This window comes from Vicia villosa, linkage group LG1 (assembly GCF_029867415.1).
Source record: "Vicia villosa cultivar HV-30 ecotype Madison, WI linkage group LG1, Vvil1.0, whole genome shotgun sequence".
Taxonomy (NCBI): domain Eukaryota; kingdom Viridiplantae; phylum Streptophyta; class Magnoliopsida; order Fabales; family Fabaceae; genus Vicia; species Vicia villosa.
In genome coordinates, this window is record NC_081180.1 from 216,362,387 (window position 1) to 216,434,475 (window position 72,089).

Sequence of the window (72,089 nt, forward strand, 5' to 3'; positions counted from 1 at the left end):
TTGATTCTGTAACTGTTCATTCTCATAATTTTATTGCATTCTTTTTCAAATCCGTCTCTATAAATACATTTCAAATCATAACGTTTATCTTTTTCGCTCCCATTCTCTCTTTCTTCTTGCATGCATTTTTGCAACCTCTTTGGTCTCTTCTCAAACCCTAAGCGCAAACCCAGAAATATCTATTGCAATCTCAATACTGTTTCAATGGCTGCTTCGTCGTCTCTCAACGCTGGCTCATCTGTTCCTCTTCATCTTCAAGAAGAAGATCAGAAAATTGTTCCGGTTATCTCCTGCTCTATTCCCAAAAAGGAGTTGGAAGTTATATGTGAACTCATGGTAGACTTTGATAGACTCGAAGAACATGAATTTCACCTTAAAGAAGATATCATCTTTCAAGGATGGACCTCTTTATTTGCTGAGTTCTGTGGACCGGTTTACCCAGATCTAGTAAAGGAATTTTGGGTGCATGCTGTTGTTGCTCCTAAATCTATTCTGTCCTTTGTCCATGGGAAGTTTGTGGTTTTTACTGAAAACATCCTGAGAATGATGTTTGATCTAAGAAACCCTGAGGGTGCTCATGAAATTGATCAAAGGGCTGATTGGGAAGAGGTTTTGACTACTCTTTATACAGACGTAAAGAAAACAAAGCGTGTCAAGAACATGAGGGACCTCTACAAAATCTGGACCAAGATTCTTCTGGGGTGTTTCTATCACAGGAAATCAACCCATTCTGCAGATTTCGTCAACAATGAGCAGAAATACATTATGTATTGCATTGCCACTAAGAAGAAGGTTGATGTTATCTACATAATCTTCAACCACATGTGGACTGCTGTGAGGGAGTCCAGAAATGCCTTCAGAACAATGAAGTGTACTATTATTCCTTTTGGAAGGATCATTACAAACCTTCTAGTTCATTCCAAGATTTTTGAGGACTTTGAAGCTCAATGGATCATCAAAGATCTTGTTGTTGATACTGGAAGCTGCTTGAATGCTCTCACCTTGAGAAAGATGAGTGTTATTGAAGCTATCAGACAAACCCCTCAACCTCTTCCTGGAGCAAGAAGCAGAAGAGATCCTATTCTTGCTGATTTTGAATCCTTCTTCAGAAGTAAGCTGCCAGGAGTCAGAACTAGATATCTGAACTCACTCAAAGAAGAAAAAGAAAAAGAAAAAGGTGTTCCTGCTAAAGGAGGTCGCAAGAAAGCTTCTACTTCCAAGCCTGCTGCTTCGGAAGATGTTTCAGAAGTTGCTCCTAAAGCTGTTGTCAAGAAGGAAAGAAGGACAAAGAGAAAATTTGATCATCCTTCTAATAACCAGGAGAAGGTAGTCCAGAGTGTAGGTGCTGCTACTGTTGTTGAGAAAGTCGTTCAAGAAGAAGTTGTTGCTGAAGGTGTTCAGGTTGCTTCAGATGAAAATAAGAAGAGTGAAAAAGAGACTGCTGAGAAGAAGAAGAAGAAGAAGAAGAGAAAGTCTACTAACAAAAATGTGGAAACTGAAAAAGCTGTTCAGAAGAAGAAGGCAAGAAAAAGAAAATTGATCATTGATACCTCAGATGAAGATGAGGAAGTTCAAGAAGCAGTGAATCAGCAAGCAGAAGTTGTGAATCAGCAAGAAGAAATCATTCAAGGACCAACAACTCAAGAAGTTGAAGGTCAGAAGGACGTTGATAGTGAGAAGGAGAAACTAGAATCTGCCAGAAGAAGAGAAATTTCTCTTGGGAAGGCAAAGATTGTGGAAGAGCAGAAAAGTAAGAAGCAGAGGAAGCTGGAGGCTGTGTTTGAAGCTATTCAGCAGGTGTCCAAAGGTATACATCTCTCTGAACTTGATTCTGTTCCTGCTTTACATTCAGAAGTTGCACCAATAAGTGTTGCTCAAACTCCTGAACCAGTAAATCAACCAGATAAAGCCCCATCAGAATCACCCATAAACATCCATGTTCTCACACCTCCCTCATCTCCCATAACCAAAACTCTTACTCCTCCTCACTCACCCATCACAAATGTTCCCATTCCTTCATCTCCACCCACAACCAACCTTGCTTCTGACCAGGCCCTTGAAACCCCTGTTCTGGATATCCAACCTCTTCAAACTCTCTTTCCACCTCACACAAATATATCCTCTTCTCAACCACCACCTCATGCAAACTATGAACCCATTCCTTCAACCTCTCAAAACAATCCCTCAGTATCTGATCTTCCAGATTCTGCATCACATGAGCAATTGCTCCGTGACTGCAACGACACTCCCAAGCCTCGTCCCGAAGCTGAACTGGTAGTGTTAGACTCTGAGAATGAAGCTGAATCATCTTTTCGCCTTGATAGAGAACCTCAACCCTACCTTGTTCTGAATCCAGACTCTCCCATAACCAAAATCAAATCCCGCTGAGCATACCCTATTGGTGTAATTTATGAAATGGTAAAGAGGAATCTCAAAAGAGTCTTTGATACTCTCAGAATAGTTGAACATGCTGGCTTAAATGATGTTGCTATGCGAAAATTCGGGAGAATCTTCCGAAGAAAAGCAGATGCTTATTTTGAAGAACTTCAGGAAATTTGTGTAGAACTTGCTCCACGACCTTGTGGAATTCTGAGGAACTATGAAGACTTCTGGTTCAGTCGTCTAGGAGGGAGATATTGTTTTGAAGAGAAGGAATTCATTGATGAACTTGTAGAGGCACAAATTGTTGCGGAAATGGAAGCTAATCCTTGCAGGGATATTGTGGTCTGGAGACCTAAGTATCCAATTCTGACTAGAGACTTCAAGTCCTTGTTTGACTTTCTAAGGGAAAATCCTTCTGAGGAAGACCCCAATATGGTCATTCCAGAAGTTGTTGACCCGCCAGAAGTTGAAGGTCCTCCTGCACCAAGGAATCTTACTGCCATTCTTCAAGCTCTTGAGAATGGAGATTCTGATCTGCCTGCTGCAGAATATGACGTAGATGCTTCTGTGGAAGAAGCTGATACTGAAGATCATCCTGCTGGGACTATTCCTGTTGAGGAAAATCAAGTTGATGATCTTACTATGGAAGTTGCGGTTGTGAATGCCGTCCCTCTGGACAGAAGTTGTGAAGCTTCTTCTGGTGAACCCTCTCTTCTGGTGAAGACTCTAGAGGTTATTCAGAAGAATCAGGCTGAGCTAGCTTCTCGCATGGACGCGCAAGATACTATCAATGCTGAGTTCCGCTCCTTCATGGAGAGACAGACTGAGAGCAATGCTGGGATTCATGACATGTTGGCCAAGATTATGTCTAAGCTAGGGTCGTCTTAGTCTCTGAGTCTTAGTTGTTTTTCTTTGATTCTTGCATCTGTCTTATTTGCATCCTCCTTGTACTTTCTGATAATTCTCTTTTGCAAATCAATGAAAATTATCCTTCTTTCTCTCATATTGTTTGTTTTTTCATCTGAATCTTTTCTATTTTTGATGTTATGACAAAAAGGGGGAGAAAACTGTGATAAATGATCTGACTTAATTTTATCAGTTGCTGGGAGAAAGTCTCCACATTTCTAACAGAACTTGCAAGTTCTATGTCTTTGAGTGTTTTGCAGGAAGTGAAGATATTCTTAAAAGCTCAACATGAGAAGCAAAGACATGAGGAAAAGCAATTCTGTATGGAATCAAACTCATGGAAATTTGAAGCAAGCTGAGTGCTGTAAAGCTTCAAGATCAGAAGCAAGAAGGAAGAATGTTCTGATATTCTGATGATAGAATATGCTCTAACTCATTCTTATTCCTTATATGTTCTGATGCATGTTTTAGTTCTAAATATGCTCTGAAACATTAGTGTTTTTGCACTGATACGTATTATATGTTCTGATTCATATATTATGTTCTGATTCATTCATGCTCTGACTTTTGTTGTTTAGTTTGTTCTGTAACATTTCAGGATGTAGAGATGCTCTGATGATGCTCTGGTACATTCAACAATGTTCTGACACAATCTAGCATGCAATGATTCAAGAAGAAATTCAAGCTCTGAAGCTGTCCTATGGAAGCAAGAATCAGAAGCTATGAATGTTCTGAAAGATCTAAGCATATGTGATCGTCTCAACTGAAATAGAAAATACTCAGGGAAGTCCTTTATTTATAAATTTCTTCTAGTATTTATTTCAGGGAGAGATTATTTATCTCAGGGGGAGATTGTTAATCTCAGGGGGAGACATATTCACACACTATGTTTATATGCTTATGCTATAGCTGTGTAATTGTCTTTAGCCGTATGATATTCTGATTGCAAATTCATATCATTTATATATGTTTTTATCATCATCAAAAAGGGGGAGATTGTTAGAACAAGATTTGTTCTGATCAATATTCTTAGTTTTGATGATAACAATGTATATGAATTTTGTATGAGATAATGTGGTACTCTAATACTACGCAATTTCCATTTCAGGAATTACATAAAGAGTATGCACAAAATCAGCGCAAGAAGCACAGACTCAGAAGGTTCAGCATGCAACATCAGAACATGGTCTGGCAAGACATCAGAAGATGGTTAAGAAAAATCAAAACATGGTCTATGGAAGCATCAGAAGAACTTGAGATCAGAAGCAGAAGCACTAAAGTTCTCATGGTATCACGATTAGAAGGACTTCAAGGTCAGAAGACAAGAAGATGCTCTGCACCAAGCTGTTTGACTCTGATGATATTCAAACGTTGTTTACACAAACATCAGATCAGAAGCAAGTACAAGATGGCAGGCTACGCTGACTGGCAAAAAGGAACGTTAGAAGCTATTAAAGGCAACGTCAGTAGACACAGCGAAAGCAAGGCTCGAGGTAGTTGACAAAAGAGTGAAACATTAAATGCAATGCTGTACGGATTACACAAAGCATTAAATGCTCCCAACGGTCATCTTCTCAAACGCCTATATATTGAAGTTCTGATGAGAAGCTGTATACAACACTTCCGCTAATATACAGAAACGCTGTCAAATTCAAAAAGCTCTCAAACTTCATCATCAACCTCACTACATTGCTGTTGTAATATCTTAGTGAGATTAAGCTTAAACTTAAGAGAAAATCACAGTTGTGATAATAGCTTTCTAAGAAGCATTGTAACTCTTAAAAGAATTTGTTTACATTAAGTTGTAAGAACTAGAGTGATCAGGTTGTTGATCAGTATACTCTAGAAAGTCTTAGAGGGTATCTAAGCAGTTTGTTCCTAGAGTGATCAGGTTGTGATCAGTATACTCTAGAAGACTTAGAAGTTGTCTAAGTGGAAAACCATTATAATCTTGTGTGATTAGTGGATTAAATCCTCAGGTGAGGTAAATCACTCCAAGGGGGGTGGACTGGAGTAGTTTAGTTAACAACGAACCAGGATAAAAATCATTATGCAAATTGTTTTTATCTTACAAGTTTTAAAGCTACACTTATTCAACCCCCCCCCCCTTTCTAAGTGTTTTTCTATCCTTCATATGTGTTATTGTGATTTTGTTGTCTGATCTTGTTTTCAAGATGTTCAGCTGGGGATTTATGATTCCTGCTCGGGGATGAATAATAACTTGATGTACCCTGACTGGGGATAAGAGATATTAATGAACCATGTTGGAGGAGTGTAAAGTGTCGGAGAACCGGCAGTGTGAATTCCGTTGAGGGGCTAAGTCTTTTGTTGAGAGTATTTGAAGATATCTTCTTAATGATTACTCTGTGGGGATTCCTCCAGATTATTGACTAGGAGGGAGGACTTCTGGATTACTTTAGACATTGTCTATTTTCCTTTCCTATTCTTTTACTAATCATACAGATATTTTGCAAAAGAAAAGATAAATGATAATCATGTTCATATGCATATGTTCATTCAAAATTATCATTGGACGTTTGCGAATTCGAAAAAGAGAAAAACTCAGAAAAATAGAAAGGAAAATAAATTGTATTAAGGAGAAGCCATGAATAGGCGGGATAATAAGAGAACTGACCGGTAAAATAGCAAGTGTACTATTTTTACCGATGTAGTAATAAGTGGATTAATTTTCCCAAGTATCAAACTCGCGGACTGCGTAGGAATTATATGTTTTAGAATAGTGCAATGGAATAAAAAGTCATCGGGGTATTTGAATTTGATAATTTAATTGAAATGAAAGCTTAAGTAAAATAAAAGGCTTAAATGTTTTGACTAATGAAAAAGTATGAAACTAGTTAGGATAGATGTATGAATTGCTCTGTAATGAAATAATTACCAATTAACAGATTGACTTTAGAAATTCTCGACTATCGACACCGAACATTGATTTTCCCTAATTCCTTAGTGAAAAACTTCTTGAGATTAAAACCCTCTTTCAATTCCTTAACAAGATAATTTTATCTCAAGATTCTATAAGACATAGCCCGGATAATTTGATCGCTATGCATCAAACCCTTATTCCTAAGTGATTCTTAATTATAGCGTTATGATTAAAAAAGCATTGAGGTAGTTTGTCCTACAAAACCCCAACCGTAAATCAACACATATATTTTCCAATATATTGAAGCAATAAGAACTTTTAATCATAAACTGAATTTCATAAAGATAATCCGAAAATAACGGTAAAGATTATTCATTACATCACATGATCCAGGGACATCAATCCTAACAAGTAAGAGTTTAGCTACTCATGGCAATTGTTAGCATAACAATGATTAAAGATGAAGACATTACAATTGGTTGAATCGGAATTGATCTTCAATCGCGGATGCTCTTGAAGATTTCTTCGCTCCAAGCCCTAGTGCTCTCAATCTTCTTTTTCACGTTCGCCGGCTATCAAAAAGTGATTTTCTCCTTCCCAAAAGGTGACTAAATAACTCTCAGCAAATAGTCTCTTCTGAAAAGTCCATCATGCCCTTCCTTAAGTGACAAATTCCAAAGATTTAAAACAAAACTTTTTCTGCGCACACGTCTGACACGGCCGTGTCATGGGACACCGGTGGCCGTGTCAGACCTCTGACTTATTGGCTCCAAGCTTTTTGAAATATTTTCCTTCAGCAAGTGTGACACGGCCGTGTCACATGACACGGGTGGCCGTGTGACAGCTCTGTCTCGCCAAAAACCACTTTTCCTTGACTCGAATCGTGCCCTGTTCCTGCAAAACTTAAACACTACCAATACAAGATCAAAAGCAATAGAAAAACCAACAAAAAACTAGAAAAGATAACACATCAAACTCAAATATGAAAATACGCAAAACTAGAAAGAACAAGACTAAAACGATTAAAACTACCACCGAATGAAGTGTTTTTCCATTGATCAGAACATAGAAACGAGGTGAAATTGGTGGCCGATCAAGAACATTTGTGTGTTTTAGAAAAGATAACCAATAAAACAAAATAAAAATAGCTATGTGGAAACAATCCTATTGAGTTTCAATTCTGCTATTGCTAGTATGTCTTCGAGTATCTAATCCCTTGCTTGTTGGAGAAAGATGATTGAATCGGTCCGTGCCTTTTGAACTTGATATTGTAAATAGAACTGAATGATGGATGATCTGAACGAGACATAGTCATACACTTTAATCCTTAACTTTTTCCTAGGCCGCCCTTTCAGGTTTTCAGCCTACCAGGATACCCTTTTTTTGCCCAAGTCGCCCTTTTGGGTTTTCAACTTGCTGGGTGTACATTTATATATATATATATATCCCTAACTTTTGCCCGAACCCTTTTGGTTCGTCAGGATGCCCTTACTTTTTCCTAGGTACGTCGACCTAGCGGGTTGTTTTTATGCGTTGTATTTTTTTACTATGTTTGCGTTCACAGGGTGTGGAGAGTCTTCGCCATCCATAGTAGTGAGTATCATTGCTCCGCCAGAGAATATCTTCTTAATTATGAATGGTCCTTCATATGTGGGCGTCCACTTGCCCCTAGGATCTCATTGTGGTAGAATAATTCTCTTTACAACTAAGTCACCAGTCTGGTATGCTTGTTGCTTGACTCTCTTGTTGAATGCCTTGATCATACGCTTCTGATATAACTGTCCATGACAAACAGCCGCAAGCCTCTTCTCGTCAATCAGGTTTATCTGGTCTAGTCGAGTTTGGATCCATTCATCTTCCTCTAACTCTGTATCTTTCATAATTCTTAGAGATGGAATCTGAACTTCAATCGGTAACACTGCTTCCATGCCATAGACTAGTGAAAATGGGGTTTCCCCAGTTGAGGTGCGTGCTGAAGTGCGGTAACCATGAAGAGAAAATGGTAACTTCTCATGCCAATCTTTGTAAGTAATGGTTATCTTCTGTACAATCTTCTTTATGTTCTTGTTGGTGGCCTCCACTGCGTCATTCATCTTTGGTCTATAGGGAGAAGAGTTGTGGTGTTTGATCTTAAACTACGTGAAAAGTTCAGTAATCATCTTGTTGTTCAGGTTGGTACCATTTTCTGTGATAATCCTTCGGGGATGCCATACCGACAGATGAGGTTGTGCTTAATGAATCGAGCCACCACATTCTTGGTAATGGAAGCGAATGAAGCAGCTTCTACCCATTTAGTGAAGTAATCAATGGCCACAAGGATGAATCGATGTCCATTAGAAGCAGTAGGTTTGATTTTCCCGATCATGTCAATGCCCCACATTGCAAAAGGCCAAGGGGCAGTCAGAACATTTAGTGGAACTGGAGGTACGTGTACTTTGTCAGCATAGATCTGGCACTTGTGACAAGTTCTGGAATGCTGGTGGCAGTCAGTTTCCATAGTGGACCAGTAGTAACCCGCTCTCATAATCTTTTTAGCCATATTTTGTCCACTAGAGTGAGTTCCAAAGGTACCGTCATGCATGTCTTCCATCATCTCTTCTGCTTCCTTCTTGTTCACACAACGAAGCAAATTTGAATCATGATTGCGCTTGTATAGGGTGCCATTGCTCAGGAAGAATTTGGAAGCAAACCTTCTTAAGAACTTCTTGTCGTTGATAGATGCCCCTTCAGGGTATTCCTGGGCTTCGAGGTATCTTTTTACTTCATGAAACCATCGTTTTTCTTCGACCTCGTCAGTAGCTATCTCGTAACAGTATGCCGGTTCGTCATGTCTTTCAATAATAACTATAAGAGCCTCGTTATCCCATCTGACTATGAACATGGATGACATAGTAGCTAATGCGTCTGCCAATTGATTCTCTTCTCGGGGGATATGTTCAAACATAATCTCTTTGAAGTGAGGAATCAAAGATAACACCAAATCTTTATAAGGCATGAGATTAGGATGCTTCGTGTCCCATTCTCCTTTGATCTGGCTAATTACCAGGGCTGGATCCCCATATACTTCTAATAATTTGATTCTTAAGTCAACAGCAGCTCTGAGACCCAAGATACACGCTTCATACTCAGCCATATTGTTGGTACAATCGAAACACAGTCTTGCTGTAAATGGAGTGTGTCTACCTGTCGGAGAGATAATCACAACACCAATACCATTACCAAGTGCGTTTGAAGCTCCGTCAAAAACCATGGTCCATCGGGATCCTGGTTCAGGTCCTTCATCCGGACCAGGTTGTTCATAATCAGTAACAAGCATAACATCCTCATCTGGGAATTCAAAACTCATAGATTGATAATCATCCACATCTTGTTGGGCCAAGTGGTCTACCAACACACTTCCCTTGATTGCTTTCTGTGTTGTGTACTGAATGTCGTATTCTGTTAATATCATTTGCAATCTTGCTCTTCGTCCGGAGAGAGCGGGTTTCTCAAACACATACTTGATAGGATCCATTCTAGATATCAATAAAGTGGTATGGTTCAACATATACTGTCTCAATCGGCGAGCAGCCCATGCCAAAGCACAGCAAGTTTTCTCGAGCAGTGAGTATCTTGTTTCACAGTCAGTAAACTTTTTGCTAAGGTAGTATATTGCATGCTCTTTTCGACCATATTTGGCATGTTGCCCCAGTACACACCTCATTAAGTTCTCTAACACTGTTAAGTACATAATTAGAGGTCTTCCTTCAACAGGTGGTATCATAATCGGAGGTTCTTGATGATACTTCTTGATCTTGTCAAAAGCTTCTTGGAATTGGTCATTCCATTTCAATGCTTGATCTTTCCTCAGTAACTTGAAGATCGGCTCACAATTAGCGGTCAGATGGGAAATAAACTTGGCAATATAGTTCAAACGTCGCAAGAATCCTCTAACTTCTTTCTCATTCCGTGGAATTGGCATTTCTTGTATGGCTTTTACTTTCGCATGGTCGACTTCAATACCTTTACTGCTAACAACAAACCCTAGTAGCTTACCAACCTCATGCCAAAGGTGCACTTGTTTGGATTCAGTCTTAACTTATAGTTCTTCAACCTATCAAACACCTTCTGCAGGTGGACCAGATGTTCTTCTTCAGTGTTGGACTTTGCAATCATATCATCAACATAGACCTCTATCTCTTTATGAATAATATCATGGAACAGAGCTACCATTGCACGTTGATACGTTGCCCCTGCGTTCTTCAACCCAAATGGCATGACCTTGTAGCAAAAGGTGCCCCAAGGTGTAGTGAAAGTTGTCTTTTCCATGTCTTCGGGTGCCATCTTAATCTGATTGTAACTTAAGAAACCATCCATGAAGGAAAACACTTTGCATTGCGCAGTGTTGTCAACTAGGATATCAATATGTGGTAGGGGAAAATCATCTTTAGGACTTGCCCGATTTAGATCTCTATAGTCTACACACATTCTGACCTTTCCGTCTTTCTTAGGTACCGGTACTATATTGGCGATCCATGGTGGATAACTCACAACTTTCAAGAAACCGGCATTGAAATGTTTCTCAACCTCTTCTTTGATCTTCTGAGCCATGTCAGGTCTACTTCTTCGTAACTTCTGTTTAACCGGAGGACTGTTTTCTTTGATAGGTAGACGGTGAACCACAATATCAGTATCGAGCCCAGGCATGTCTTCGTAAGACCAAGCGAATATCTCAACATTGTCTCGTAACATCTGAATTAATCTCTGTTTGACAACATCCTCTAGTTCAGCCCCTATCTTGATTTCTTTCTTTTCTTCGTCAGTACCTATGTTCACAATCTTGATTGGCTCTTCATGCGGCTGTATAGTCTTTTCTTCTTGCTCTAACAATCTAGCAAGTTCTCTAGGCACTTCACAATCTTCCTCACCTTCATCCTCAGCTTGGTATATCGGATTTTCAAAGTCATATTTAGCAATAGCAGAGTCGTTATCAATAGGATCCAGAGTGGATATGGATCTGCAGTGCATTATGCGGGTGTGTGTAAGAACACATAGCTATAGAAAAGTAAAGAAAAATAAAAAGCGAACACACAATTTGAATACGAAACGTCCAATGTTTTTACTGAATGAAACTATGCTTATGAAATGACAAGCCCTAACAAATGGACTGTTGTGCCTCGGGCAAGACACACGGCTTTAAAGTTTATTGTTTATTGAAGTACATAAATTAAAACTGGGAAACATAAAACAAAACAAAACTAGAAATGACAATTACTCCTGACTGTAGGAGATAGACACAATGTCTTCAGTCTTCCAGTTGTCCAGCCCTTCGCCAGGTGTAGGAAAGACCCACTTGTCCAGGTTGTAATCATCTTCACCTTCTCTTATGGCATTGACCCCTTTGCTGATGAAACGATACTTCAACCCTTCTGGATGAGAGTGTTATTTTCCATTTTGATCTTTAGCAGTGCAGCCTAGACCCCACTTGTTGGATTTGTAAGGAATGTTAGGGAGTTATCCCCTGATAGTACAACCACCTTCTTCAACCACAACCCTAGCATCTTTCAGAGAGGCCATTGTAGGAGGAATTCTGGTAACTTTAGGAGCAGTGTAGGCAGGCTTAGTCTTAGGAGCCACTTGAGGGACCAATTCAAACGACTGTCGGGGAGATTCGAAGGCTTCTCCAGTAAACTCAACATACTTGGTCTCATCTATAAAGCTTACCATGTATTCTTCTTCACCATACACAGTGACGATCTTGCCTTTCGCAGGGTATTTCAGTTTTTGGTGCAGAGTTGATGTCACAGCATTTGCCCCGTGTATCCAAGGGCGTCCAAGCAGACAGGAATAAGCGGGATGAATGTCCATCACATAGAACACAGTGTTGAAAGTCCGAGAACCTACTCTGATTGGGAGCTCAACTGCACCATATACCGTATTCATTGAACCGTCGAAAGCTTTCACTATCACATCACTGGATTTCAGCATGATTCCTTCTGGGTTGAGTTTGTCCAGCACCAATTTGGGTAGTACATTTAGAGATGAACCATTGTCAACTAGTATGTGGGCCAGGGTGGTGCCCCCACATTCAATGGAAATGTGCAGCACCTTGTTATGATTCTTACCACTGGGACTTAAATCAGCATCAGAAAACCCAAGGTAATTGTCTGTAGTCAGATTGGCAATACAATTCTCGAGTTGGGTGACAAAAATCTCTTGTGGCACATGGGCAGCCTCTAGAAACTTCATCATGGCTTTGGCGTGAATCTTAGAGCAACTTAGGAGTGACAACATAGAAATCTTAGAAGGAGTATGCCCCATTTGTTCAACAATGTCGTAATCACTCTTGCGGATGATCTTCAGGAACTCATTTTCTTCTTCAGAAGATGGATTTTCAGTAACGGTCTCAACGGGGTCTGGACGGGTTCATGCAACGGCCCTTTACCTCGGGTATCAGCATTTTGATTGGGAATAGGGGTACCAGCAGGTGCAGCAGTGTTTGGAGAGATTTCTGGAGAAAACACTCTTCCACTTCTTGTCACTTTACTAGTTCCGACAATATTACCCACATCAGGATTGGCGTCTTCGGGAACTTTTTCAGCTATGAGTTCTTGCTTAACTCCTTGAATATAGACCTCGACACCATAGTTCCATGGGATAGCCTTATCAGAAGAATACGGAAGTGGACCAGGCTTAGTGATGATAATAGGAGCCAGGCGGGGTTCAGTAGAAATCTTGAAAGGAGTCTTAGTTGGGATCTTCAGCGGAGCTTTGGAAATTACTCAGACGTCCTCAATCTTTAAGCCGCGGGAGAAACCTTCGCACAAATTATCTATAAAAGGAATCTTTTCAAACTTGATAGTGCAACGATCCATCCAGCCTTGAATTCCTCTTTTCAGATTCTCACAACCATTGGGTTGGGATGCACAGTAATAACAACCTGGGTCGCATCCCGAAAATAAACCGGCTTGCAGCAGCTTTCTGTTGATATCGGGGAGAGGAGTTGACAGATCTCTCACATCATAGACATGGACCGTGTCCATGATAGCATTAACAGTTTTGTCATGTTTTGGCATAGGAGCAGTAATAACATTCGGAATTTCCAGTGGGTCAAACTCATTTTCACCAGCATCTATCATGTCTTGAATCTTATTTTTCAATGCCCAGCAGTTATCAGCATGGTGTCCAGGACAGTTGGAGTGGTACACACATTTTGCATTAGGGTCATAGTTTGGAGACGTAGTAGTGACATTCTTCGGAGGATCTCTTATATTGATCAAGTTGGCCTTTAACAGATGTTGTAGAGCTTGAGATAAAGGCATGTTGATCTTAGTGAATTGCCTTCTAGGTGCGTTTGTCCTACGCTGATACCCTTGTCTGGGAGCTTGTTGAGGTGTTGGTGTAGAGATAAGAACGGCTCCAACAGACTGATTCTGATCATTCTTATTACGAACCCTCTGACTATGAACAGCATTAGACTCATTTCTTCCATGGTATGGCTTCTTTGTAGTACCAGAGGTGGCGCCTACCTGAATCTTCCCACTTCGAATACCACTCTCAACACGTTCTCCAGTCAATATGAGATCAGTGAAACCAGATGAAGAACTACCCAAAAGGTGACTATAGAACGGCCCAGTTAGTGTACCCATGAACATGTCCACCAATTCTCTATCGGTCAAGGAAGGTTGAACTCTTCCAGCTAGATCCCTCCACCTTTGAGCATACTCCTTGAAACTTTCCTTAGGACCCATAGACATGTTTTGTAATTGCATGCGAGTTGGTGCAAGGTCAGCGTTGTATTGATATTGCTTGTAAAAGGCTGCAGTCATGTCCTCCCAGGTGCGAATACTGGCACTCTCTAGTTGATAGTACCATTCCAGTTTAGTCCCAGACAGACTCTCTTGGAAGAAATGAATCCATAGTCTCTTATCTTCAGTATGAGGTTGGATTTTCCTCACATACGATCTCAGATGCATCTTAGGGCAAGATACTCCATCATACTTAGCAAAGGTCGGAGTTTTGAACTTTGGAGGAATGATGACTCCAGGAATGAGCCCCAGCTCCTCAAAATCCAACCTAGGTACCTTCTGAATTCCATATTTCTCAATCGTTCCTCTAGTAGCCAGTACTTCTCATCAGCATAGTCTTCTTCATGGAAATAGGCTTCTTCATTATCACCTTGATTAGCAGAGCCTACGTTACTTCCGGTGTCGGTCTTGACACTAGCATCATCATCTTCTTCTTCGTCATCTTTGGGAATTTCAGCTTCTTCAACCTTTTTGAGAGGGCCTTTGAATCTTCTTCCTAGATTGAGAACGCCTACCGGTTTCTTAGCCTTCTTCTTCTTATTAGTCAAGAGAGACTTCAGCTCGTCTTGCCCCTTGGACAAATTCAGAATCAAATCTTGGAACTCAGCATTCTGAGCTCGGAGATTTTTGACAGATTGTTCAAGATCCATTTTCTCACTTAAATAAATAGCGGAAAGATGAGATGTTTGCTTTATAAAACCTGTGATGTAATGTTTATGAATGGTATGATTATGCGTATGCAATGTTTTCAAGGACCTTGAAATTTAAATTTGTTTAAACAAAAGAGAAGAAACAACTTTTATTAGTAATAAATAAATTGCAATTATTGTTCTTTGCCATTTTTAGGCTTATAAAGGAAAAAACAACTAAATAATAAACAACTAAAAAATAATAATAATAAAATAAACTTCTTCAAGTTTCCCATGGACGCTTTCTCTTTGATCCAATGAAGTTGTTGATGCTTTGCTCCGTATGAAGTTATTTCGTGAGCTCTACCACTTGCTTTTCCTTAGCACGGAATTGAGCCTCAAAAGTATCTCTTTCTTCTTTCAACTAAACCCATGACCTTTTGTAGTTCTTCTAAATCAGTAGGCACGTCCGGATGGAGAATAACTAGAGGAACCTTTTCTTCACACTCTCGTTCCACAATCACAGGTCTGACGTAGGGATATGGCATGATGAAACTTTGAGCACGAGTGCGCACCCATCTGAGATAAGGCTTTGAAGGAATGGAGTTCTTTTGACCCCAACTCTTGCTATCAACCTTGTACACTTTGTTCCAAGCGTGTATAAACTCTCGGCATTGGTTTTGAACATCTTCTTCGTAGTTGAAAACACCCCTTCAATAATCATGTGATGAGGACCATCTCTGCGAGCATACCCAAACTGTCGTAGGGCTAATGAAGGGTTGTAGGTGATCCCCCCTTTAATGCCAAGGAGTGGCACATTGGGGAATTTCCCACAATGATCAATAATAGTGACGTACTCCTGAGATATGACGTGCCAACGGATATCTGAATGAGAAAGTGACATAATTATTCGTGACCATTGCATCTTTTGATCATTTCTTAACACTAAACGAGGAAGGTGTGAAATAAACCACCTAGCCAGCAGAGATGTACAACACATAAGGGTTCCTCGCTTCTTCATGACACGGGAGTGAAGAGAATGCAAAATATCTCTAAGTAAAGTAGGCACCGGGTTGCGTGTCAGAAGTATCTTAATGGCGTGCACATCTATGAGCTGATCAGGATTAGGAAACAACACTAAACTGTATATTAATAAGGCTAGAATATCTTCAAAGGCATGGTAACTCATAGCTTTCGAGAATTGTCAAGCTTTCCCAAATAGGAACTTGGCCGAGAGACCCTCAACCCCATTCTTTGTGTCCCAATTAGAAGTAATGTCTGATCTCTTCAGGTGTAATGCAGCCGCAATAGTCTCAGGTTTTCGAGTATTCTCCATACCGGTGAAGGGCAACTGATCAGAGATAGGTATACCAAGTAAGTCCGAGAACTCTTCTAAAGTAGGAACCAATTGGTAATCTGGGAACGTGAAGCAATGATGCTCAGGATCAAAAAATTGGCATAGGACTCTCATCATATCTTCTTCAAATTGAGAGGTGATCAGTCAGAGTAGATAACCACGTCTTTCAGCAAACTGAGAATCTCCAGGAACCTTTAAGACAAGCTCCTTAAGCTCAGAAGGTATCCCCATGAAGTTGAGTCGTATGTAATCCCTAGTAGCGAAAGCCATGTCCTACAAAACAGCACAAAGATAAATTTCTTGGTCCTTGAAATCGTTAGTGGATATGATATGCCATGATGTCATGATGTTATGATGCCAAGTAGATAACAAACACAAACAAGTCACACACTTGCCTTAAGGTTAGGCTCGCATGAAGTCCATAGGTGCATACCCTCTGATCGGTAAAATAGCAAGTGCACTATTTTGCCTCCGTAGTAATAAAGGGGAAATTCCCCGAATGTCGATCTCAAGGACTGCGTATCAGTATAGAGTTCTAAATCTTAATTCAATCAAACAAAAACTTACATTGGGGTTTTGATTTGCAATTCTAAATTAACAATAAATAAAAATAACATAAAATTGAATAAGTGGTTTTAACAAATATGAGAGCATGTTAAGGTAAATTGTATGATTTGCCCTAAAATAACCTTGAATTTTGATTTCTTCAACACGTTCATAACTTTTAATTACTGCCCTTTAGATTATTTTCCCCTAAGTCCTTAGTGGGAAAATCTTTGAACATTCATCCTAAATCCCAAGTGCTTAGAGAATTATGATGAAATCAAGCCTTTATGTTATCAAGAGTTAACCGGTAACTATAGGGTATCCCTAGTCCTAGTCGATATCTACTATAGTCTAATCGTACAAAAACCTTAACAACCGCTGTCCATCTGGTTGTTAACCGTAAATCAATCTTGTTGGTCCGACAAACAAAGCATAAAAACCTTGTACAATTAAATTAAATAAGAAAACAAATCTATTGATGAACTCAGGAATTCAAATTCATTATAGAATCAAATCATGGACACCCCCTAGCATTAGGGTTTAGTTACTCATATTGTTCAAAGAAAACAAAATAAAAAATAGAGACATTACAAGAATTTAGATGAAAGTTGATCTTCAATCGCTTCCGTTCATGAAAACCTTCTTCTCTCCCAAACCCTTGTTTTCTCCAATCTTCAATCGTTTATTCTCCTTGACCAAAAATTCCTCTAATTCTTCTTCAAAACTTGGTTAAATAGCAGATAGTCACTTAAGTCGATCGCAAATACCTAAAACACCCTTACAGGTCATCTATTTGGAAAAATAACACAACTCTCATGAATTTTTCAAGGCTTCTAACTTCTTTATCAGCTTTTTAATTCATCATAGAAATGTAGCTCTTTCTCTCAGCTTTCCAATGAATATTAGAACGCATCGATCCGATTCCCATAGCTCAAGTTATGAACTATTTAGTGAAAACTGATCAATCAGCGTATTGGATGACACGGTCAGTGTTGCCTGACACGGGTGGCCGTGTTGCACCTGCTGAAGCATGCTGAAAACTTTTCTGAAACTCCGAATTTTGCATTTTTTCCGTCCTGATTTGTCCTATTTTATTTCTGAGTCTGAAAACACTAAAACACACAACCAACGCAAAAAATAAAGAAGAATGCTATAAAACTCTTAATAATATAAATCAAAGATAACTAAAATAAACGGTAAATTTACGTGTAAAAACCACTGATCAGAGGGTAAGGGAGTCAATTGCGCGAGGGGAAGGTGTTAGCACTCCCCGTGCCCATCGTACTCAATGGGATCCATGCTCATGGTCTAATCTATGGGTGTGTAACATATCTACGCCTAAACTGAACTAGTATGCATGCAAAATGTAGGAAAAGATAGAGTTATACTCGCACGGGCCCTACCCCGCTGCCTAAGTATCATTTTTGAGGAATCAGAGGTACCGTAGCTCGACTAACTAGTTTCTGTTTGTTTTGTCTTTTTTAGGTGAACGAGTTACATTCGCATTCCGCTGCTCGACCTTTGGAGTCTTACGCTTGGGAATGAAGCGGAAATAACAAGCTCTTAAAAAAAAGAAAATCTAAGAGTATGGTTTGTGTTTTAAAGAATGCATGAGGAAAACCTAAGCTAAGGGGGAAAGCTTGCTACCTATGTTGTCATACAAAAGGTACAAGACTAAGCTAACCTAGCAACCTATGGGGAAAAAGTGAATGCAAACAAAAGTATCACACAAATGAGTCTCGCTCGTAAAGCAAACACCTAGTGGCGCAGGCCAAGTAGTAGAAAAGCGGTCCCGCCACAGCCAAGGGGAGCGTATAACCCGAGTTAACCAAGCATTAGACCAAGGAGCTGTGAATCTTTAACCGTGACACTGTGTTACCGGGGAAAAGAGGAGTAGAGGCAAACCGGTACGTGCGTACACCGAGCGTCAACGTCGCTCAACATGAGTTAAGAAACGTGGGGGTCCGATTGCATGGACCCGCTTCACTTTACCCATTAGGCCTTCGACTCGACGATCTTGGGGACTTATCCAGAGCTTTGAACTAGCAAAAAGTGAGCATAAGGACGACCTGGGGACAGAAAAATGTGGGGATTGATTGCGAACCCTCTCCGCTTGCCTTCTCGAGGACTTACAATGACCTTTGTTAGGACTTCCTACAAGCACAAACATAAACACACCGGTAAAAACAGAACCTCCGACACACGCCTCGGAGGATTTCCAGATGCAATGCATGTCTAAGTCCTACCTCTTATGTTAAGAATGATGCAAGATAATAAAATTCGGGAAAAGATAAAATGAAACGAGATCAATACCAAATGGATTATGATCCGTAAACAGCACCAAATAACAAAAGAAAACCGGAGACCCCGCGATCGAGCTAGCATAAGCAATAACAAACAGCCTGCACTCCGATTAACGGCGTAAGCAAACAAAGGTCGGGGTGGTGAAAATAAATCACCCACCGACATGTGCGTCGAGCACAAATGTGCTATACACCTGGAAGGGGACACATAATCAAAACAATACAGATATAAAGCAAAAAGCGTGTCTCCTGAAGGAGAACGCAGATCAGGAGCAATGACACTGTGTCTCGCAAATAAAGTAGAACACGACAAAGTAAGAGTCGATCATAGGGAGCCTTTGGGATGTCTTGCATACTAGCACACACGTTAGAGATAACAAGAAATCGCAATCGGAATTGCGTTATTGTATTACCAATTAAATAAAAAATGAATAACGGAGTAAAAAATGAGAATACGACGAAAACAAGTCAACATCCGAACAGGGCAGCGACAATGCACATAAGAAAATAGGCACAAAACATCTCAAAATAACAACAAACATCTACGAGTGAGCGAATGAAAATAAAAATGTGCTACATAATTTTTAGGCGCAAAACTCGTCACTAAGCGCATTTTCAAACATAGACGGTGTAGAGTAATATGAAAAGGGGAAATGATATACAAAAATCAAACAAATATACACATATGTAACATGGAAATCAAAACAAATATATGCAGTCGGAATTAAGCAAGATTTTCATGGTAAAAACCAAACTTGTCAGAATTAAGCGAGATTTTCATGGCAAAACGACACACTGAAACATTGAAAATAAGAGAAAACGGTAAAAACAAAACTTGACTGAATTAAGTGATATTTTCATGGTAAGCTAAAAATATGTCAAGGAACTCAAATATGCAATCGGAATTTATTAAATCGTCCCAGAGGCACGACTTTCAAAACAGAACTATATTAAAAATGGTAAAAAAATTGGCCGAAACCGAACTTAAAATGCACCATCAACTCCGAAAATGTTATTCTACTCAAGAAACATTATTTATATTCGCAAAAAATCAGCACGGTTCAAGAGTTATAGCATTTTGAAGTGAAACCGACACATCTCGTCTATTTGCAAAATTTTGAAGGAAAGGAAAATAAGCATAACGGTTCAGCAACTTTCAGCACATATTAGCTACAATAAACAGTCCAAATTCTCATCCAAATATTTAACAATCAAGCGCGAATGGAACCAAGGCAATTGAACTAAAATCAACCAACATTTTTATGCATTTTTAACAATTGACAAAAAACAAATTCATCACTAATTTTCTGCACTTATCTACTACAATTAAGCTCACTTGAAGTCTACCTTTTCATACTAAATCAACAATTAAACTTCAACAAAAGAACACCACAATTTTCAATATTTATTACACTTTTTCATGAGTTAAAAGCAATGAAAAGCTTCATCAATCAACCAAAACAAATCTGCATCATCATTCAAGAATCAACACAACCACAACAACAAAAATCCTTCACTATTTATCAACCAAATAATACACAATTAAGCCAAAATTCTGCACTACCAACCTATTTTATTACCAACTTTCTAGTCATTTTCTTGTGCAAAATAACAACTTCCATTAGCTATTAACTTCCAGCAATTATTTTACCACGTATTTCTCTCATTTTCCAAGATAAATGTCCAGAAACAATGCACTTAATCAACAAGTGGTACATGAAGAATGCGCAACACTTAATCAGCAAGGAACTTGGTTCGAATTGCTGTTAACATGAATCATTCACACAAAGCAGCACCATACTTCAGCAACATATCCTTTAAGTATCATGCTGTCATACCCCAAATTTGTCCTACCCCTTATTTCTAACTGGCATAAGCCTCACATTCATCTACATACCTCCATTAGGGCATTAACATGATCATTCATTCATTCATTCATTAAATAACACATCTAAAAGCATGAGATTAAGGGTCGTGAAGCAAGCTGGAGTTTCATATATGTCTTGGCAAAAGAGTATTTATTTCCTTAAAAGATGTCTTGCATTTAATCAAGATTGTGATCTGTACAGGTCTTCTGAAAGACATTTAATTAGATGACTTATTGCTGGCCTAAGGTTTATTTCCTGGGTCATTTGAATAAGGGTTTCCTGATTAGAATTCCGGCCTCATAGTACAAGTCACTGTTCGAATTTTGTCTCTTTTATGACAAGATATTGGGTTAGTGGTCAATTTGAAGATTAAAGTGCAAATTCGTTTGATGTCAAGCATTGATAGAAATAAAGGACGATTGATCATTTGAATTCAAAAAAGGAAAGAGATCTAAAGATGATCCCATTTGGCATAAGTTGACATTTGGTCAACAAGTCAACCCAAGAAGGTTGAGTTTTGCTAACTAAGTCATGTGGATCTCCTCATTCAAGATGGGATATGGGTAATTTCATTTGAAAGACTTTATACTCTTAGTAGATATTGAAGCATGAAGAGAAATTCAAATTTGGAAAGAATAGAAGTAAAATTTCATCTGTATTCGGTTGAGATATAAGTCAATACAAAATTCAAGTGTCTATACATCCATTTCAAATCCATTTACTAAGATCCAAGTTCATTCGATCTATACATTCTTTCAATTCCAATTATCATTCAAAGTTCATCCACAATTACACAAAAATCAATTCCAAGTCATTACACCAAGACATTCACATCAGAAACTACAAAGAAAATATCCTAATCCTATTCTAGATACACTTCCGATTTTGCTATTTCGATCTTCAAGCTTTATGACCATAAACACACCTTCTGTTCCCATTCATTGAACCAACCTGCTGCCTGCATGTTAAAAAAACAGCATAACCATTCACAATACCAACACAAAACTGCCATATACATTAACCACAAATTCAATTCAAATTCCAGCCATAATCTCATACATACACATTTACCAAACAAAATCAACTCAAGTCATGATACATACATACATTCAGTACCACTAGCACCGCCATCCATTCACAATACATCTATCAAGCAAATGACTTAAATAAACCAAACAATAAGCCATACATACACTAAACCAAATCCTGCACACGAAATCAGCCCTGCACCAAAGCCCTGCAATAAAACCAGTCAGCATCGAAACTCACACCATACAAAACATAACCGAACCAAAAACCTGCCCTGCACATTTCAACTTCCAGCAATTGGCAGCAACCTGTAAACAATTACACATTCAGATTCCATACAGCAACAAAAAAACAGAACTTCAGCTCAAGACCCTTGATTCATAACTAACATATAATTCTCTAATCATTCCTAACAACCCAACCAATTTTCAAACTGTCATAACTAATCCCTAACCATATGTAACTAACTCTCCACACTCCTAACAGAATCGTAACAACCAGGCTCAGCAAACAGAATCAAGAAAGGAACTAACAAAAATCAGAAAACTAAACTTCAAAGAACCGATTCTCTTCACTCCTATAAAAGAAAACCTCCACCCTCAGTCACAAATCTTCAGATACCATCTCATAATCTTCATCTTCCTCTGGTTCATTCTTCTTCATCTTCAATCCTCTCTCCATTTTCTCACACTACACATTATCTTCACAATCTCAGAATCACCATCAAATTCTCTCATTACCTTCACAATCTCTCTTCTGATCCCTTGAATCATACGCCAACTCCTTCATCATCTTCAACCATCCATCTTCAATTCACCACCATAACAGAAAATCTCCAACTCTTTTGCAACCTTCAACCCTTCTCCAATCTTGAAACTCTCGAATCTTCTTAAACCTTGACAATCATCAATCTTCATTACAACGCGCATCACAACATATCTTCACCAATCTCCTTCCCTGAACAACATCATCTTCAATTCAACTCATCATCTTCTTCAGAGCCAAGGCAACAACGAATCTTTATAATCTTCATCAATTCACCATCTGCAATACGCGATATCGCAACGCGCTTTCGACTCGCAATTCGTCCATTCAATACAAAGCTTCAACAATCTGCGAGACGCTCCACAATCGCATCGCCTTCATCTTCATCACTAATCTGCAACGCTCCTCACGCGGTGAATCAATTCATCACCTCCTTCAACCTTCACTGGTTCGAGTTCATCATCAATCTTCATCTACACTTAGCACCATCAACAACACGATCTCAGAACAAGAATCAATCAGAGAAGATGAGAAAGGTATTGAGAACCGAAGAGAGGTCGAGAAGTGATGGTGACCGGACGGTGAGGTATGTTTGATCGGAGAGGAAGGATTCTCCGTCGCGCCGTTTGGCCGAGTTGAGAGAGGGTGGAGTTACGTTGTTCGCGGCGGCGAGTGAGAGGGAGAAGAAGAGAGACGAATCGTCACAACAGGTTAGCCCTAATCCCTCTTTCTATTTACTTCATTTAATTTATTTTTAATTTAATGAAAAATCTGAAAAAAACAATTAAAATCATAAATTGGATCAACACTGTCTGGGCCATGTTACTGAATGCACCCCCATTTGCCTGAGCCCAATACTATCTTTTTTGGCTTGATAAAAAATGTGGAACGAAAACCTCAATGAGCCAAGACCGAATTCTGCATGCTCCTTAAGCCCATCACCACCATTTTTGACACCACAAAAATCCTGAACAAAAAACAAGCTGGTGGGCCTAATCTCCTGGGCCTGCGCCCTTACTGCTTCCAGCACCATTAATTTCAATTTGAACCCCCCTGACCACACCGTTTCATGTTAGATTTTTAGATAACGATAACATTTAGAATCATTGATTTTGGTTAGATTTTTAGGTAATAAAATTGTAATAAAATCATCTTTTTGTTAGACTTTTAGAAGTTATTCACATAAAAACCTCATAAAAAATACTAGTTTAGGCTTAGTAGCATTTAGGTTTTTTTACTACAATTTTAGGCTTGAATTAGAATTCCCTTAACACTAAAAAACTCATAAAAATAGTAGTATATTTTTAGGTTAATTTTTGAATCGCTTCTTTTATTTCTTTCGTACCATTTCCATGTTATTTTCGTATAATTGTTGTGTGACTCTGGCCATATTTTTGGCCTATTTTGATACCATTTTAATGCTCCTTTTAGAATTTAGTCACCATGTTAATATTAGACTTAGATTAGAATCACAACATAGATTAGAGAATAGGTTAGTTCCCCTTGTTCATTCTTTTTTCTTTTTCAATCTTAAAAAACTTAATAAATACCGATAAGGATCATACCGTTTTCTGTATTTTTATTTAGAGAATCGATTGTGGCGTAGGCCTCGATGTGCATTCTCTAAATATTCAAAAAAAGTGTTTTTATTTAGAGAATCGATTGTGGCGTAGGCCTCGATGTGCATTCTCTAAATATTCAAAAAGGTTTTTATTTAGAGAATCGATTGTGGCGTAGGCCTCGATGTGCATTCTCTAAATATTCAAAAAAGGTGTTTTTATTTAGAGAATCGATTGTGGCGTAGGCCTCGATGTGCATTCTCTAAATATTCAAAAAAGGTGTTTTTATTTAGAGAATCGATTGTGGCGTAGGCCTCGATGTGCATTCTCTAAATATTCAAAAAGCTTTGTTTATCTCAACCGCTATTTAGAGAAACGATTGTGGCGTAGGCCTCGATGTGCGTTCTCTAATATTCAAAAAAGCTCTTTTTGGTATGATCTAAATCACAGATAAATTCCCTTAAAAAACACCAACCAAAAACATTCAAAACACTTAATAAATGATCAGATTTAAAACGAAGTAAGGAAGTGGTGTGAAGCCTTGTAGTAGGTTTTCGTCACCATGGAATTACCCTAAAAGACACAAACCAATCTCTCTTTTTCTTCTTTCTAAGGGCAAATGTTATTTCCGCTCGTACGCATCGTAGGTCGATCCCTTATGCAAGAGCGCGAACGTTAACTCCGCCCAACTAAAAAACACAAAAACAAACAAAACATGTGAGCCGAACTACGGCGCTCTGATTCCTGAAAAGGATACGTAGGCATCAAGTCGCGGGGCTTGAACGAGCACAATTGTAAATATCCTTTCTTCTCCCCGTATTTCTTTTGCATTCATTCGCATGTAGGCATAGATATAGTACACACCCTTTAGATAGAAACAAACATAGGTGGATACCATCGAGTACGATGGGCGTGAGGGGTGCTAGCACGTTCCCCTTGCGTAACCGACTCCCGTACCTTGATCTCTGGTCGAAAGACCCTGTTCTTATCCTTTGTTAGGTTCCTGATATCCCTTTCCCTTATGGGATAAATATATTGGTGGCGACTCTGTTCATTTTTCGCGAGCGTGCGACACATGCACAATTACAACTCATGATCAATTCCAACTAAGCAATACAAACTACAATAAGTGATGTCAATATCAATATGTAATCAACACCAATCTCGCAAACAGTTCGTAATAATCAATAAACCTCAATCGACACCACATCTCCATATATTGACAAAATCAAATTGCATCAAATAAGTACTTAATCCAAAATCACTTATCCCAATAAGCATGTATTTCCAATTGATTATTACAAACAAAGAAATTCAAGAATTATCAACAGTCACAACAACTATATGTTCGTAATTAACACTTTATCAATTTACCAACTCAATTTATGAATCAAAGCAATCAACCAAATATTCAGCAAATCAACAAGTTCTACTCACGTGATTCACACAAAATACTAATCATGGTTGCTACAACAATTGAAACAGAACCGGAACGGTAACACACTCACCGAATCATGGACGGAAAGGAGAAATCTCGTCGGAGATTCACGAACAGGAGGTAACGCACGACCGGTCTTCGCGGACAGAAGGATTCCGTGCGGTGGTCGGAGTAGAAGGGAGGTATGGCGACGTGTGGTGGTGCTGATCGGAAGAGAAAACACGACATTTCGGAGGGAGAAGAGAATTTGAACTTCAATCCATTATTGTTGTTGTGTTATTGAGAAATTGATGAAAATTGTTGGAGTTTTTGAGTCATTTGTGTGTTTTGATTTTGAGAAAATTAAGAGAGAATGAGTAAAAGTGTTTGAGATTTTTTTTGGTGAAAGTGAAGTTATGAGAGAAAAGGGGGAAATATAGTTTATATAGTGTGAGTGGGGAAATATCAAAAACGCACCTAACTATTTAATTTTTGGGCTTTTTTAGTAAATGCGAATCGACACAAAAATTGGGAACGGGACCAACGCCAATTCGAAGATGACTAAATTTGTGACTTGTAGCCGCGAGAATCGTCTTCATACGATAAACGGTGAAAAAGTTATGGCGTCTGAGCAACGAGAAATTTTATCAATTGATCTGACGCAAATGTGCAAAATTTTGTGAGTACCGCTCAAAGAACTCGATAAAGCTCCATCTTCGGTTTGAAACTCGAATGAGTGTGTGACAAAGAATCATAGCTAACAAAATTTCAGAGAAAATGCCGCCTGAATGAACTTCATACGATAAAAATTGAAAATTTATAAATTTTCAAACTTGTAGCAACATACCCGAAAACACATTTTTCACTAAAAAATCACGACGCTCGTTAAAATGCTGGGCATTTTTGGTGCATAATTGGTCGACGGTCCAAACATATGAAATGTCGGGGATAATGGCATGGAGCTGAAGTTAAAATTTCGAATGAATCGGTCAAGCAGATCATGAGATATGAATTTTTTAATGTCTGAAAACAACGGTTCAGCGCCACTGACTACTCGTAAACCCCAAATTCGACGGCCTTCCTCAAAGAATTCGTCTCTGAGCCAAAGACAAAATTTGTATAGAATGCGGGAACCAAGCTCATAGCACCTTCCGGACAAGACTTGCAAATTTCTTTGTATTTTCACTGTATAAACCAAATTTCACACCATATTTTCTTGAAACCACTAAAACTCTTTATTACTTTCCTTCCATTTTCGAACGACGAAATAAACACCATCCATAACTTATAGCTCAAATAAATAGGACAAATTTTGGGGTGCAACAGCTCCCCCTATTTAAACTTCTTAAACCTGACGAGCGAGAAACAAAAGTTTCAAATCGTTAAGGTGGAAGGAGATTGAATACCAGAATAAACTCAAAAAATTGTGCTCTTGATAATTAAATAACTCCCACTTGCGATAAGAAGGAACAAGTAACCCCACAGAAAAGGGGAAAAACATCAAATGATCTGAGCATCAAGAGAAGGTCGACATCTTCGGTTGATCTACACATCAACATGAAATAGATGTCTATGGCCGATCTGAACATCAGAAACTAGGATGTCTTCAACTGATCTGGGGACATCAGGGCTGCGTAGACGTGTCTTCTTCTGATTTGGGCGTCGGGATAAGCTCCTACAATGATTAGGTGAGTTGCTCTCTGGGAGGAATTTGGGGATCTGGGTCACTTTCTTGTAGAAAGAAACATATGATTTATGCATGATGCATTTATGAATGTTGTTTTATAGAGTAATGTTTTCGAGAATGGAAATGCTACACGCTTATAGAATCCAATGCGAGGAATTGCTGAAAAAGTCCTGGAAAACATCTGGAACTCTGCGAGGAGGACAAGTTGAGCCACCAGAAGTCACAAATGGCGATCTGGCAAAGATGGATCTGAAATCTGCTGGAGATGATCAAATTTGAATGCGAGCTCTAGTGGGGGAATAAACCCTGCTTGGGGATATTGAAATCTCGACTAAAAGTTCAAATAGGACCCCATTGACTGCTGGGGGGAAAACCTTCCAACTTGCTGGGCAGGTGCAGACCTGGAGAAACATGACTCTCTGGAGATTTTAAAGAAAATTTCTTGTGTAAAACAAAATCCACTGACGAAGCAAAGTTTCGACCCACTAGGGAATGCGACTATAAGGGCAAGTCTTGAAGACAACTCTGATGGGGAGTAATCGTCTTGCTCGTGTAGAATGAAATCCACTAGGGAAATCCTCAACAGAAATAGATTCTACAAGGGATGTGCGAGAAGCTCTGTTGAGGAGAGACTCAGTGGGGAAGATGAATACTTCAGCATAAAGATCCACTGATGAGATGAGACATCCGCTGGGAAGATAAGGAATCCATAACAAAACCTCTTTTCAAGACGCCACCGCCGGGGAGCGAGATAATCTTCTAGCTAGGTAAAAGGTTGATCTGTTGGGAGAACACGTTTTTCTTGGGAGAATGAGGAACTCGGGAAAGGAAACTCATCATATAGCCTGCTGGGAAATCAGATACTACTCGATCCTGAACCCGCTGAGGATATAAGGGCGGCAGAACAATAAATCCTAATCGAAATACACCACTTGGGAATAAGATAACTCTCTTGGGGAGGAAGCTAAAGAATGATCCATCTTGACCGAGGAGGTATAAAAATATTATGGGGATGTTACCATCGCTTGGCGAGACCTCGGCCAACACACTGACATGTCGCACTCGGGAAATGCATGTTCCTGTGAGATAAGACAAATAATTCCCCAGGATATAACATGACTTCTCCACGGGGTTTCCTAACATGACAGAGGATGGTATTGCTCACCCATAATGGGAAAAATACAAAAGCAAACAGATTGTCACATATTCGGACTTTGAAACTCTTCAAGTAAGCATTGGTTTTTAAAGTGTTATGCATATTTGTATTGATTGGTTAGATGCCAACAGGTAATGGGGTTACAAACATATTGGAGTGTATATGACAACTATCTGCAACTGTTGGAAATCCACGACACGAGGGCCGGAAAGACAAAGAATGGTTGTAAACTCACGACTTGAGGGTCAGAAATCAAATGAAAGATTGGAAACTCGCGACTCGAGGGTCGGAAATGAAGAAAAGTGGCAACTCACGACACAAGGGTCGGAAAGGAAACAAACTCACGACTCGATGGTCAGAAAGGAAACAAACTCACAACTCGAGGTTCGGAAAGGAAATAAACTCGCGACTCAAGGGTCAGAAAGGAAATAAACTCGCGACTCGAGGGTCAAAAACTCACGACTCGAGGGTCGGAAAGGAAACAAACTCACGACTCGAGGGTCGGAAAGGAATCAAAATCATAACTCGAGGATAGGAAAGGAATCAAACTCACGACTCGAGGGTCGGGAAGGAAACAAACTCACGACTCGAGGGTCGGAAACTCATGACTCGAGGGTCGTAAAGGAAAGAAACTCACGACTCGAGGGTCAGAAAGGAAGCTAACTCACAACTCGAGGGTCAGAAAGGAATCAAACTCATGACTCGAGGGTCGGAAAGGAATCAAACTCACGACTCGAGGGTCAGAAAAGAAACAAACTCACGACTCGCGGGTCGGAAAGGAAACAAACTCATGACTTGAGGTTCGGAAAGGAATCAAGCTCACGACTCAAGGGTCGGAAAGGAAAGGACTGACTACACAAGGGTTGGAAACTCACGACTCAAGGGTCGGAAAGGAAATGACTTACAGTATGAAGGTTAGAAATTCACGACTCGAGTGTCGGAAAGTAAAGGATTCACAACACGAGGGTTGGAAACTCGCGACTCGAGGGTCGGAAAGAAATGGATTCACAACACGAAGGTTGGAAACTCACAACTCGAGGGTCGGAAAAAAAGGACTCACAACACGAAGGTTGGAAACTCACGACTCGAGGGTCGGGAAGCAAAGGACTCACAACACGAGGGATGGAAACTCACGACTTGAGGGTCATAAATGAATCAAAAGGAATTCGATGTCCACATGACATGACACTAGTTGAGGGATACCAATAAATATTGGACTTTCAGCTTCTGACTGTTGAGGATGACGACCTTGACGATTCCCAAGTTCATAAGTTGTTTAGCTCACACCTGAACTTTAAACTGAACACCTCCTAATAAGGATAAAATGCCAATGCAAAGTGTCTTGCCCCAGCCTGTAGGGACTTTGAAGAAATTTGCCTCGTAAGGACTTCTTGAGATTCATGCTATCATAGCCAACGGTGCCCCTACATCACCTGTATTGAAGGTAGCTTCAAATAAGCTTGGGTGAATGCCCATGATTTGCCCATCCTTTTTCTCTTATTCAAACTCATATCAAAGTACAATGCTCAAAGACACCTCCTCCTAAACAATGGTTCAAGGAATTAGGGTTTTGATTTCTCTGAAGAAAATGAATGAATCAAAGGCTCCAATGCATTTCATATGGCTTATGATGTTTCAAACTATCTCCATGAAAAAAATTCAAGTTTTAATTCCAAGGATTGATCACTCAGTGGCTCAAAAAGTCAATAGTCGATTAGTTTGACCTAAAAGTCAACTGTGGTCAAAGCACAGTCAAAACTCCTGATTTTTTGTCGACAACCTTATTTTGAAGTATCATTCATCATTTGATCAAGGATTGATCATGATTCATCAAGGAAAGTTCAAAAATCAACAAAGTCAAAAGTTTCTAAATTAGGGTTTTCATAGGAGAAAGTCAACTGAAGTTTGACCAGCCATAACTCCTGCATGGAACATTAAAAATTTCCCATCCAAAGCTCATCTTGAAGGAAATTGAATTCTCTAAAACTTTCTATCTCACATGCCAAGTCTAAAAATGCTTCATTTCAGAGATATGGATTAAAACATTACAAGTCCTTTTTGGAAGTCAACCAAAAGTCATAGTTTTCAAAAGAGCATACAAGGAACATGGAAAATTATGTTGACATGTGATCAAATACATTGGTTAGAGGACTCTTCAAGGTTTCTAAAAAGTCCAAGAACTTGAAAAAATGTTGAAAAATGAGGAAATGGCAAGGTGCACAAGTTCACCTATTTTCAAGGGCATGTATGAAGAGAAAAGGTCCAAAACTCCAAATATTTCCAAATGGGCCTACTTTCTTTTTATCCTATCATTATTCTAAGCCCATGCACGTCCCAAAACAAGAGACTTTTTATTTTTATTGTTTTATTATTTATTTTATGGTTTTTTATCATTTTAAATCATAAATTAATTATATAAAATAGTAAAATTAATAAGAGATCTTATTTGCTTTGATTCCAATAAAATATAATCACCTAAATATCCAGTATTGAGTGCCAATTTTGTGGAAATTGAGATGGGAAAGATTGAGAGGAGATTGAATCAAAATTGGCCTATTTTAGAAACTTTCATAAATCAAATTTTCCAAAACTTCAATCAAAGATTTAAAGAGATCTTCTCCACAATTGTTAACCTAATTGGAGCTATTATATATAGTGAAGATTCCCATATGCAAAAGACACGAAATTCTGGCCTCAAGAACCCTAATCCGAGTCCTAAAAGTTCAAGAAAATTCCAAGATCAAATTCCAGGTTGCAGAACAATTCAAGGCTTCTGAAGGATTCAATCACGTTCATTGACATACCCTGAAGCTATCTGGATCATTGTTGAAGCCTAACACTCGCAGAATCAACACCAAATCACCACGATTTGGCCTTTATTTCTTGGTTTCGATTGTATTGATTCATGCATTGTTTTCATAATTTAAATGCATACTTATGTTTGTAATGATGCTATTAACGTTTCTGGAGCTTTAATTTGATTTCTGGGCATGTTAGCTATGGTTCACCATGAACGAGTTTTAGGGTTTTCCATTAGGGCTTTTTGTTTTAGGTAAAATCAGACCCAATTTCAGGTATCAATAGGTTCGTGTGGCTTGGACGACCACAACAGTGTGGTTGCGAAATATTTTTTGTTGCATTTGGAGGTATTCGCTATTTTGCAGGCTATGGCAACGGAGGCATAAATCCGTAGGTAAAGCTCTGGTTTTTGGCAACGGATAAAGGAAGAAGATGAAGGCGTGTCACCACGCCATTGGCCCATTCAAACCAAGAATAGGCGCGCAAGGATGGGGAGAATTCATGGATCCGATACATTAAGACGCATGGAGGTACTGTGGTCCCTCAACATGCATTCATTGGATCATCCCCATATCAACTCAGACGTACCAGGGAGCGCATGTGTACCATACTCCTTCACTAATGCGCCACACAGGATCACTAGCTAAGTTTTCCATTTTTTTTTATTTTTAATTGTATAACATTATTTTGTTTATTTATTTATATTTGGTTTATATATTTCAATTTTTTTCAAAAATTCCTTGTAATAAACATCATTCTAAAATTTTTCCTTTTTTCACAAAAACACAAAAAAATAATAAAAAGATTTATTTAATTTATTTATAAAATAATTTTTATTTTTTGATGTAAATGATTAATGTTTTAAATTAATTTAAATTGTTAATTATTTAATTAGTTATAAATGTTTAATTGATTAAAAATACATATTAGGGTTAGGATATTTAATCAAAATTTTATTTCGGCCTATTTAATTAATTAGGTTGAAAACCAATAATTAATTAATTTGGATTTTATTTATTCTATTAATCATAGTTAACTTGTGCGCTAATTAGGGTTTACGAGGTTTATCATCAGACCATTCCTACACTAAAATTTTTTCTCTGTCTTTGTGCAGTTTTTCAGGGTTACCATCAGGGTTCTTCCGACTACGCGCCATGCCAATCGAAAAACTAAGTTCTGATTCTTTACTGATTTAAATATCATTTTTATTTTTGCCTTATAAATTAAATTAGGGTTTGATTCTTACTGTTAATGAACTCCTCCTACACTCACCCCTTGTTGTTTATTCTTCCTTTGCCAATTTTCAGGGTTAACCAACCGGTCAAAGCTCGAACGTTCGGTAACCCTAAAACTCATTATGTTTTTTTAATTTCTTCTTTTTAATTATTACTTGCGTCAAACTATTTGCTCTGTTGGGGTTTTATTTTATTTTCTCCCCTTCCCCATGGTTTATTATGTAACTGCTTCTGGTTGTATTGTGTGGCCTTGGAGGCACTTAACACTGTCATATTATTATTATTGCATGGTTAGTAATTCTAGGGAGTGCAGCTCTGAACTGAACTTAGAATAACTAATTATAAGATAATTACTTGAATTGAATCACGTGATTGTGCACCCACACACCTTTTATGGTAACCTCTTCTGTTTCCTGTTGCTTGTTGCCTTGTTGCCTATTTTTTAGTGCAGAATAGTCAAGTCCCTCGAATACGAGGACGCCTCAGCAATGTTGCCCTAAGTTCATTCTCATCACAAAAGATCATAAGTCCCCAATGATGCTGCCTTCGGCTCGATTATATGATCTCGTCCCTCAAATTTGCCTATGATATGCTGAGGTGTCCTCTAGTTGCCTAATAATCATGACTATTATGATCCTTCCCTTAGACTACCTGCCCCCCTATGGCAGGGACAGTCTTATGGCGAACGAACTCTCGATAACCCTTCAACCTACAAATAAAAGGACTTCCTTCCCTTCTTATGGTATGGATAGCCCTGAAAGGCTAAAAGAACCTTTTTACAATGTCAATGTAATTTGCCCTTAATTGCTTGCTCTGGTTTAAATTCTTTTTCTACCCTTTTTCTCAAAAAACTTCAAAAAGGCTACCCCATTTACGAGCTAAAGTCCTTTTTTCTTCTTCTATACATTTCTAAACTTTTGATTACAAAAGAGCTAAGCAATTAAGAGCCCATGGAAAACCATGGATGCAAAGGGTGCCTTACACCTTCCCTTTGTATAAATTACCCCCCGAACTCAAAATTTCTTTAAAAGGTTTTTTCTGTTCTTTTAGCCTTTCTTTAATTTGGATAAAATAAAATTTGGTGGCGACTCTTGCTATCCGCAACATTTTGTTAAAGTCAGTTCACCGTATTACAGAACTAGCGACTCTGTTGGGGACTTTTCGAATAAAAGAGGGGTTACCTTAAAAGCTTAGGATTCACCTAAATGTTTTTAATTGTTTGATTTGTTTGATTTATTTTTAAAGGCTGTTTTGGGTATTCTGTTGTGTGAAAGATCCTACACCCGGATCTAGTGTACCTTAGGTATGTGGCAATAGACCAGGGAGGCTGTACGACATGTATCGTTATGGTTGAACTGGTGGCCACCGTTAGTGCGACGCTTTGGTTTGTCCTGATGGCCCTTGAATCTGATCGAGGAGACGTTTGGCTACCGCGTGGTGTCATGAGCACTAATCCATCTTTAGAACCTTAGTTGAACTTGACTTTGAATTATAAGAAGTAGCGAGATGGCTGACTTTGGATTCCTGACTGAAGCCTGTTGATACTCGATGTTACACTCAATGAGATTGGACTCTAGGGATGCTTTTGGCTGGCCGATTGAGTGCTATGTTGAGACAATGCCCGCGAGAAAGATTAGGGATATGAGCACCATAGAACCCGGTTACTCTTTTAAGGACGGGTTGAACCAACTAAACGAAAGGAATGAGGGTGATCGGTCACCATTTCTACCTAATTTTCGTCATGTATTCGGTCTAAATCTGTCGATTCGGTGACACTTTGATCATTGTTTTATTGTTTTGTTTAAGTATCTCATGTTTGATTGCTTTTATATTTACTTTGCATTATGTTTTAATTTAAGTTATTTAGATTCTTTTGATGCCGTTTGGTTGTGTAATACGGTGAACTGACTTTATTCGAAATGTGCGGATAGCATGAGTCGCCACCGACTTTTATTTTATCCAATAAGAAAGGCTAAAAGAACAGAAAAAGACCTTTTGAAAAGATTTGAGTTCGGGGGGTAAGTTATACAAAGGGAAGGTGTAAGGCACCCTTTGCATCCATGGTTATCCATGGGCTCTTAAATGCTTAGCTTACTTTGAAATGTTTGAAATGTTTGAAAATGAGGTGTGAAAAGAAAAACTTTGTTTAAGGACTTTAGCTTGTAAATAAGCGTATCCTTGTTTTGAAAGTATTTGAAGAAGTGTGAAAAGTTTTGAGTTTGAATCGAATTTGAGAAAGAGTAAGCAATTAATAGCAACTACCCTAACTTTTGAAATTTGTTCTTTTAGCTTTTCAGGGTGAAAGGGTTTATCCTTGCCATAAGAGGGCAGGAAGCCTTTCATTTGGAGGTTGAAAGGGTCGTCGAGTAATCCTTCGCCATAAGACTGTGCCTTGCCATAAAGAGGGCAGGTAGTCTAAGGGAAGGATATAATAGTCATTTAAGCTTTAGGCAACAGGCGAGGATACCTTAGCAATAGGGACAAATCATTTACCGAGGCAACATCGAGGGAGTTTCAATAACTTTGAAGGCAACATTGCTTTAGGTATCCTCGGAATCGAGGGACTTTGACTATTTAATATGTTTAGAGGCGACAAGGCGGCAATTAATAAGGCAACAGGCAACAAGAGGAATTACCCTAAAGGTGAGTGGGTGCAGCAATCACGTGATTCAATTCAGATATTTATCTGATAATTAGTGAGCTAATTTATTTTAAACAAGGCTTGCACTCCCTAAGATTACTAACCACGCAGTTAAAAAATAAAGGCAGAAAATATAAAGTCCTACACTATTACAATAAACACCTGCGGGGAAGGGGAATTTAAAGACAGAAGAAAACCCTTATAGGGTAACAGAACAATAAAAGATCCTTGAACGCCTTGATCTTCCTTGATTGACTCTGATCGTCTGAGAATTAGACGGAAAACAAATAAAAGTGAGTGTAGGGGAGATTTATTGAAGTTGAAGCAAATCCTATTTTAAAATAAAAATAAAATGACATTAAAATAAACAAAGAAATAAATTATAAACTTAGCTTTTATGGCGTGGCGCGTAGCTGAAGAATCCTGATTGATCCTGAAAATTAGGCACGCAGACGAGGAATGTTAGTGCATTTAAGATTCGTTAGTTATGGGTACAAACCCTAATAGAATAAATAAATGGGATTGAACAAACCCTAAAGGCTAATGGAATCAAAAGAATAAAATATAATAATTATAAGGTTAAACCTAATATTTTAACTAATTAAGTATATAAATAAAAATTAAAATTAAAGAATTGTAAAAAAAATCGAGTTTCCGATTTAAAAGTAATTATAAAATAATTATAGAAAATTATTTTGTCAAAGATAAATAAATGAAGAAAGAATTTATAATAAGAGAATAGAAAAAGAAAATAAAAACTAACATTTAAATAAAATAATAAAAAAAATAATTTAGAAATCTTAGCTTAGCTTGGGTGTGGTATGTTGATGAGGGTCTACGGTGGTCTTGCATTCCTGATCCGTCTGATCTGAGCTTGCTGGGGATCTAATGATTAGCGCGCGAGGGTGTACAACGCACCTGCATGAACTAGGAGACACACAATCCGTAACAAGCAAATTGGAGAAAAATATATGGCATGGAGAGGAATCGAACCCAGGACATTAGGATTTCCTCCCTTCAGCTATTACCAGCCTTGCAGCGCTTTTTACTTGTTAGTTGTATACTTAATAAAAATTATATAAAAAACAGAATATAAATGGAAAAAGTCAAATATGACTGGCGCGTGGGGCCCATGTATCGTACAGAGAACCAATCAGCGCAAGAGGGAGAAGCTGAACGCATTGACTGGCCACTCACACTTCTGGAAAACGCCACGCGAGCTTTGACCAAAACCTGGAAAGGTCAAGCCACCGCCTGCGGCGGTTCTTCTTCGTCTTCTCCGGCGACGAACTCCTCCAAACCTGCAAAACATGTGCACAACGCGAACAAGAAGGACCCTTGTCCACTAATTCACACCCTGCGAACTCAATGAAAACATCAGTTTTGGCCGAAACGCCCTGTATCAAGGGTTTCAAGGTTTGGCCGTGATGAAGCTTCAACCATGGCATCCCTTCGGTCTTACGTCTAAACTTGGAAGGGATGATTGGAAACGATCCTAAATGACACCATGAACACATATATATGCATGAAATTAAATCATGTTTAAGGAACGAGACTTTTGATATTAAGCATCCTTACCAAAACGGTGCAGCCTTGATGACGAATCTTGGGGATGCGACTGACCTTGAAACCGGTTGAGAAGGACTCCTGGGAACCTGCAGAAGAGAATGCTATGGCTGAGATCAATTGAATAGGGCTGCAATTCGAATGATCCCTTGCCCTAGTTTTCCTTGAATTTTTGGAAACTTATAACCCTATTTTCTATGCTTGATTTCGTCCCCCATTACTCTGAATGTATTTCCCTTATATAGAAGACCTTATTAGGGTTAATATTTGGCTTGGTTTGCAAGAGAAAAGATTGGAGGAGATTTGATTCAAAATTGAATAAAAAGTGTATATTTTTGCATTCAATCTTTCTCCATCAAGGGAAAACGAAATTTCCTTGATTTATATGAATATTAGGCTTAGTATTTGATTGGAAAAATAAATTCATGCATATCTTTCATATTTTCTATTATTTATTTTATTAAATTTGACTTTTAATGAATAAGAAATCAAATAAATAATATAAATAATATAATCATGCATAAATGGGCTTTCGGAGTCTTGGACCATGTTAGAAATGAGTTTAGAACCAAAGAATTAGGCCCATTAAGCAATAACTTAAAAATCATCACTTTGCCTTCCATGCATTTTCTCAAAATCGACCAACTTGTGCATGCCATAACTCCTTCATTTTTTATTGTATGGAAGTGTTCTTAAGTTTTTTAGAAAGATTAGAGTGTCTTCTAAATGTTGCTTTTGGTTTCATCTCAATTGAGTCTACCATGTTCAAGTTATGAGCTTTGAGAAAAAACGACTTTTTTGCGATCCTTTAGAAGGACCTGTAATGTTTTGGCTCATATCTCTCAAATGAAGCATTTTTGGCCTTGGCATGTGAGAGACAAAATTGTAGAGAATTCAATTTCCTTCAAATTGAGCTTTGGATGGGAAATTTTTGATGTTCCATGTGGGAGTTACGGCCGGTCAAAGTTCAATTGACTTTTTCCTTAAAAACCCTAATTTAGAAACTCAGGTTCTTGATGATTCTGGAGCTTTTCTTGATGAATCATGATCAATACTTGATCAGATGATGAATGATACTCCATAATGAGGATGTTGACCAAAAATTAGAAGTTTTGACTTTAGTTTGTCCATAGTTTGACTTTTAGGTCAACTAGTCGATTATTAATCGTTTGAGCAGTTGACTGAGTAATCTTTTGAATCAGGGCTTGAAACTTGGTGTCGCGGGCGAAAAATCGTTTTGTTCCTCTTTTTTGTGGGATGAGACACCTGATGCCTTCTTTGGGCTCGAGTGCTCATAAAAAATGATTTTTCTTTTGTTTCGACCAAACTTTTTATTGTTTCCAAAAGAGGAAAAGGAAAAAAGCTGCAATAACCTAAAAGTGGGGGGAGATCTTGGGTAAGAGGGTTGGTTATACGAAGGGAAGGTATTAGCACCCAACGTATCTATAGTACTCTATAGGTTTCTTTGCTTTGTTTTTCATTCCATGTTACGGTGGAGGTTCTTGTGAAATAGGTGGGACCTAAGGTGTTCGTTTGATTATGCTCGCAAAGATCATCGCGATCCTCTGCATACATATCCCTTAGAGGGAATCAGAGCATCTGTAGCTCGGGTCTACGGGTGCTAAGGTTTGAATGGTTTTTTTTGTTTTGTTTTGCTCGCCAAGGATCGACCTTGTGCCTACGTATTCTCAAAGGGATGTTGAGAAAGTCAGAGCAATCGTAGTTCCCACTTATGCTAGTGGAAGCAAAGGAAAATAGACAAATGTTGTCTAAATGCTAGATGTATCTAATCTATATCATCATATACATCTGTTTGATTTTGTTTGAAAATCTTTTCATTATAAGCCCTGGGTCATGCCACTTATGGCGCTTAGAATGATAAAGATGTTTTTGTTTGTTTAACCAGCCTTGTGGCAAAAACTTTCAATGAAGTCAGCCTTGTGACAAAAAGTTTTGATTAATCAGCCAGCCTTGTGGCAAAAGTTTCAATGAAGTCAGCCTTGTGACAAAAACTTTGATTAATCATCCAGTACGGTGGTAAAACAGTTTGATTGATTAGCCAGCCTTGTGGCAAAAAAGTTTGATTGATTGATTGATTGTTTGTGATGATATAGAAGAGATACTCCTATCATAGAGATGATAAATGTCTAATCTCCTAGGGTATTTGATTTGGATATTGGGGATGCTTATAAGAAGCCCGTGGGTCCTTGTACGAAGCCCAAGAGGAGGCTATCCGAGGGTCCTTGCATTGTAAGCCCAAGAGGAGGCTATGGGAGGGACAATCCAGGGTCCTTGCATTGTAAGCCCAAGAGGAGGCTATGGGAGGGACACTCGTTTGTACAAAGCCCAAGGGGAGGCATGGTATAGTTGGTTTGAGCTCTTAGAGCGATTTCACCGGGAAACCATACTCTATGTCCTAACCTAAACTAGAGAGATTCTTTGCACGAAGCCCAATAGGAGGCTATGGGGAACCTAGTGTTGTACTAAGTTGAACAAGCATATATAACACAATCACAAGTATGAACAAGTACGAACAAACATGAACAAGTACATGAACAAATATGAACAGTTATACATATATGACAAAGTGTGTGTATATAATGGAGTTTATGAAGGAAATATACCTGTAAGCATGATCCATTTGTATACACAGGGCTCGGGACTCACACTCGGGGAGAAGTCCACTTGAGTTTATTCAAAGCTATGTAAACAGGTATTTACAAGGGGCTTGAGACTTATACCTACATGGAGGCCCATGATATTTTTGGGAAGATTTAAAGAAAACCTTCATTTTTTTATTTGTTATTCAAAGTTAAAAAAAACAGATTGAAATATGTACAAAAGGCGTACAATGAAATACCTAATTTCATGTACTGGAATGGGTATGTACAAAAGGGGCTTGGGACTTATACCTACGTGGAGGCCCATGGTATATTATAAAACATGGTTGATCGTTTTATTTACAGACGCGTCTTTTGAAAAACTGTTTGAAAGTTTGTTTTGAAAGAGTTTTCTGTACAAAGAAAAACTGTATAAAAGAAAAAGAGTGGGTCTTATACTCTCTAATATTCGAGAGGCCCCACATCGTTTTGAAAATCAATTGATCAATTAAAAAAAGATTTAATCAATAGTTTCAAAAAGAAATGGTTTATTGTTTTGAAAAGAATTGCGATCGCTCGTCTTAAAACGATTTGAATTTTGACAAAAGTCAACTTAATTAAGTTAAAACAAGTTTTAATGCTTAATTAAGACCTAAGTAATTTAGGGTTTGATCACAAAAAATATTTACAAGTGACTAGGTTTGAAAATTAAATGAAAAATAATATTTAAAGTATTTAAAAACACTTAAAAATGTATCATTTTAAACCTAATTAAAAACATATTAAAGAAATCTTTTTTTGTGATTTTTTTTGGTATTGTCAAAATATGTATATTAAATAAGAAGTGTGTAAAAAATGAATAAAAAATGAGTTGATTTGAATGGTTAAATTAAATGATGAAGTTGTGTAAAAAAATTGAAGAAAAATAGTTGTAAAAAATATGGTTTGGTTCTGCCAGGGTTTGAACTCACGCCCTCTCTCTCACCAACCAAAACACTTGCCAACTGAGCCACGCTTGTGGCTTGTAATACATACGCTTCCATTTAATTATATTTTGAAATTGATATTTGAAATTTCTGAACCAAAAAACGCGCCAAGAACACAATCCCAACTGAAATTTGAAAATCTCTAAAACTGTGTTGTTTTGATCAAGTGAATAGCCTATCTTGCTCGATTTTTCACCAGGAACATGATGGTGCCATTTAATTTCATTTATTTTTGCTCTAAGATGGTTAATTTTCTGATGAACATGAAGAACCCTAAAAACTGAATTTGATCGTGAAATGATGTATGTGCAAGTTATGATGCAATTGATTGAGGGTTAATGATCCTCATATGTGCAGAAACAAGATGGCAAAGCAATATTTCATTTATGATGCATGATTCATAGAGTTTGAAGTTCAAGTGTTCTTACCTCAAAAACGACAAAACTGGAGATTTGATTCTTCAATATAGGTGTTACAGATGCTTTGTATCGATCTGGATAGCTTCAATGATGATTATTGAAGGTGTCTGGATGCTTGGAACTTCCAAAATTCATCTGAGCATGGCCATGGTACCCGATCTGCAGAAGCTTCAAGAGTGAATCGAATCTGATGATGAAGGTGTTTCAGATCATGAATGATGGTTGGGATAGTTCATATATGGTATATGGATGATGTTAGAAGTGGTAGTTTGGACAGAATTGGCCTGGAATTGATTTTGGCATGATAAGTCTCATGTTATGCATATTTGGAGGTGAGATGATGATTTTGAGTTTTCAGGTGTTTTGGAGTGTATGAGTGATTAAGACACATCATATATGACATTTAGAAGTTGTGGGAAGCATCACTTTGTTCAGAACTTGCAAGGTTTGGAGATTGAGTTTTCTACCTCACTTTGAAACACATGACTTGTAATTCAAGAAAGAAGAGAGAAAACCTATAATTGTGAGGTTTTGGTGTGATTTTGAAGAGTGATTTGCACCTCTATTTATAGGCCAAAGAGTCTGAACTCAGAGCTTTGCAACTTGCTTCTTCTTTGGTGATTTGGCACTTAAAGGATAGAAAGGAATCTTACCATTAAATGCATATGGTTAAAGTTACTAAACCATGGTTAAAATTGGCTATGCTTCTTATCTCTTTCCCATCTGTCTCAAATCAGAAAATATCTTCCAATTATTGCCTCTATGTATCATTACTTGGTCCATTTGGCAATTTGGCTCATAACTTTGGCAAAATGACTTGAAATTTCAAGTGAAAAGTTCACTAATGGCAAAATTCAAAACCATAGCTACACTTCAAATTTTTTCATGCTCTTGGACATTTTGGAAAGCTCATATTACACACTTCAAAACCCTAGTTGAAAGTTTCTTCAAGATCCTTAAGGAAATGGGTGAAAAAGATCCATGAACTTTGAGAAAAATGAAGTTTTAAGTGAAGTTTTCAAAAAGTACCAACTTTGAAGCTCCATATCTCTTAAATGGTTGATCTTATGGAAAACAATTATATGTGTCAAAGTTGTTTATTGGATCAAAATCTACAACTTTCATGTTGGAAGTTTTTTTCAGTTTGTAGGTGAAATTTTGAGAAATTCCCTTCCAAAGTTTGGAAAAAACCATGAAAAACACTTAGAAATTTTTCTAAGTATGGAAAGTCAAACTTTTGACTTTTTGATTCTTGATTGATTTTCTTGATTTTTCTTGATCAAATGACTTCTCATATCATATATTGATGATTTAAAACTTCAAAAGTCATGGTTGACCAAAATTCCCCAAAAGTCAATGGTAATCTTGTACAGTTGACTTTTTCAGACGAATCGCGTTTCTGGAGATTTCAAATGAAACAGGCTATCCTCACCAAATGAATGGTATGAATGAATCATATTGAAGCATTAGAGGATATTGAGCCATGGTTTGAGTTGTGGCACTATGTCCTGATTAAAAAAAGTCAGTGGTTCAGTGAATTAGGTCAAAAACCCTAATTGTCGACCTGATGAAATTGATGACTGTGGATCTTGAACTGAGATGTAATTTTCATTGGATGTTGTCATAGGGATTATTTGAGGATGATTGAAACCTTTGATTGACTTCCTGGAGGTTTTTAGGGTTTCCCAAATATGATCCCTGATTTCAGTCCCTGATAGTTCAAAACCCTGATCTGAGGATTTGTCTGATCAATCTTTGTGTAGGAGATGTTATGAGCCAATGGATTAGGTCAAAATGATGCACTTGAGGTCTTGATATCATGTCTCAAGCCATTAGGTCAAATTCTGAGTAAAAGTCAAGAGTATGTTGTCTTCAGTCAAAACCTTAATCTGGTTGGTTCAGAGCCTTTGAGCTTGTTGAAATGAATCTCTGGGGACCAAATGTTGATTGTTGATGAAGATGATTCATTTGAAATGAAGGGAGAACAAAACCCTAGTTGATTGTTGCTTGTACTGATGAGTGATCTCTTGTTTAAACCCTGCTGAGCACAAGTAGCAAACACAGCTATGCAATTTGTTAGAGATGCAAATGATGCATATGCAATGATATGAGGTGGTATCTTAGGTAAAAAATTGGGGTATGACAGATGCCCCTATTTAAGTTTCTTCAACCTGAGATATGAAGATTGAAAATCTTCGTTTTGATAGGGTGGAAGAGACTTAAATATCAGAAGACGCAAATTTTGGACCTAAGATACCAAAATTGCGAATGATGCAAGGATATCTTTACCGAGGGAATATCAAGAACTGACTCCGCTGGGGAAAAGAGATTGGGAAGGATATCTCAATCCGTTTTAGGAAGAGAATCCGTTTTTTCGGGAAAGCAAGTGTATGCTTCATTGGGGAATGATAGCTTTGTAAGAAAAGCTTACCTATCGACATTATCGACTATCGGCATGGGGATAGACTTGTTTAATAATGCGAAGGTGAAAGGTATGAAACTGTGTTACCGACTACCAGCATGGTGATAGACTTGACAAGGTAAAAAGAGTTTCAAAGGTTTGGTTAATATTATCGACTATCAGCATTGGGATAGACATGTTTAATAATATAACCAGAACAAAAGGTTACCGACTACCAGCCTCGTGATCGTGGTTTTGAAGACATGATCAATTATCAGCCGAGTGATAAAATGATTCTGGAGACTTTGCTAGGGAAATTACTGGTTATTCAGCCTTGTGAACAGTAATAAGGCCCTGATCGTCAAATGATCTTCATGATTGATTTCCTTGAGAGGAAAAGTCTTTTGAAAGAGACATAAGCTGCTCAGATGATGAGGCTATTGCTTATGGTTCAATTTTTTTTCTTGACTCTATTTGGAGAATCAGAATTTGAATCTTTGGTAAAGACAAGGTTCTAACCAAGAATGAATTGGAAAGAGACAGTCAAACAAGACTTTGTACCCATGAGGAATGAACTCGAATGGGTATTTTCTCCTTTGTTTTGAGAGGAGAAACTAAAGAAACCTTCTTCCACGAGGAATGATCTCAGTGGGGAACTGGAGAAAGAAAGGATGTTCTTTCTGCTTATGGGTGACAACCTACTGGAGAGATGACACGCCCATATCTGTTTCTTTTTTTTCTTTTTTTCCTTTTTTTCTTTTTTTCTTTTTGAGGATAAATATATCCTAAACAAGTAAGTATTGAAAAATGCAAGAATGCATAAATGATGCAAATATGTATGAATGATGAATGTCATGAATGTCGCATGCATGCTAACAATACTGACAGACAAAGAAGTATACTGGAGAGGGACCGACGTCGCAATACAACCAGATACTTGGCAAATGTTCTTCAACACGGTGTAGATAACACAGGTGATGAATGGTGTTGCGTGCTTTAAACTTCTCTGGGGAAGATAAGCGTTTTTCCTTATTGAGATGGAAGAACCTTTTCACTGGAGATAGAAAATCTTCGTTACTGGGGATAAAAGACCTTCTTCACTGGGGATAGAAGAGCTTCTTCACTGGGGATAGAAGAGCTTCTTCACTGGGGATAGAAGAGCTTCTTCACTGGGGATAGAAGAGCTTCTTTATCTCGAGGGATAATTGCTTCAAGAATTCTTTTCTGGGACAAGAATACCGTTGTCTCAACAATTTTTCCGGGAGAATCCTTTTGTTCATCCTATGGAGACGACTGCTGATGTTCCTTCCGTTGTTCACAACTCAAAGGAAAATTTCGCTTTTATTTTGAAAAAGAAAAGTGAAGTAAATTCATTTAAAACTTATTTTTTTCTTTTTTGTTTCAAAAGTAAATAACACAATTAAAGCGTCATTTTGCAAGCTGAAAGAAATTAAAGATTGCAAACAAACGGGCACAAGGCTCAAATTTATTTAATAAGATGGAAATCCGCTAAAGGCGTGATTCCATAGAGTATTTACAAAAGTTGGAAATGGTAATTATGCGGAAAAGGCTACATTGAAAGCAATAACCACTATTCCCTTAACAACTTTGAGTTACAACTGTGCTTGTCGCTTCAGATTGGCGATGATTTGATCGAAGATCCTTTGATGAAGAAGACTCCTCAGGTGACGAAGTACGGACTGATGCAGTTACTTTGTCATTAATCCCTAATTTTTGCCTAGATTGCCTTTTCAGGTTTTCAATCTACCAGGATGAATTTTTTCTGTTTATTGTCTCTAATTTTTGCCTGGACCGCCCTTTCGGGTTTTCAGTCCACCGAGACGCTCATTTTTGCCTAAGTCGCCCTTTGCGGGTTTTCGACTTACCGAGCTGTTCTTTTGTTCTTTTTTAGACAAAGTATTTCTTGACTGCATCAGCATTCACAGGACATGGGAGTTCATCACCATCCATGGTTGCAAGAGTCATGGCGCCGCCAGAAAATGTTCTTTTGACAACATACGGGCCTTCGTAATTAGGAGACCATTTGCCCCTAGAATCTGGTTGAAAAGACAAGATCTTCTTAAGCACGAGGTCGCCTTCTTGAAATTCACGAGGTCGAACCTTTTTGTTGAAGGCTTGTTTCATCCTTGCTTGGTATAACTGTCCATGGCATAGAGCAGTCATACGTTTTTCTTCGATTAAGTTCAACTGATCGTATCTGCTTTGACACCATTCAGCCTCTGATAACTTAGTCTCCATGAGGACTCTCATTGATGGGATTTCAACTTCTACGGGGAGCACAGCTTCCATGCCGTATACTAGAGAAAAGGGAGTTGCCCCTGTTGAAGTACACACTGAAGTACGGTACCCATGTAAAGCAAATGGCAGCATTTCATGCCAGTCTTTGTAAGTGACGACCATTTTCTGGACGATCTTCTTAATGTTCTTGTTGGCGGCTTCGACGGCGCCGTTCATTTTTGGTCTGTAAGGAGAAGAGTTATGATGCTCAATCTTGAATTCCTCACACAATTCTTTCATCATTTTGTTATTCAAGTTTGAACCATTGTCAGTAATGATCTTGCTGGGAATACCATATCGGCAAATGATGTTATTCTTGATAAACCTCACAACCACTTGTCTTGTAACATTGGCGTAAGATGCTGCTTCGACCCATTTGGTGAAGTAATCAATGGCTACCAAGATGAAACGATGACCGTTTGAAGCTTTCGGTTCGATCATTCCAATCATGTCGATACCCCACATGGAAAAAGGCCATGGAGATGAGAGAACGTTGAGTAGAGTCGGTGGCACATGGATCTTATCTGCGTAGATCTGGCACTTGTGACATCTCTTCACGTGTTTATAACAATCAGATTCCATTGTCAACCAATAGTAACCTGCTCTTAAGATCTTTTTGGACATTGCATGCCCGTTTGAATGAGTTCCAAAGGACCCTTCATGCACTTCATGCATTAACATGTCTGCTTCGTGTCTGTCCACGCATCTGAGCAAAACCATGTCGAAGTTTCTTTTGTATAGCACATCTCCATTCAGGAAGAAACTGCCAGAAAGTCTCCTTAGAGTTTTCTTATCTTTGTTTGATGCCCCAAGCGGGTACTCTTGAGTTTGAAGGAAGCGTTTGATGTCGTGGAACCACGGTTTATCATCGATGACTGCTTCAGTTGCAAACACATAGGCGGGCCTTTCAAGGCGCGTGATTCTGACTGTAGGCATATCATTCCAGTGATTGACTTTGAACATGGAAGATAGAGTAGCTAAAGCGTCTGCCATTCGATTCTGATCTCGAGGTATATGATGCAATTCAACCTTGTTGAAGAAAGTCAACAGACGTCTTGCATAATCTCTATAAGGAATCAAGCCAGGGTGGTAAGTTTCCCACTTGTCTTTGATTTGGTTGATCACAAGGGCTGAATCTCCATATATGTCGAGGATCTTGATCCTTAAGTCAATGGCTTCTTCGAGACCCATGATACAAGCTTCATATTCTGCGATGTTGTTGGTGCAATCAAATAGTAATCTGGCGGAGAATGGGATATGAGTACCCTTAGGAGTGATGATAATTGCCCCAATTCCATTTCCAAAAGCGTTTACTGCTCCATCGAAAATTAGGCCCCATCTTGATCCAGGCTCAGGACCTTCTTCAGGTAACGGTTCGTCACAATCTTTCATTTTCAAGTACAAGACATCTTCATCAGGAAAGTCAAACTTGAGAGATCGATATTCATTAATTGGTTGATGCGCTAAATGATCGGCGAGAATGCTTCCTTTGACCGCTTTTTGGGCACGATACTCAATGTCATACTCAGATAACAGCATTTGCCATCGGGCAATCCTTCCTGTTAAGGCAGGCTTTTCAAAGACATACTTGATCGGATCCATTTTGGAGATTAACCAAGTAGTATTGTTGATCATGTATTGGCGGAGACGTTTTGAAGCCCAAGCCAAAGCACAACACGTTTTTTCGAGCATGGAGTAACGAGACTCACAGTCTGTGAATTTCTTACTCAAGTAATAGATGGCATGCTCCTTCTTACCGGTTTCATCTTGCTGTCCAAGCATACAACCCATGGATTCTTCCAACACAGTAAGGTACATGATTAACGGTCTTCCTTCAACTGGAGGAATCAGTATTGGTGGTTCTAACAGGTACTCTTTGATACTGTCGAACGCTTTCTGGCAATCTTCAGTCCATACAACCCCTTGATCTTTGCGGAGAAGCTTGAAAATCGGCCCACAAGTAGCAGTCATTTGAGAGATAAATCTGGAGATATAGTTTAATCGTCCGAGAAATCCTCTTACTTGCTTTTCAGTTTTTGGTGCAGGCATCTCTTGAATAGCTCTGACTTTTTCGGGATCTACTTCAATACCTCTTTGGCTGACAATGAAACCCAAGAGTTTTCCAGATCTAACCCCAAAAGTACATTTGTTAGGATTCAAGCGAAGCTGATATTTCCTTAGTCGTTGAAACAACTTCAAAAGGTATTCAATATGTTCTTCTTCTGTGCTGGACTTAGCTATCATGTCGTCCACATAAACTTCAATTTCTTTATGCATCATGTCATGAAAGAGAGTAGTCATCGCCCTTTGGTAAGTTGCGCCTGCATTCTTTAATCCAAACGGCATCACTTTGTAGCAAAAGGTACCCCATGGGGTGATGAAAGATGTCTTCTCCATGTCTTCAGGAGCCATCTTAATCTGGTTATAACCGGAGAACCCGTCCATGAAGGAAAAGACGTTGAACTTAGCAGTGTTATCAACCAGCATGTCAATATGAGGTAATGGAAAGTCATCTTTTGGACTGGCTTTGTTCAAGTCACGGTAATCAACACACATTCGGACTTTGCCATCTTTCTTCGGAACTGGCACTATGTTAGCCAACCATTGAGGATATTCTGAGGTGACAAGAAAACCTGCGTCGAGTTGCTTTTGAACTTCTGCTTTGATCTTGTTAGCCATATCAGGGTGAGTCCTTCGCAATTTCTGCTTAACTGGCGGACATTCTGGCTTCAATGGCAAGTAATGCTGAACAATATTGGTATCCAACCCAGGCATGTCTTGGTAGGACCAGGCAAACACGTCAACATATTCTTTGAGAAGGTTTGTCAACTTACTCTTGATATCAGCATCAAGCAGCGATCCAATGGTCACTTCCTTTTTGTCTTCTTCAGAACCCAAGTTGATCTTTTCTAAAGGCTCTTTGTGAGGCAGAATGGCTCTTTCCTCGTGCTTAAGTAATCGAGAGATCTCGTCCGGGATCTCCTCTTCTTCCTCTTCTTCGGCTTCGAACACAGGAAACTCAAAGTTGGGAGAGGGCATAGGGTTATTGCATTCAATGGGTTTATCAATAGTAAATCTGCACATGTGATTTATATTTATTTCAGAAAATTTATGAATGCAGGAGTGTATGCAGATTTTTTTTGAAAAAGTTTTTTTTTTATTATTTTATTTTATTTTGGTTTTTTAGGATTACCATTTCCAGAAAAAGCAAAAATAAAACATATAATGTAGGGAATTCAAAATGACACTTTATTTATGATTCATTTTTGAAACAAAGCCCTAAACACAAACTCATTTGTCTTGGGCAGGACAAAGAGGGAAACTTTTAAAACAAAGCCCTATACACAAAGTTATTTGGGCGGAACATTTAAAAGCGAAGCCCTATAAAACATCTCTCTGCTTTGGGCAAGGCAGGAGGTCAAAATAACAGCGAGGTGATTACTTTGAGCGGCGAACAACATTCGGAACGTCGACAGCTTTCCAGTAGCAACGAACTCCTCTATGTATTATGTATTCAGGAAAATTCTCCTCAGAATTATCTTCAGTATTGACATTGACCGCTGGTCGAGCAGGATTTGAAGGTCCTGGTTTGTCAACCTTGTTCTTTGTAGAGTTGAAACAGTCTTCTTCCACCTCTTGAAGAGCATAAGACGAGTCACAATCTTCAGAATTTTCAGGATGTATTTCCCAGTTTTCAGGATGAAGAGACTCATTGTCAGCGACACTTTCTGAATCAGTTGCGGGACCATCTTCCCCTTCATCTTCAAAAATGGCATTTATGTGATAGTAACCATCTTCAGGATTATAAACCTTGGCAGATGCATTAAATCCGAAATCTTCAGTAATTTCAGGCTGCTGAGAAAATTGACAGGGCTGATAAACCTCTTCTGGTTGACTATTATATTCAAAGGAATCTCCCCATCCAGTTGGTTGGATATCTTCGATCGCAATCTTTGAACTTTCAGGTGCAGTATATTTCACCATATAATCAAATTTGCCACTTGGTTGTCCCAAGGTGTCCCAGATCTCTGCAGGAACAGGCTCAATTTCTTTGCCTTTGGATTTCTGTGACGGAGGATATGGTTCTTCCTGAGATATGTATCCCGAGTCATTGAGATAACATTTCCATTCTTCTTCAGGATCGGGTAGACCTTCTTCAATGCATTCTTCGATAAGGACATTAACCTCTTGAGGAATTGGGTTAAGGAATCCTCCACTGATGAATGTTTCTTTGATCGGTCGAAGGGTTTCATCCTTCTTGGTGCAGTTTGAGAATGTTGGTGAACATCCGAGACCTGCTCTAGTTTCATTCTTGGTAGGGATCACAACTTGCCCCCAGCCAGTGGTAGTTCCATCTTTCACTACTTTTACTGCCTCTTTGTAAGAAGAGATTGATGCTTTCTTCTTGGAAGATTCGTCTTCTAAAGAGAGACCTTGGAACTGCGTTCCTTCCTCACTATCAGCACTTATGAAAGAGAAATTGGATAAATGGCTCACCATCAAGGCTTGTTCTCCACTTATTGTTACCAATTTTCCATTTGTTATAAATTTCAACTTTTGGTGGAGCGTAGAAGTTACTGCCCCTGCTTCATGGATCCATGGTCGTCCCAACAGACAGCTATAAGCAGCTTGAATGTCCATGACTTGGAAGGTGATTTGGAATGTATGTGGACCAATTGTCATGGGAAGGTTGACTTCGCCGATAACAGATTTTCGCGATCCATCAAATGCTTTGACAACTACACCACTGAACTTCATAGGCATTCCTTGGTAAGACAAGCGAGCAAGAGTCGTCTTCGGCATCACATTCAAATGGACAAAGAGTCTGACTGACAATTCATAGAAATGTCCAAAGCAAGATTATGATTTTTACCCTCCTCGGGGAGTTCTTCATCACAGAAGCTTAAATTGTTGCAAGCTGTTATGTTGGCTATTATCCCATCAAAGTGATCAACAGTCACATCATGGTCTACAAAAGCTTGATCCAAGACCTTCATCAGGGCTTCTCTGTGGGCTTCTGAATTCAACAGCAATGAAAGTATTGAGATTTTTGAAGGAGTCTGCATAAGCTGCTCCACAATCTTGTATTCACTTCTTTTGATAAGCTTCAAAATTTCATCAAAGTCAGGATTCACATTAGTTCCACTGGACTGACCAACATCAGTGTTCGTGTTACCGACAGGAGTTTCCACAGGATTCCCCACTGGTGTACCAACAGGATTTTGCCCAGTTGCAGGAGTAACAGGCTGCTTTGGAGGTAGTGGAGTATACACACGTCCACTTCTTGTTACACGACTTACATCAGCAATGTTTACAACGGATGAGAGAGTAGGTAAAGGAACTTCTTGTCCATTCTTTATCATTGTAGCATTGTAATTGTACGGAACTGCCTTGTCACAGTCATAAGGAACAGGTCCAGGTAGACAAATGATCAAAGGAGCAACAGGAACCTTTGGCTTGTTGTAAGTAACTTCCATGCGCTCAGGCATGTTGAAATGAGGAATGATGACGTTAACTGTAGGCATTTCCGAGTTGATATCTGAGACTAAAAGCTCATGCGGATAACATCCTATCATGTTAACTTCATTTTCATCCCTATTTCTGTAGATCTCAATAGTACCATTATCCAACAGCACTTGGAGATCTCTTCTCACAATCGAACACCCGTGAGGATCCACACAACATATTCTACAGGAACCGTATTGATGCTGGCGAAAACTCGGCCCTCGACAGAGAGTGGCGTGCATTTGTACCAAATCTGCTCTTGAGAAGTTGATATTATAGACTCGGTATTGGCCAGGACATCCATACACCATGTTTACAACATGTCCTCCATGATTGGGCAGCGGATTTGCTTGCACATTAGGATTCAAATTTCTGAAAGAGAGAAGATTAGATCTAACCAACCTCTGAACTTCATATTTCAAAGCTATGCAATGCTCAAGATCATGGCCAGGTGCTCCTTGATGATAAGGGCATGAGACCTCAGCTTTGTACCACCATGGGAGTTTCTCAGGTACGGGTGGTGGCGCTTTAGTTTGAACAAGACCTCTTTCAATCAAAGCAGGGTACAATTCCGTGTATGTCATTGGAATCGGATCGAACTGTGGAGCTCTTTGTACACGATTCTGATTATTGTTTAACTGCTGAGCCTGTGGTCGAGGCTGTTGTTGTTGAAACTGCGGAGTAAACCCCGGATTCGGTGCGGTATTAACGACTGGCGTGATAGCAGCAACCTGTCGTTGACGATTGACGTTTCCTCTTGGCCTCCCTTGGGATACCATGTCAACACTTTGTTCTTTCTTCTTTGGGAAACCACTTCCAAACTTTTTGGTCCCACTTGAAGATCCACCTTCTTTAGTCAGACGTCCGGTTCGGACTCCTTCTTCTAGACGCATCCCCATGTTTACCATTTCGGTGAAATCACTTGGAGCACTAGCAATCATGCGTTCATAATAAAACGGACTGAGAGTATTCAAAAAGATCTTTGTCATCTCTTTCTCTTTCAACGGTGGATTAATCTGAGCAGCAGTTTCTCTCCATCGTTGGGCATACTCTTTGAAAGCTTCATGATCTTTCTGAGCCATGGATCGGAGCTGATCTCTGTCTGGAGCCATATCCGAGTTATACTTGTATTGTCGGACAAAGGCCTCACCTAGGTCATTGAATGTTCGAATATTAGTGCTATCCAAGCCTGTGTACCACTTCAGTGCGGCACCAGTCAAACTGTCTTGAAAGTAATGGATGAGCAACTGATGATTATCTGCATAAGTAGACATTTTTCTGGCATACATCACGAGATGACTTTGTGGACAAGAACTACCTTTGTACTTCTCAAAGTCAGGGACCTTGAATTTAGCAGGTATTTGTACACTGGGAACCAAACATAGCTCTTGGGCATTCTTTCCAAACAAATCTTTTCCACGGATAGCTTTAACTTCCAGCTGCATCTTGTTAAATTGCTCTTGGAGGTCTCCCACAAGATTACGCTGATTTGTGCTATCACCCTGATCATGATAAATCTCATTGTCTCCGTAAGGAACAGTGTGAACCGTAGGGGTCGGAACTGTCATAGTGGGTTGAGAAAGTGCCATAGTGATTTGGGAAAAAGTTACCCCTGAATGTGGAATAAACGCCGAACCCTGTGCAGCAGGTGCTTCAGTTGTGGATGTTTGAACCCCAGAGAAATTATGGCGGAAACCTGTACCGAAGCTGAAAGGCGTGCCCCAACCTTCTGGCATGGAGAAAGATGGAATACCGAATGCAACTGTAGAAACTGGAGTAGTGACTTCAGATGTTACCGTTGCTTGACTGTTAGGTGGCGGCGGCTGATTCTGTGCGGCCATTAAGGAGTCAACCAGAGTAGTGAGACTTTCCAACTTTTCCTGAAGAGTGGTCACTATACCACGAAGCTCAATATTCTCTTGTTCAGAGTGTTCCATTACTCTTCTTCTGCTTGAACGAGTATTGTATCTGTGATCTGATTGCGAGCGCGGTCGAGAAACTTTGAGACGCGACAGCTTGACGATCTATTGGAGAAAGATCCAAAAGATGAGACTCTATATAACAGACTCGATATGCAGAATGATGTATGCAAAAAAAAGTTTATGATTTTTCCAAATATTTTAAAGATTATTTTCTTTGCAAATATTTGAACACAAACAAATCTTTTATTCATTCATTTTTTTTTATTGCAATAATGGGAAATGTTACAACATTGGAGCGTAGCTCCTTACAAAAGCAAATGATAAATAAAAAAAAGCTAAACAAATCCTAAGCATCTTCATCAGACGAAGAACCAAATGCATTGTGCAGCTTGAGCTTCATGATTTCTTTCCCATAGTGAGCTTTCAATTCGGCCTTTTCAGCCCTCAGCTTGTCAACAACATTCTTCCAATCATCAGGAGTCGGAGCATTGCTTGTTGAGCCTTCCAGATTTTTCTTGCTTTCTCTGATGTACCTCTTGATTGCAGCGTCTTTCTGGCGAATCTTCTCATCTTTACTCACGAGCCATCCATCTTGACAGTAGAGAGTTTCTCCGTGATCTTTCACTCTTTTCTTCAACTTTCTATTTTCCACCTCAGTGCTACGAAACTTTTCTTCCCAAGCATCTTTTTCTGTCCTCATCTTAGCCAAAGTGTCTTGGTATTCCTCCATAGTGGGAATGTTGGGTCGTTGAGACACTGCAGGAAACATGGGTTTTTCATAAGCATAAGGCATTTGGAACTCCTTGGCTCTTTTCTTTACCCAGCAGGTGTAGGCGTCCATGGCAATGCAATTTCTTTCCTCACCTTTTTCTTTCCATCGGATGTCGTACCAAGCTCTCACCATTCTTGCTTTCAACTTTTTAGGATTATCCCCTTCTCGGTAGAAGTAGCCTTCCACTGCGGGACCAACAGGTTTAACTGAATTTGCATACCCGAGTTGTCGTCGGGCCAGGACCGGATTGTAGTTAATTCCTCCTTGTGTACCAATGAGGGGTACGTTGGCGAACTCTCCACAACTTTCAATGGTTTCTGTACCACAGCGAGCCAAGGTATACCAACGAATATCATTATTAGTAAGAGACATAAGTCTTCGAGGCCAACGCAAACCTTCTCGGTTTTCCGTGAAAATAGGAGACTCAGGTAAGTGTGAAACAATCCATTTGAACAATAAAGGTGCACAACATACAATGATTCCACCGCCTTGGCGATTCCTATGATGGACAGAGAAATACATGTCACCAAGTAAAGTCGGAACAGGATTTCCAATCAGAAAGATCTTTATGGCATTGATATCAACAAAGTTGTCGACATTGGGAAACAGAACCAACCCATAGATGAGCAAGGCTAGTACAGCTTCAAAAGCTATCATGCTACCAGTTTCGATGAAATCAAAGGCTTTCTTTACTAGGAAGTGTGAAGTTAATCCCGGGAGGTTTCCTTTGGTAGTCCAATTACTCTCTACTTCAGACTTTTTCAAATGGGTACTTGCTGCAATGACGTGTGACTTAGGAATGGCTTCCAAACCATTGAAGGGTATTTTGTCAGACACAGGAATACCTAAAAGATTGGCATATTCTTCCAAGGTCGGTACCAACTGGTAGTCTGGAAAGGTAAAACACCGGTAGACGGGATCATAGAACTGAACCAGAGTTTTGAGAAGTCCTTCATCAACATGAGTATTCAGGATAGGCAAAAGCTTTCCATAACTTTTCCTAAAATTAGAAGGATCTTGTACAGAAGATGCTAACTCTATCAGTCTTTCTACATCAGGTGCTTTGAAACCGTACTTTTTGGTATACCTTTTTTCCATAACTTAATCCTATAATGTTTGCAAAGAAAATTCTCTAAAATTTTTTTTGGAAAAATCATGTTTTTATGGAAAAAGATGGGTTTTTTAATGAATGTATGAATGCATGGATGCGTGGATGCCACATATTCAAACATGGTGAAACAAACATGGTAACGCAAACAGGGTAACGCGAACATGGTAACGCATACATGGTAACACAAACATGGTAACACAAACATGGTAACACAAACATGGTAACGCATAGGTTCAAAGGTCCAAAGTCACGAGCATGAGGTCAGAGAACCAAAAATGGGATAGATCTAGTTAATCACCTGCATGACATGTTCTACTGATACGTCAGAGTCTACATTTTTCTTTCGGATATTACCGGCCTTCCACAATTAAACTCATGAGCCAGTAATATTCTCAAGAAAAACTCGTCTGAGTGTGGTTCTCCGCATGACAACTAATCCAAGTCTTCACCTGAATAGTTTCTGCACCACAACCTAATAAGGCCAGGATGGGTTGGGGTTCTACGGTCTCTCAGCTTCTACAGTTCAATGAAAGTAATAATGTCTTCGCTACGAAACATGCTAAACATATATTACCAACAAGGAACCTCCACTGAGCGGAAGGATTCTCACGTGCGCCTGCACATGACTATACCCTCCACCTAATTTCTTATGTGTACTTAATCCGGGTTAGGATTTGTCCATAATGTATCACTTGCAACAGAACCACACAAGTAACAGAACCAGAACCACACATATAACAAAAAAATGAAATGAAAAATAAAGCAAATAGAATTAACCCTTCCTTTGGAAACAATAAAAAGATGGTCCCCAGTGAAGTCGTCATTTTTCTGTCGCGGGCGAAAAATCGTTTTGTTCCTCTTTTTTGTGGGATGAGACACCTGATGCCTTCTTTGGGCTCGAGTGCTCATAAAAAATGATTTTTCTTTTGTTTCGACCAAACTTTTTATTGTTTCCAAAAGAGGAAAAGGAAAAAAGCTGCAATAACCTAAAAGTGGGGGGAGATCTTGGGTAAGAGGGTTGGTTATACGAAGGGAAGGTATTAGCACCCAACGTATCTATAGTACTCTATAGGTTTCTTTGCTTTGTTTTTCATTCCATGTTACGGTGGAGGTTCTTGTGAAATAGGTGGGACCTAAGGTGTTTGTTTGATTATGCTCGCAAAGATCATCGCGATCCTCTGCATACATATCCCTTAGAGGGAATCAGAGCATCTGTAGCTCGGGTCTACGGGTGCTAAGGTTTGAATGGTTTTTTTTGTTTTGTTTTGCTCGCCAAGGATCGACCTTGTGCCTACGTATTCTCAAAAGGATGTTGAGAAAGTCAGAGCAATCGTAGTTCCCACTTATGCTAGTGGAAGCAAAGGAAAATAGACAAATGTCGTCTAAATGCTAGATGTATCTAATCTATATCATCACATACATCTGTTTGATTTTGTTTGAAAATCTTTTCATTATAAGCCTTGGGTCATGCCACTTATGGCGCTTAGAATGATAAAGATGTTTTTGTTTGTTTAACCAGCCTTGTGGCAAAAACTTTCAATGAAGTCAGCCTTGTGACAAAAAGTTTTGATTAATCAGCCAGCCTTGTGGCAAAAGTTTCAATGAAGTCAGCCTTGTGACAAAAACTTTGATTAATCATCCAGTACGGTGGTAAAACAGTTTGATTGATTAGCTAGCCTTGTGGCAAAAAAGTTTGATTGATTGATTGATTGTTTGTGATGATATAGAAGAGATACTCCTATCATAGAGATGATAAATGTCTAATCTCCTAGGGTATTTGATTTGGATATTGGGGATGCTTATAAGAAGCCCGTGGGTCCTTGTACGAAGCCCAAGAGGAGGCTATCCGAGGGTCCTTGCATTGTAAGCCCAAGAGGAGGCTATGGGAGGGACAATCCAGGGTCCTTGCATTGTAAGCCCAAGAGGAGGCTATGGGAGGGACACTCGTTTGTACAAAGCCCAAGGGGAGGCATGGTATAGTTGGTTTGAGCTCTTAGAGCGATTTCACCGGGAAACCATACTCTATGTCCTAACCTAAACTAGAGAGATTCTTTGCACGAAGCCCAATAGGAGGCTATGGGGAACCTAGTGTTGTACTAAGTTGAACAAGCATATATAACACAATCACAAGTATGAACAAGTACGAACAAACATTAACAAGTACATGAACAAATATGAACAGTTATACATATATGACAAAGTGTGTGTATATAATGGAGTTTATGAAGGAAATATACCTGTAAGCATGATCCATTTGTATACACAGGGCTCGGGACTCACACTCGGGGAGAAGTCCACTTGAGTTTATTCAAAGCTATGTAAACAGGTATTTACAAGGGGCTTGGGACTTATACCTACATGGAGGCCATGATATTTTTGGGAAGATTTAAAGAAAACCTTCATTTTTTGATTTGTTATTCAAAGTTAAAAAAAACAGATTGAAATATGTACAAAAGGCGTACAATGAAATACCTAATTTCATGTACTGGAATGGGTATGTACAAAAGGGGCTTGGGACTTATACCTACGTGGAGGCCCATGGTATATTATAAAACATGGTTGATCGTTTTATTTACAGACGCGTCTTTTGAAAAACTGTTTGAAAGTTTGTTTTGAAAGAGTTTTCTGTACAAAGAAAAACTGTATAAAAGAAAAAGAGTGGGTCTTATACTCTCTAATATTCGAGAGGCCCCACATCGTTTTGAAAATCAATTGATCAATTAAAAAAAGATTTAATCAATAGTTTCAAAAAGAAATGGTTTATTGTTTTGAAAAGAATTGCGATCGCTCGTCTTAAAACGATTTGAATTTTGACAAAAGTCAACTTAATTAAGTTAAAACAAGTTTTAATGCTTAATTAAGACCTAAGTAATTTAGGGTTTGATCACAAAAAATATTTACAAGTGATTAGGTTTGAAAATTAAATGAAAAATAATATTTAAAGTATTTAAAAACACTTAAAAATGTATCATTTTAAACCTAATTAAAAACATATTAAAGAAATCTTTTTTTGTGATTTTTTTTGGTATTGTCAAAATATGTATATTAAATAAGAAGTGTGTAAAAAATGAATAAAAAATGAGTTGATTTGAATGGTTAAATTAAATGATGAAGTTGTGTAAAAAAATTGAAGAAAAATAGTTGTAAAAAATATGGTTTGGTCCTGCCAGGGTTTGAACTCACGCCCTCTCTCTCACCAACCAAAACACTTGCCAACTGAGCCACGCTTGTGGCTTGTAATACATACGCTACCATTTAATTATATTTTGAAATTGATATTTGAAATTTCTGAACCAAAAAACGCGCCAAGAACACAATCCCAACTGAAATTTGAAAATCTCTAAAACTGTGTTGTTTTGATCAAGTGAATAGCCTATCTTGCTCGATTTTTCACCAGGAACATGATGGTGCCATTTAATTTCATTTATTTTTGCTCTAAGATGGTTAATTTTCTGATGAACATGAAGAACCCTAAAAACTGAATTTGATCGTGAAATGATGTATGTGCAAGTTATGATGCAATTGATTGAGGGTTAATGATCCTCATATGTGCAGAAACAAGATGGCAAAGCAATATTTCATTTATGATGCATGATTCATAGAGTTTGAAGTTCAAGTGTTCTTACCTCAAAAACGACAAAACTGGAGATTTGATTCTTCAATATAGGTGTTACAGATGCTTTGTATCGATCTGGATAGCTTCAATGATGATTATTGAAGGTGTCTGGATGCTTGGAACTTCCAAAATTCATCTGAGCATGGCCATGGTACCCGATCTGCAGAAGCTTCAAGAGTGAATCGAATCTGATGATGAAGGTGTTTCAGATCATGAATGATGGTTGGGATAGTTCATATATGGTATATGGATGATGTTAGAAGTGGTAGTTTGGACAGAATTGGCCTGGAATTGATTTTGGCATGATAAGTCTCATGTTATGCATATTTGGAGGTGAGATGATGATTTTGAGTTTTCAGGTGTTTTGGAGTGTATGAGTGATTCAGACACATCATATATGACATTTAGAAGTTGTGGGAAGCATCACTTTGTTCAGAACTTGCAAGGTTTGGAGATTGAGTTTTCTACCTCACTTTGAAACACATGACTTGTAATTCAAGAAAGAAGAGAGAAAACCTATAATTGTGAGGTTTTGGTGTGATTTTGAAGAGTGATTTGCACCTCTATTTATAGGCCAAAGAGTCTGAACTCAGAGCTTTGCAACTTGCTTCTTCTTTGGTGATTTGGCACTTAAAGGATAGAAAGGAATCTTACCATTAAATGCATATGGTTAAAGTTACTAAACCATGGTTAAAATTGGCTATGCTTCTTATCTCTTTCCCATCTGTCTCAAATCAGAAAATATCTTCCAATTATTGCCTCTATGTATCATTACTTGGTCCATTTGGCAATTTGGCTCATAACTTTGGCAAAATGACTTGAAATTTCAAGTGAAAAGTTCACTAATGGCAAAATTCAAAACCATAGCTACACTTCAAATTTTTTCATGCTCTTGGACATTTTGGAAAGCTCATATTACACACTTCAAAACCCTAGTTGAAAGTTTCTTCAAGATCCTTAAGGAAATGGGTGAAAAAGATCCATGAACTTTGAGAAAAATGAAGTTTTAAGTGAAGTTTTCAAAAAGTACCAACTTTGAAGCTCCATATCTCTTAAATGGTTGATCTTTTGGAAAAAAAATTATATGTGTCAAAGTTGTTTATTGGATCAAAATCTACAACTTTCATGTTGGAAGTTTTTTTCAGTTTGTAGGTGAAATTTTGAGAAATTCCCTTCCAAAGTTTGGAAAAAACCATGAAAAACACTTAGAAATTTTTCTAAGTATGGAAAGTCAAACTTTTGACTTTTTGATTCTTGATTGATTTTCTTGATTTTTCTTGATCAAATGACTTCTCATATCATATATTGATGATTTAAAAGTTCAAAAGTCATGGTTGACCAAAATTCCCCAAAAGTCAATGGTAATCTTGTACAGTTGACTTTTTCAGACGAATCGCGTTTCTGGAGATTTCAAATGAAACAGGCTATCCTCACCAAATGAATGGTATGAATGAATCATATTGAAGCATTAGAGGATATTGAGCCATGGTTTGAGTTGTGGCACTATGTCCTGATTAAAAAAAGTCAGTGGTTCAGTGAATTAGGTCAAAAACCCTAATTGTCGACCTGATGAAATTGATGACTGTGGATCTTGAACTGAGATGTAATTTTCATTGGATGTTGTCATAGGGATTATTTGAGGATGATTGAAACCTTTGATTGACTTCCTGGGGGTTTTTAGGGTTTCCCAAATATGATCCCTGATTTCAGTCCCTGATAGTTCAAAACCCTGATCTGAGGATTTGTCTGATCAATCTTTGTGTAGGAGATGTTATGAGCCAATGGATTAGGTCAAAATGATGCACTTGAGGTCTTGATATCATGTCTCAAGCCATTAGGTCAAATTCTGAGTAAAAGTCAAGAGTATGTTGTCTTCAGTCAAAACCTTAATCTGGTTGGTTCAGAGCCTTTGAGCTTGTTGAAATGAATCTCTGGGGACCAAATGTTGATTGTTGATGAAGATGATTCATTTGAAATGAAGGGAGAACAAAACCCTAGTTGATTGTTGCTTGTACTGATGAGTGATCTCTTGTTTAAACCCTGCTGAGCACAAGTAGCAAACACAGCTATGCAATTTGTTAGAGATGCAAATGATGCATATGCAATGATATGAGGTGGTATCTTAGGTCAAAAATTGGGGTATGAAACTTGGCATGAGGGCACTTTGAATCATATGAGAGATCATGGAATCCACTTGAGGTATCAGAAGTTCAAATTCCTTGATTAAATCAGAAACCCTAATTCAGAGGTTGTTGTTTAGGAGAGAGATTGCATGCTTCTTTCTTGTGTGTCTTTGAGCATTTGAAAGTCAGATGGATTGAAATATGAATAAATATGTCGGGCAAATTTAAGGGTATGACAGCTGCCCCTGTTCAATCTTCTTATACCTGAGGATGTAGATTGGCTTGCGTGCCTGTCAGAATCTGAAGGTAGAAGAGGATTGAACACTAGAATACCAAGAAATTTGCCCTTGCTGATGGTGAAGGGAATTTTTTGAGACGGGCTTGAAGATGCCGTCCGATTTGGATAAATACGAAATTCAGAATAAGTTGTACGTTAGACTATATCCGAGCTCGAGGTATTGAGAAGTGTTCATTAGAAATGGGCTTAAAGATGCCATCTGGATGTTGGGAGTGTCAAGTGAATTAATTGTAGTGACTCTATTGTCATGGCTCCATTGTCGTATTGTCGTGACTCGATTGTTATGATCGTTTATGAACTGAATATCGGGATTAGATATATGACTCAATCGTCGTGACTCCATTGTCGTGATTCCATTATGGTGACTCCATTATCGCGATTTCATCTTCGTGACTCAGTTGTCGTGATTCCATTATCGTGACTCAGTTGTCGTGATTCCAATATCGTGACTCAGTTGTCGTGACTCCATTATCGTGACTCAGTTGTCAGGATTCCATCATCGTGACTCAATTGTCGTGATTCCATCATCGTGACTCAGTTGTCAGGATTCCATCATCATGACTCGATTGTCGTGATTCCATCATCGTGACTCTATTGTCTTGATTCCATTACCGTGACTCAGTTGTCGGGATTCATCGTGACTCAGTTGTCGTGATTCCATTATCGTGACTCAGTTGTCGTGATCTTTTCTGAATTGAGTGTTATGATTAAGTATGTCTCTGTCTTTGATCGTGTCTACACCGTTCGCGATGATAGAATTAGATCTTCGAATTTTGACCGTTACGGAACCGTCCGAGGTTTCCGTTTTAGATTTTGAAAAGTTTGATTGTTTAAGGAACCGTCTGAGGTATCGACTTAAATCTGAAGGTAGATCATTTAAGGAACCATCCAAGGTATCGACTTAGATCCGAAGGTAGGTCATTAAGGAACCGTCCAAGGTATCGACTTAGATCCGAAAGTAGATTGTTTAAGGAACCGTCTGAGGTATCGACTTAAATCTGAAGGTAGATCGTTTAAGGAACCGTCTGAGGTATCGACTTAAATCTGAAGGTAGATCGTTTAAGGAACCGTCCAAGGTATCGACTTAGATCCAAAGGTAGATCATTAAGGAACCGTCCAAGGTATCGACTTAGATCCAAAGGTAGATCATTAAGGAATCGTCCAAGGTATTGACTTAGATCCGAAAGTAGATTGTTTAAGGAACCGTCTGAGGTATCGACTTAAATCTGAAGGTAGATCGTTTAAGGAACCGTCTGAGGTATCGACTTAAATTTGAAGGTAGATCATTTAAGGAACCGTCCAAGGTATCGACTTAGATCCAAAGGTAGATCGTTAAGGAACCGTCCAAGGTATCGACTTAGATCCAAAGGTAGATCATTAAGGAACCGTCCAAGGTATCGACTTAGATCCGAAGGTAGATCATTAAGGAACCGTCCAAGGTATCGACTTAGATCCAAAGGTAGATCATTAAGGAACCGTCCAAGGTATCGACTTAGATCCGAAGGTAGATCATTAAGGAACCGTCCAAGGTATCGACTTAGATCTGAAAGGTTTTGAAGTTGTTTATTTGACTGCAGCAGTAACCTGAAAAAAAGAAAAGTTAGTTTTTTATGCCATGTCATGATGTTTATGTGACGGTATTCTCAAATTAAATGAGAACCTTGCATGTTATGTACGCATTTGTCGCGATGCATTATGTATTATGTATGAACATGTATGCAATTGTATGAATATGTTTATGATTTATGATGTATGACTATGATTTATGCTATTTGACACATCTTGATTGAGAAGGTGGATCTCCATGTCATTGTAATTTTGATGTTTGATCTTATCTTGAAGATGCTCAGCTGGGGATTTATGATTTCTGCTTGGGGATGATCAGTAACTTGATATACCTTGACTGGGGATTAGAGTTATTTAATGAAACATGTTTGGAGAAGAGAGGAAGGTCGGGGAACCAGTATTGTTGAAGATGTAAACTCTGTTGGGGAGCCATGTCTTTGTCGGGATGAGAGTATTTGAAGATATCTTCTTAATGATTACTCTGTGGGGATGTGATTTTGTGAACCTGGCTCTGTGGGGAGACATGGGTGTCTTGAAAGTTGCCCCCAGTATTGTAGTAACTACCATTCCTGGATTTGGTTAGGACACACCTCTGAATATTGATCAAGATATCTAACTGGACTTGCATAAATTTGCCCCTGTTAGTAGGAACTTTGGAAAGATTCGCCTCATGAGGACTTTATGAGATGTGCACTATGGGCGACATGCCCCTAGTAATCATAGGGCTTCAGATCTATTTGGATGCATGCCCCTGATTGTTTTGGCGCCCTTGAGAGATTCTCAGAATCTTGACTAGATTTCCCCAGATTGATCGGGAAATAGCTTGAAGCCCACTTGGGATGTGTGCCTTTGACTGTTTGGCATTTGAGAGATTCTTTGAATTTTGACTTGATTGCCCCAGATCTATTGGGCAAAGCGTGCCATGCCCCTTGTATACGTAGGAGACATTGCTTCTCGGAGTAATCTTGTCTGTCGGGATAACTTTCAGTCATTAATTGTACCCTGTTGCAAATTCTTTCTGATGCTAACATTTGAAATTATGTAGCAGAATATGTTTAATAATGAATTCATGAGATGCAATGCATACGTTTGTCTTGAGTTTTTTAAAAAAACATTAAAACAAAAGATGTAATATTTGTAAAAACGTGATATTTGTAACAACGTGACGTTTGTAAGAACCGGATATCAACTTAACATTTGTAGTAAACCTTAAGGAGTCGGGATACCTTTTTGGTGACAGTATGCTTTCGAACTAACCATGCTTCAATTAGGACTTTCAAGGGTTGTAACGTGGCTTGGTTCACGGTTTAAGAAACAAAGGATAAAGGCTCAAAATTTGATTGTACCCACCCCTCTTCGTGATGATCTTCAGTCCTAAACTCAATTAATTCAACTCATGCATTCAGGTTTCAAGAGACTTTTGGATTTGCACCTTTGATAATTATGATGGTTCACAAACAAAGAGAACTTTTTGAGATGGCAGTCATTTCTTCCTTTTGGTAGTCACAACATTGTGTTGTTCAAGAATTTATGGACTTCTCTTTTTTCATCTTTTTGATATCCCTAACTTTTGCCTGAACTGCTTATTTCGAGATTACAGTCAGCGGGATGCCTTGATTTTTGCCTAAGTCTTCTTTTTGATTTTTTGACTTAGCAGGCTTTTCATTGTATGTATATTTTTCATCATTTTCATTTTTTTTTGTGAAAGATATTGACTGCCTTACTTAATGATTGATGAACCATCATTGGCTTTTGATTGACATCTCCAACACTTCTTTGATGTGTGCGGATGAACGCTTGTGATTGAAACCTTTGTTGAAAAGTGTACTGAATGATTCTCTTAAAATAGAATACACAGCCAAATTAACTGAGAACTATCCTGCTCCAGGTTATGATCAAGGGTTTTAATTTGTTCAAGAAAGAAACTTCTACTCCTTAGGCTCAAAGGGGTTGACGAGGGATTAACATCCTTATATCTCCACTGTTTAGGGATTGAAATAATGCCAGTACATCGTCAGCATAGTCCGTTCAAAAGCATACTGTATGAGGTTGCGGTATCGTTCTCGTCATCCTCCCTTAAAAGGCATACAGCTTTAGCAGGAGTCGAGTATCACAAAACATATGAAAAGTAAATATGCAATTTAAATGGGTGATAGCGAAATAATTTATTCAAGACAAACATATGCATTGCACTGATGATGATTATTAAACACATAATGTCTATCATGAGTCGAATGTTTAAACAAACAGAAAAGAAAATTGCAAATGAAAGTAGATCTAATGATCCAAAAGTCCGTCCGTCTAGACGTCAATTAGTCTTGTTGTGACTAGGCATATGAGCGGTGATCACCATAGGAGTTTCAGGAGGGTTGAATTTGATTTCCCCGTCATCGACCAGATCTTGAATCTTACTCTTGAATGTCCAGCAATTGTTTGTGTAATGTCCAGGACTGTGGGAATGGTACGCGCACCTCGCATTGAGTTTATAGCCATGAGTGGAGGTGTTAGGATTCTTAGGAGGGTCCCTCAGAGTAACCAATTCGATCTTCAACCGATGTTGTAATGCTTGAGCCAATGACACATTAATCTTGGTGAATTAACACTTAGGTGCATATGGCTTGTGTCGTTGTTGTGGAATTGGTGTAGAGATCAGAATTGTCCCCACAGATTGGTTGCGTTTATTACGACCTTTCTGATTGTACACAGCATTCGCCATATGAGATTCCTCAGGTGAGTTGAAGTCAACGATCTTGTCATCAATGAAGTCTTGAATCTTGTGCTTTAATTGCCAACAATCCTCTGTATCATGACCAGGACTGTTCGAATGATAAGCACATCTTGCATTATACTTATACCCAGGGACGGGATTAGCAGGAGCTGAATATGGAGGTAATAGAGTTATCAAGTTCTGATTGAGCAGTCGTTGCAGAATTTGAGACAATGGCATGTTCAATGGAGTAAGCTTTGCCGCATATGCTGATCCTTTTTCTTCTGGGTTAACAAGGTTTTTCAACTCGTCTTGCCCCTTGACCAAGTTTAGGATCAAAACTTGGAACTGGTTGTTCTGAGCCTGAAGATTTTGGACTGATTGCTCGAGATCCATTTGTGCTGAAATAAACAGCAAGAGAAGATGAGATACCTGTTGCAGAAACCTGTTATGCGATGTTATGAATGCAGATGCAATGTTTTCAAGGATCTTTAGGAATTTAGTTAACAACATTAGAAAATGATCTAGTCGCGTCTTCGTTTGAAGAACTCTGATTCTTGGATGTTCTTCTATGGGAATCAAGCTCACCATATCGAGTGGGTCATCGCCTCTGATTCGGGATACTTCTGAATTTGAAGGTACATGGCTAGAGGAAAATAAATCCTCTTGCCCCTTGATAGGTATCGATTCTCTGAATTGGAAGGTATGTGGCCAGAGGAAAATAAATCCTCTTGCCCCTTGATAGGAATTCAGTCTTTAACAAAGGCACCTGAAATCGTGCGCCCTAAATTCCTAAGATCCTTGAAAGGGTTAGTTGATTATGTTATGCTTATGATGTCATGATGCCATGATGTTATGCGAATGCAGTTCAACAGACTTGGTGTGAGATTGTAAGGACAAACAAGTCCTTTTAACAAAACCTGCGAGGAAACGAGGGTTAGTAGCAAACACAAATAAGTCACACAAGTCACGCAAGTCACACAAGTCACACAAGTCACACAATTTTTCCTTAAGGTTAGGCTTGCATGTAGTCCAGAGGTGCGTACCCTCCCCCTAAAGTTTAGTCGGTTCAAATCTGTCCTATATAAAGATCGGGTTCTAGGGAGCTCATATCATTGACCTTTCTCGAAGGCGCTTATCTCAGTTCGGCAATCGAATCGCCAACCGAAAAGGTCCTGAAAGTCCAATCCATATGAGTGTAGCTTCCAGTATCAACCAACTTCAGTCGGAACCAAAGCCAGCCATCTCACTACTTTCTAATAGGCCAAAGTCAAGTTCGACTAAGGTTCTAAGGGAAAATTAGTGCTTAATGACACCACGCGGCAGCCAAGCATTTCCTCAGGTCGGATCCCAAGGAATACCAGGAAAAACCAATGTGTCACACTAACGACGGCCATCAGATCAACCACATCAGTATACGCTGTGCAGTCTCCTTGATCTCATGCCATTTACCTAAGGTACTCAGATCCGGGTTAGGATCTTTCACACAGCAAAATAACCAAAACAGCCTTGAAAAATAAATCAAACAAAGCAAACAATAGAAAACATTTTTAAAATGAATCCTAAACTTTTAAGGTAACCCCTCTTTTTAATCGAAATCCCCAGCAGAGTCGCCAGTTCTGTAATACGGTGAACTAACTTTATTCGAAATGTGCGGATAGCATGAGTCGCCACCGACTTTTATTTTATCCAATAAGAAAGGCTAAAAGAACAGAAAAAGACCTTTTGAAAAGATTTGAGTTCGGGGGGTAAGTTATACAAAGGGAAGGTGTAAGGCACCCTTTGCATCCATGGTTATCCATGGGCTCTTAATTTCTTAGCTCACTTGGAAATGTTTGAAATGTTTGAAAATGAGGTGTGAAAAGAAAAACTTCGTTTAAGGACTTTAGCTTGTAAATAAGCGTAGCCTTGTTTTGAAAGTATTTGAAGAAGTGTGAAAAGTTTTGAGTTTGAATCGAATTTGAGAAAGAGTAAGCAATTAATAGCAACTACCCTAAGTTTTGAAATTTGTTCTTTTAGCTTTTCAGGGTGAAAGGGTCTATCCTTGCCATAAGAGGGCAGGAAGCCTTTCATTTGGAGGTTGAAAGGGTCATCGAGTAATCGTTCTCCATAAGACTGTCCCTTGCCATAAAGAGGACAGGTAGTCTAAGGGAAGGATATAATAGTCATTTAAGCTTTAGGCAACAAGCGAGGATACCTTAGCAATAGGGACAAATCATTTACCGAGGCAACATCGAGGGAGTTTCAATAACTTTGAAGGCGACATTGCTTTAGGTATCCTCGGAATCGAGGGACTTTGACTATTTAATATGTTTAGAGGCGACAAGGCGGCAATTAATAAGGCAACAAGCAACAAGAGGAATTACCCTAAAGGTGAGTGGGTGCAGCAATCACGTGATTCAATTCAGATATTTATCTGATAATTAGTGAGCTAATTTATTTTAAACAAGGCTTGCACTCCCTAAGATTACTAACCACGCAGTTAAAAAATAAAGGCAGAAAATATAAAGTCCTACACTATTACAATAAACACCTGCAGGGAAGGGGAATTTAAAGACAGAAGAAAACCCTTATAGGGTAACAGAACAATAAAAGATCCTTGAACGCCTTGATCTTCCTTGATTGACTCTGATCGTCTGAGAATTAGACGGAAAATAAATAAAAGTGAGTGTAGGGAAGATTTATTGAAGTTGAAGCAAATCCTATTTTAAAATAAAAATAAAATGACATTAAAATAAACAAAGAAATAAATTATAAACTTAGCTTTTATGGCGTGGCGCGTGTGGTTGTCGTTTTTTTTACCTCCCCGTTTCACTTGGGAGGACGGCACGCTAGACCCTTCACGCGAAATTTGGAAGGAGAATGCGCCCGTGGTGGGATGAATTTTGTTTCAGTTCTTCCTACGATATCACACGAACTTTCTTATTTGTCCTACGAGTAGGAAAGGGGAAAAAAGATCTCAACTAAACCCTAGGAGTTTGCTAAGTGTGGGGATTTCACCTAGACTAGAAATTCTGGAGTCCGGGAGGTCGGTTATACATAGGGAAGTGTTTAAACACCCTACATATCTGTAGTACTCTACAGGAACCTTCTCTGTGTCTAAATGTGTTTGTGCTGCTAATGATTATTGGGAAAGTTTCTCCTTTGTGTTAGGAGAAGGAATTGAATTGAATAAAAGAAAGACAGACAGACTGACTGACTATTTTTGGTATTTTATTAGCTCGCTGAGATTCCTTGTGAACCTCATGCCTACATATCCCTAATGGAAGTCAGAGCTTAATGTAGTTCGGGAACTAATTAGTTATTAATTATTTTTTTTGGGTGCCTTGCTTGAAGCTCAAGGTTGAATCTTGAATTAAATCTCTGTTTACAGTATAGAGACATGAAGTCATCTTTACAGAGAGGTATTTCTACAATTCCACCACAAACATTAAAAGAGTGACAGAATAACTGAATTCATTTCATTCAAGAGGGGGACCTTACTTGTGTATGTGCAAGTATACCAGTCAAATGCATCTTAAATGAAAGAAAAATGCTCATCCAAATTAGGGAAAGTTACCACATGTCTGGGTTTTACTGCCAGCTCATGCCTTTCAAAACCTAAATGGGAGACTTGATTAAAATGATGAAATAATGTAAAGTTTGTTTGTTTGAATGTGGTGAGATAGAGGAAAGATCTCTCTATAGAGATAAGCTATGTCTATCTACTGTATAAAAGATTTGATTTTTAGCTGGCTTGTATGAGGCACAAGCTTGAGGCTTTTTGATTGATTGATTATTATTATGACTCTGGGAGAAAACTCCACTGGGGATTAATTTACAAGGGATTTTTATGTTCTGTACAAAGCCCAGAATTGAGGCTGACTCTACTTAGGGAAATCTATTTTGATGGGTTTTATTTGGTGTTCTGTACAAAGCCCAGAATTGAGGCTGACTCTAACTAGGGGAAATATTATTTTCTGCCTTGTATGAAGCCCAAGGTTGTGGCGGACTCTTAAATAAACTGAGTATGGATGACTCTATGGGAAAAGATCCTAGATGTTAGGAATCTTTGACACATGAAATATGGTTTATCTGCCTTGTACAAAGCCCAAGGTTGTGGCTACTGAGCAATGAAGGACTCACTGGGGAGACTCTATTATCTGCCTTGCACAATGCCCAAGGTTGAGGCTGACTATTAACAGGGGAGTTTTATTGTTTTGGTGCCTTGTATAAAGCCCAAGGTTGAGGCTAACTGTTTTTGTTGGATTTTGACTCTATTGAAGGATTTATTTATTAAAAGACTAATTTTTTGGAAGCTAACCCTTTCCAGGGATTTTGACTCAGCTGGAGAAATTGTCTGTTAAAAGACTGATTTTTGTCATGTTTTTGGAGGCTGACCCTTTCCAGGGGTTTTTGACTCTTTTGGGGAAATTATCTCCTGAGAGAAATGAATCTTTGGTTTTTGAAGAAGTGATTTTGGAGGCTAACCCTTTCCAGGGGTTTTTATTAAGATGAAAGAAATGATTTGGAGGCTAACCCTTTCCAAGGGTTTTTATTAAAATGAAAGAAATGATTTGGAGGCTAACCCTTTCCAGGGGTTTTTATTAAAATGAAAGAAATGATTTGGAGGCTAACCTTTTCCAGGGGTTTTTATTAAGATGATTGGCAGAAAGATTATCTAGTGAGACTTCTTGTTTAAAGCCCAAGATGAAGGCTGACTCTGACTCAGGATAAGCAAACATGGACCCTAGACTCTGCTAAGGAAAATTGATGAAGATAAGGGTGACAGAGACTGTCCATGTCTCTCATTCCAAAAGGTGTACTCAATGTAAAATTGAGACAAACTTAGCTTGTTTAAAGTCTGGTTTAAATTGGAAGAAACTCACCAGGGTATGTTAAAAGGTGACTAAAGACCTGTTCCTATGTTTATAAGAAACCTGATGGATCCTGTGGTGTCGTTTTTTTTACCTCCCCGTTTCACTTGGGAGGACGGCACGCTAGACCCTTCACGCGAAATTTGGAAGGAGAATGCGCCCGTGGTGGGATGAATTTTGTTTCAGTTCTTCCTACGATATCACACGAACTTTCTTATTTGTCCTACGAGTAGGAAAGGGGAAAAAAGATCTCAACTAAACCCTAGGAGTTTGCTAAGTGTGGGGATTTCACCTAGACTAGAAATTCTGGAGTCCGGGAGGTCGGTTATACATAGGGAAGTGTTTAAACACCCTACATATCTGTAGTACTCTACAGGAACCTTCTCTGTGTCTAAATGTGTTTGTGCTGCTAATGATTATTGGGAAAGTTTCTCCTTTGTGTTAGGAGAAGGAATTGAATTGAATAAAAGAAAGACAGACAGACTGACTGACTATTTTTGGTATTTTATTAGCTCGCTGAGATTCCTTGTGAACCTCATGCCTACATATCCCTAATGGAAGTCAGAGCTTAATGTAGTTCGGGAACTAATTAGTTATTAATTATTTTTTTTGGGTGCCTTGCTTGAAGCTCAAGGTTGAATCTTGAATTAAATCTCTGTTTACAGTATAGAGACATGAAGTCATCTTTACAGAGAGGTATTTCTACAATTCCACCACAAACATTAAAAGAGTGACAGAATAACTGAATTCATTTCATTCAAGAGGGGGACCTTACTTGTGTATGTGCAAGTATACCAGTCAAATGCATCTTAAATGAAAGAAAAATGCTCATCCAAATTAGGGAAAGTTACCACATGTCTGGGTTTTACTGCCAGCTCATGCCTTTCAAAACCTAAATGGGAGACTTGATTAAAATGATGAAATAATGTAAAGTTTGTTTGTTTGAATGTGGTGAGATAGAGGAAAGATCTCTCTATAGAGATAAGCTATGTCTATCTACTGTATAAAAGATTTGATTTTTAGCTGGCTTGTATGAGGCACAAGCTTGAGGCTTTTTGATTGATTGATTATTATTATGACTCTGGGAGAAAACTCCACTGGGGATTAATTTACAAGGGATTTTTATGTTCTGTACAAAGCCCAGAATTGAGGCTGACTCTACTTAGGGAAATCTATTTTGATGGGTTTTATTTGGTGTTCTGTACAAAGCCCAGAATTGAGGCTGACTCTAACTAGGGGAAATATTATTTTCTGCCTTGTATGAAGCCCAAGGTTGTGGCGGACTCTTAAATAAACTGAGTATGGATGACTCTATGGGAAAAGATCCTAGATGTTAGGAATCTTTGACACATGAAATATGGTTTATCTGCCTTGTACAAAGCCCAAGGTTGTGGCTACTGAGCAATGAAGGACTCACTGGGGAGACTCTATTATCTGCCTTGCACAATGCCCAAGGTTGAGGCTGACTATTAACAGGGGAGTTTTATTGTTTTGGTGCCTTGTATAAAGCCCAAGGTTGAGGCTAACTGTTTTTGTTGGATTTTGACTCTATTGAAGGATTTATTTATTAAAAGACTAATTTTTTGGAAGCTAACCCTTTCCAGGGATTTTGACTCAGCTGGAGAAATTGTCTGTTAAAAGACTGATTTTTGTCATGTTTTTGGAGGCTGACCCTTTCCAGGGGTTTTTGACTCTTTTGGGGAAATTATCTCCTGAGAGAAATGAATCTTTGGTTTTTGAAGAAGTGATTTTGGAGGCTAACCCTTTCCAGGGGTTTTTATTAAGATGAAAGAAATGATTTGGAGGCTAACCCTTTCCAAGGGTTTTTATTAAAATGAAAGAAATGATTTGGAGGCTAACCCTTTCCAGGGGTTTTTATTAAAATGAAAGAAATGATTTGGAGGCTAACCTTTTCCAGGGGTTTTTATTAAGATGATTGGCAGAAAGATTATCTAGTGAGACTTCTTGTTTAAAGCCCAAGATGAAGGCTGACTCTGACTCAGGATAAGCAAACATGGACCCTAGACTCTGCTAAGGAAAATTGATGAAGATAAGGGTGACAGAGACTGTCCATGTCTCTCATTCCAAAAGGTGTACTCAATGTAAAATTGAGACAAACTTAGCTTGTTTAAAGTCTGGTTTAAATTGGAAGAAACTCACCAGGGTATGTTAAAAGGTGACTAAAGACCTGTTCCTATGTTTATAAGAAACCTGATGGATCCTGTGGTGTCGTTTTTTTTACCTCCCCGTTTCACTTGGGAGGACGGCACGCTAGACCCTTCACGCGAAATTTGGAAGGAGAATGCGCCCGTGGTGGGATGAATTTTGTTTCAGTTCTTCCTACGATATCACACGAACTTTCTTATTTGTCCTACGAGTAGGAAAGGGGAAAAAAG